Raw genomic sequence first — 60,948 nt, 5'->3', positions numbered from 1 at the left:
TGAAACCCTCCTCTCCTTTGGCCTCCCTGCTGGGTTCCTTCTTTGCCTGCCCCTCAGCCTCTCAAATGCATCCTCCCCAGGGCTTGGACCTGCTTCCTCTTTTCCCCTCTCCTTGCTTTTCCTCCTTCTCTCTTCCAACAGAGGTTCCCCCAGATACCTCGTCTACTCCTTGGCTTTGGCCACCACCTGCTAGTGTGGTGACTCAAGGTGCATCTCCTGTCTTTGCCTCTCCCCAGCACTCCAGCCTTGTGAAGGCAGCTCCTTCCAGGACCTCTTCACCTGGAAATGCAGGTGGCTCAGGAGGCACGATGTGAACACACCCGGGGTCACGCCTCACTCCCCGCTGGCACCCCAATGCACCTTCCCCATGTGCTCCTCATACACCCAGTCCTTCCAGCTACAAGCCTTGGTTGCCTCTTCACTTGCCTCACTCCTTACTACTCTCTAGTGCCCATGGGGTTTCCAAGTCTAGTCAGTGCTACTCTGAAGTCTCCCTGAAATCTGTCCTCTTCTCCCTACTCCCACGTCAGGCCCCCAATAGCTTCTACTGTCTTAAGTAGGAGGTGCCCCTGCCCCCATCCCCTCAACTGTTCTGCTCCATGACTCTCCCTGCACCTCCTACTCTGATTATCCCTCTTTTGCTTTTTCCTTTCCATCAGCATTCTAAGATGTCTGAGCCTTTCTTGATTTTGTCTTCCCCTGACCCCGATCTTGACTCTCCCTTTCCCTTCCCAGACAAGATTCTCAAGCGAATTGTCTATGCTCTGTACTCGCATCTCCACCCCACCCGCTCACTGTCAAACCACCCCATCTGGCTTCAGCCATCCTCTTGCCCACAGCCAAGTCCCCAGTGGCTCTCTGTTTGCAACACTGCAGGCTCTTTGGGTCTGTCATGTGGGCAGCAGTACTGCGAACAGCCCCTCCTTGACGGCCCCCCTCCCCAGGGACAGCCCCGCGCTCCCCATCTCCTTCCACTCCATCACCGGCTTTGTGGCTGCTCTGCGCCCTCACCGTCACGGCTATCACCCACCTCCTGCTCTCTCTGCCCTCCCCAAGAGTCCATGCTCTCCCACAGCCTCAGCTTCATGTGTGCCCATGGTGACTCCCACATGTGACTCTCCACCCCCACCCTCCCAGAGAGCCACAGCCTACATCCTGCTGTCCGTGGGACACTCTACCTCAATCAGTCACAAGCACGTCAGACCTCCCCTCTCCTGGCAAACCTGCAACTCCATCCCTGCCCTTATTGTACAAACGGCGTCCCCACCCATCGAGATGTGTGTGCCAAGAGCACCTTAGACATCCTGCCTCCTCCCCCACCCCTCCTTACGTACAGCCTCCAGGTCCTGCTGGGTCGGTTACCTCCTCCACACCCCTCGAGTTGGCCCCCCTCTCTGCATACCCATCTCTACCATGGATGGTCCCGCTCTCATGTGCCCCCTTCCTAGTCACCTGACATTCCTGCCTCCAGGGTGGCCCTGCTTTATCTGAGGTTCTCTCAGCCTGTTCCTGACACTGATCATGTCACTTGCCCGTTTTCCCACCACGAGCACTTAGCTTGGGTCTGGGCCCTGCAGCACAGTCTTCCAGCTTCCTCTCTCCTTGACTCTACCTCCCAGTTGTTCAGCCAACAGGACAACTTGAGTTCCCTGAACACGTGCCCCCTTTTGCTGACCAGCTCCTTCTCACCCTCAGGTCTAAGACCAGATGTCACTTCCACAGGGCCAGGTGCTTCCTTGGGGCTCCCAAGGCTCCAGCTGCCATTCTCCATGGCACATTGTTGGCTCATGGATCTCCCAACTGTGAGCTTTTTCAGAAAGAGCCCAGATGTCAATCACCAGGCCTTCATTGTCTCCCCAGGGCCAACAGCGCTGGGGGGTGGGGGACAACTAGTGGGTGATTAATAGGTGCTTGGGTGAATACTGACGGCCCCTCCCCTGTGACTATTTGCAGAGGTGCTCTGAGCTCCTCCAGGGCAGAAATCTAGTCCCTTCCATCTCTTTGCAGAGTCCTTCAGGCCCAGAGTACTGAAGAGAGGTTTAAGGAAAGTGAATGAGTGTGCACCAAGATGAGCGGACCCCCCAACACCCTATTCTGGGAGTTCTGAGGGTAGCTTAGTTTTTTGGTTTCTGTCAATCCAAGTGCTACTCCTTTCCTGTCTTTCAGTTAGCTAGCCAGGGTGAGGCCAGTTCCAGAAACATTCCAGAAACACAGACAAGTGTGAAGGCAGTGCGGAGGGCATCACCAGTGCCCTGCTCCCCTAGAGTTTTGCAGCCAGAGGTCAGGGAGGGATCTCAGGGCTGGGGCTCTGCAGGCCTGGAGGAGAGGGAGGTGTGAGGAGCCGGCCTGCCGCCCCTGCGCCAGCACCACCCAACCACGCCCGCCGGAGGGGCCTTGGCCCCTGGGGTGGGCGCCGCGCGGGGAGCGCGGGGGGGGGGGCGGGAACTGCGGGAGCCGCTCATGGGTGCCGCGCTGCCGGGGGCGGCGGGCGGGAGGCGGGGGCGGCGGGCGCCCGGCTTCCCCGCCCCTCGTGGCCGCTCCCTCCAGCTCGCCGCCTACTTAACCTGGCCCTAGGCAGCGGCGCTCTCACTTCCCCGATGTCCGCGTCCTCCCGCTCCATGGCGCTCCTCGTGCAGCTGCTGCCCCTCGCCCTGGCGCTGGCCCTGGGCCCCGCCGCCACCCTGGCGGGCCCGGCCAAGTCGCCGTACCAGCTGGTGCTGCAGCACAGCCGGCTCCGGGGCCGCCAGCACGGGTAAGCCGGCCGCAGCGCTCGGGGTGGCCGCGGGACGGGCCGGGGGCGCGCGGGACAAAGCACAAACGGAAAGCAGGAGGCGCGCCGGCACCCGGAGGGACAGGCCCTGCACGGGGTGTACAGAGCGGGGTGCGGGACCTGGAGGGCATGCCCGCAGGAGAGGCTACTTGCAGAGGAGGGGACAGGCGAGCTGACCAGCAACACTCCCCATCAGACCGAGAGGGCTGGACAGACAGATGGCCAGGGCTTTCAGCCTCCTCTCCCCGGAAGGGGGTGGGGAGGGGGGGAGTTGGCAGCTCTGCCCAGAATAACGGTGGAAAGGTAGCCACAGGGCAGAGAGGAAGCCCACCCAGCCGGGTGCAGATTCCAGTGAGGCCAGGTCCTTCCAGAGAGCGTCTCCACACGTGGCACAGGGCCATGCAAGCTGGCAGTGTCCAAAGCCCGGAAGCTCCTGCTCACCTGGCCAGGCCCCGCGCCCACCACAAGGCACGGCAGTGGCAGTGTGGCATCTCCTCCCCTCACACACGTGGTACAGACTGGGAAACTGAGTCCGGAGAGGATGCTTCACTTTCCTGCAGTCCTGCACTAGACCCTGGAGCCAAGATTGGAATCTGCCTTGAAACAATAGCTGGGATTATAAGTGTGGGACGTTATCATTGTGGACAGTTCTATGAGACACTGAGGATGTGTTGGATTTAGGAGGCAAACCCAGGCAGAGGGTCCGACCTGGTAAAGATCCCGGCGCAGACCCAGGCAGGGATGGCTAGTATTTCTACATCCCAAACTAAACCATTGTGCCTCACACTTAACCAGGCTTGGCTATAGCTTCCAGCCGACCTGAAAAGAGTTCCAGCCAACTCTTTTTTTCACAATGAGGTAAAACTCTATGTGGGTAAAGGACATGGTAGCCCACATGTCCCTGGGCCCCAGTAGGAGCTCAGGTGCCATTGGGTCTGGATTTGAACTCAGTAGGGCCCAGACTGCCACATGACCGGGCAGATGTGTACTCAAGTCAAAACTCACTGTTAAGGGTGACTAGAGTTGACTTCAGAGGCCTTACAAAGCCGCGGCTCCCCACCCTGAGGAGGTACAGGGGTGCGTACAGGCTGCCCCCTTCAGGGGTAGTCATCCTTGTATCCCGTGCCTGTGGCCTTATATATGGGCTTACTTGGCCCATCAGGCTCACAGGACTGTGGGGAGGGGGATTTCTGCAGGGTGAGCCACAGCCTCAGTGCCCTCCTGGAAAGAGCAGAGCACCAGGGAGTGTCCAGGGGTCTTTAGGGCAAGGGGAGAATCACCTTGGGCTTGGGCTGTGTGTGCAGAAGGCTGAGGGTCAGTTCAGAAAGTTAAGGGGTCTCTGAGGCTTAAAATCCAAATAGGTGTCCCTGGCATTCTCACTGTCTATTCCCAGCTCACCTCTGTCTTCCTGCCTTTCTTGCTAAAGAAGCGTGTTCTGATTGGGTGCCACAGTGTGCCTGGGAAGTTTCTGTTCCCTCTGTATCTTAGCCACTAAGTCAGGAGAGGATCCGGATAGCAGTCTTGCCCCCCCAGAATGGTGTCTCTGTGCACACCAACATGAAGCTTCCCCAAGGGCATTGGCATCCTTCCACCAAGAATCACTTCTGCAGAAATCCTCCTTGCCTTGGGAACCCAGAAGAGACACTCACCACCTGGAAAATACTGCATTATTTTATTTATTTATTTATTTATGCAAAGCAAGTGCTCCTTAATATGAATTTTGGATATTAGACCAACTTCCTCTGCACCCCTCCTCCCCGTGCCTCTGCAGGCTGCTCCTGTTGTTTTGGTTCTTGGGGTGTCTCGGAAAAGGCCTGCAGAGATCTGTGATTGGCAGGATGGTCTGAGAAGTCACACCTGTACCCCCTCCCCTGTAAAGTGTGGGCCTGTGGGCAGATGAACTGTGACAAAATGGTTGTAAGCACAGTTGCATTTACTGTGACCATCGTGCCCCCAGAAGTACCACGGGACTGCGTGGCCTTGCACATGGGTGTGGCGCCCTGTGCAAAACGCATGACCTTGTTCAAGCCCCAACCCTCCATTTGCAGTGAGAAGTGGTGAAAAGGGAAGAAAAATCTCTGCTGTTTTAAGGCCACGCGGTGTTCTCCAAGACCTGACACACAGCTGGCAAGTGTGCCTCACCCATGCACGGCGCTCTATCCCCCCAACCCCGCTTGCTTGCATCTTCACCACCACATGGGAGATCTGTAGTTTGTGTTCCCATTTTACAGATGGAGAAACTGCAGCTTAGTGGGAGGGAGGGACTTAGTTCCCATGCAGAGAGCTGTTGGGAGCGTAGAGACTGTGACATGGTCTCCTGACTCCCGGCTGCACCCATGTTGCTATAGAGAGGGACAAAAATACTGACAGAGAAATAAAAATGCGTTCGCACTTCTACCAGCCTCCCCAACTGGGCTGGATTTCCTGGAGCACTTGATTCTCAAATCCAACTGGAACAGCAGAGCTGTGGTGCTGAAGGCTGAAGGCCCAGAAATGGCGAGGTCATTTCGATTAGACTTCAGCCTTGATTTCCTGTGTATACAGCCCACCCCTCCCACCCTGCTGTGAGAGCGAGACCCCCCCTTGCCCCCAGCCTCCGCTCCTATCTCAAAGGGCTGCAGCGGTGGAAACTCACTCCGCAGAGGAATGTTGGAACCACATCCACAAGAGACTCACTGAAGATTCGCCAACCGCCTACGGAAAGTTGCAGGGAATTCATCGACAGTAATTGTTTCCTGCTCGGTCACATAGAAGAGCTTCTGAGATTGTACAGCAATAAACAGTACCTAGGGCTGGAGTGTGGCCAGTGGGGACTCTCCCAGGGTTATGTGGGGACGGCTGTAACCTGTGAATCTCAGGCAGCAGACAGAGGGGCAAAGGGGCTTCTGGTAGAATCCTCAGGAGGGACCCAGCTAGGGCTAAGGGGACATGGGCTTATCTCCCTGCTGGCCTGGGGTTTGCTCTCCACCCTTAACTTCTCCTGTCCTGCCCCCTATGTCGACTCACTGCTACGTAGTGGGCCTACTTGGGCCACTCACCTGTGTCCCCTGAGCCACAAACTGGACAAGAGGTGACATCCACATGGGAGAAGAGAGATAGCAGAGAAGCAAAGTGTCAGTGTGCCCTCCTACACAATAACCCAACTCTGAACATTTGAGAACTGCCCATGTTCCCGTAGCCAGCAGGCCAGGGATGGCAGGTGCAGCTCTCACTGAAGGAGCCGTGTCTTCCTGGCAGCAAGTATGGTTACGGAGTGCATTTTTAAAGTAACAGAGGAAGTGAGATGTAAAAGTCACACCTGAATTTCTCAGGACACAGAGGTTTTCTGGAAGCCTCTGGCTCTTTGCTTTGCTTTCCTCTGACTTGTGCTTTGGCCAATGAGCCTGACCCGAGGCAGGAAGACAACCCCCCCCCGCCCCCACAGATGTCACCACATAGCCACAGCTGACTCCTTTCGCCACGGGCTCCTAATGACAATCCCGCCACCACATGGCCTGGGCATGGCCCAGATCATGACTTGGTCCATGGATTAAAAAAACATAAAAACAAACCCCCGTGGCTATGGGAAGGAAGGCTTCTCAGCAGAACTGTGGACATTGCCATCAGCTTCTCCAGAGTTCCCGTGGACTCCTCTGAGTGGGTGGTCCCAGGAGCAGTATTTTCAACAAGGTCCTTCTGAAGTCTCTCTTCACCCTGACGCAGGGCTAGGCCCCAACTGGGACATAAAAGAAAGAACAAGGCAGGGAACCCTGTTCTTTGGAGGGCAGGGAGATACATCCTCTCTGATCAGTGTTGGATTCTGTTTGGTAGCAAGCATCAAACAAGGGCCATATTCCAGGTCAGATGTGCACAGAAGAGTGTCCCCTGGGGCCCTGGAGGAAGGCTTTCTGGGGACAGCGGACTCGGGATGGGGCCCGAGTATGAATAACATAGAGAGTCAAGTGGAAGAGCATCTCCTAACAAGGTCCTGACCACAGTCAGTTTGGTTGTGTTCAGAGCCAAGCCTCTGGCCTAGGGACGCAGAGTAAGTCTGTGTGGCACTGCCTGGGAGGTGCCAGGTCCAGACCTTGGCCTCCCCTCATGACCGTGAGGCTGGCCATGTCCCGGGAGGCCGGGTTAGAGCCTGTGGACATTTTGGCTCCAGGGTTGGGGGTACAGCGAAAGGTTGGGAGCTTTCTCTCAAAGCTGCTTTGCTTAGCAGACATACACCTTTGCTCATTGTCTCCATCTGGAGCATGTGTCCTAAACATTCTGAGATGCTTTTAACTATGCATACCAAATATCTGTGTAAAAGAAGGACCCTTACATGAAACCATGTCAGCGTGTGAGATGCACTTAGACAGTATTTAATATGGTAGGAAACTTGCAGGGGGCCTAGACATTGCTAGAGACGGTGTCTACCCCTGAGCTATCCCCCCCCGCAAAAAAACACCCTAAAATGACTGTATATCTTCTTCATGTCTAGAACATTCTGATGACCCAGGAGGGCCCACACTGGGGGTGGGGGAGGACATGGTGGTAGGGGGGCATGCTGCCCAGTTCGCTAACACTGCTGCTTCCATCTCAGCCCCAACGTGTGTGCTGTGCAGAAGCTCATTGGCACCAACAAGAAGTACTTCACCAACTGCAAGCAGTGGTACCAGAGGAAAATCTGTGGCAAATCCACGTGAGTGTCTGTGGCTGCTCGAGACCGTGTAGCTGCGCTGCGAGGAGGGCAGCCAGGGGGGCCCTGGGCCTGGGCCGGCCTTCTGGAAGGTTAGGCCGCAGCAGGAGTCATGAGGGTGCCTGTGCAGACGTGTCAGGTTGCTGTGTGCTTGGGAGTGGCCTTTTCAGTAAGCTGGCCGGGGGGTGGGGGGGGTTATATTTTTAAGGTTCCTGACAAGACTTGGATACAGTTTTCAGGACTGATGTGGGATTATAAGAAGCGTGAGATACAGGGGGTTGCGCTTGTGTGAGTGCGCGTGCTTCTCCTTCCTAAGTGGGACCAAGTGAGCGGAGGTGCCCCCGGCCTGGACCTCTAGGAAGGAAAGCCCGTTGGCAAACTTACACACCGCTCCCGCTCTGCAGTCCTAAGGTAAACACGCCCAAAAGACGGTGTGCCTAGAAATAGGCATGTTAGGAGACAACAAAGCCTCGGCTCAGCCTCCTGGGTTCCAGGGCTGGCTCTGCCCCTTAGCTGGGCAGGTTGCTTCACAGCTGTAGCCTCATGTGCCCGATGAGAAAGGACTTCCTTATGGGATCCAGGATAGCCTCAAGTCCTGAATGCAGTGACACAGCCACAAGCTGAAGGAGAGGCTTTGCATGTAGTAAGTGCTTACTTAGTAAGGGCTTCCTGCTGCTCTCATAGATCTGTGCCCTGTGGACCCAAGGGACAGTGCCTGTGGCATGGGGACCAGCGTGCCTCCCACAGGCCTTGCTGGTGCCAGCATCCGGGGAGGTGTCATTCACCCCAGGGGCCCTGCAACCTGGTGGAAACAGAATGGCGTGCATGTTCGAACAGAATTCCTGGGTGACCTAGTTCTGTTTGGGCACCAAGAATCAACCGATCTCAAAGCTGGCTCTCAGTTGCAGACAGGAAAAGTGCTCTGCCACTTGGGAGGGCTTGACCTTCCTCTTGTCTGCAGAACAGGAGGGCTAAGAGCCTCCGAGTCACTGTCTCGAACTCCTTCCCTTGTTAGGGATTTGTAAATGTATTGCCTGGGACATGGGTTTTGAGGAGACGTCTCTTCCCACTCCATAACCTGCTGAGGGAAGGGAAAATGCTCTTTCCTTAAAACGGACGTAGAAAATAAATAGTCCAACTTCTGACCCTGAATGTCTTCGGATCTGGGTACAAATCAAGAGGAACTGGGGATCATGGCAGAGCTGGAGAGAGACCAGCAACCCCCTGGAGCTCGTGTAGGGCGGGTCCATGACTGCTGGCCCACTTGACCATGCCCAACCTCAAAGGTAAGGGCTGAGTGAGCTAAGAGGACACACCTTCTGGGTTCTGGGAATCAACACCCAGCAGTTATTCTTGCTGCTGTGGACAAAAAGAGATTATGCAAATTCTACACCATACATTCTTCTTTGGTGCCCCCAGCTAAACACACATAAAAAGACTTTAGTGCTGCTTAATTTTTTCCCCTGTGTGTATATCATCTACTCAGTTAATTAATTACTTAAATAAACATAGAGCGAGGCCACATGTAATTGCTTCTCAGAAAGTGACCAAAGACATGTACCAAGCAAACAGCTCTTCTCCATCTCAGAGTCCTGGGTTTCAAGAATTGCCCATTTTTGTTGGTCCTGATTTCCCTAGAAATGAGACCTACTTCTGACATCAAGCTGGCCCTGGGGTGGCACGGGCTATGGTATTTTGGGTGGCCTTGTGTGGAAGCATTTGCCTGCCCTGTTAACAGTAACTTGTTAATGTTTCTCGGCACTTGTCTGGCTGACACCACTGTTGGTGACAAGCCATTTTGGCTTCTTGGCTCTTGGCATCTACATCCTTCTCCACCTGGGTGCCAGGAGGGGGCACAGGCCGCTCAGTGGTATTGACCCATTCTTCCCTCTGGGCAGGCTTGGCTTTGAGAGAGTGCTGCTGTCTCACCAGTAAGCGCAGGGGGAGCCTGGGAGAGAAAGTGAAGAGGCATTGGGCAGTGGGTGTGAAAGAGCAGGGTCAGGTAGCCTCCAGAGCCTCATCAGGGCCTCTGAGCTGGTCTGACAAAGCCACCAGGGCTTGGTGTGGCACCTTCAACTCGTCCAGGTGGCCATTGCTTTGGGCGACTTCCAAAAGAGGAAATGAGGCTAGGAAAGCATGAGTTGATGAAAACTTCATGATCCAGGACAAGAGGGTCCCTTCCTGGAACATCACACGCAGTATCGGGAAGGTGGAGCTCACTTGGAAGGGGGCCAGAGGACTTGGGGTGGGGGAAAGGGGAACTCATCCTCATTGTCGGGGAGCTGAGATGGAACAGCCTTGCCCTTCACTCATGGACGGGGCCTGAGGCCCGTGAGCGAGCTGCCATCTGTCCCCCAGAGATTCAGTGCCACAGGTGGTCAGGAAGGGAGTGGGGGGAGGGCTGGAGTTGACATCACCCTCGTGAAAATGGGTCCCAAGGTGCATTTATTGGGGTGAAGGGGTGAAGACCAGACTGGGAAACGGGGAGCATAGTTGTGGTTGGAGCAAATAGGATCGTCTCTGCATGGGGTCCACTGGGCAGTGAGAATTTTCTCAGCAAAACTCTAGGAAAGAAGCTGGAGCAGAGGTGTGTGCTGGGGTACAAGAAAGCAAAGTGTCCCAGGGCGGGAGGCAACACAGGTTGCCTAACGGCCCAGGTCTGGAAGAAGAATTTAAATTTGAAAGAAGACAAGTGGCACCAAGCCCAGGGCCGTGGGGGGAAGACTTGGCAGTGTCCAGTCCCACAGAGAATCCAGGTGCCTGGAGCTATGTCTCTGCTTCGGTGAGGCCCTGGATTCCCAACTCCATGGAGGAAGGGAGGGGGCTGGCCACAGGACCCTAGCTTGTCCTCTGACAGTGGCTTTTCTGCATTTCCAAAGAGAGAAGAACCTGAGTCTTTGGTGCTCCTTGTCAAGCCTGCCATATGGATTTTATTACAGGAAGCGGTTACCAGCGGGCCCCTATTTAGCGACTCGAGTGAATTTTATTAGTTGGAAATTCACATTGGCTTTTCTTCCAGATCCCAAAGAGCTCCAGGGTGATACGATAGCTAATCAAGCAAAAGAGGGCCTGGCCGGAGCCAGCGTCCCATTCTGTGATTCCAGGCCCCAGTCTGATCGGTAACCATAAAAACTTTCTGTGCAGCAGCTTGAGCCGAGGTGCAGGAAACTGTGGTCAGGAAGCCTTGCTGCCTCCCGACAGGCCTCCTTTGTGTGAGCCCCGCGAGAGGGAGGCCTGCTTCACCGCCAAGTCGTGTTGGAGTTGACATCACAGGGAGGTAATAGTCATCGCTGGGGCTCAGACATCAGACACGTGGCAGAGGCACAGCCAGCTGGGGAGCGAGCAGGTAGGGGCGGTAGCTGTCCGTTCCAGAAGTCTTGAAGTGGTTTCATGAGCAGCAACACATTCATGAGCTCAGTAGCCATTCTGCGAAGCTAAGATGAGCTGGCAGGAGGACACACCCCTTCCTCTAGGAGCCGGCCTTGCTCTGCCCAAGGGCTTCGATATTCGTACTTCTCCAGCTCCACATTAAAGCGTAGAGATTCAACTTCTGGCAGAGGTCACTGGGGTATGGCTGAGCCTGTCCCTCAGCCAGCCAAGCCCTTACCAGAGGGTCTCATACTGGCAGGGCACCCAGGGACATCTGTTCTGAAGCAGAAGAAGAGCCCTCCTTTTCCTCCCTGTCTTGTCCCCCACAGCCTTGTTCCCACGAGCATGGTGAGGAGCCAGCCGGGGATGCCAGGCTCTCCCCACACCGGGAGCAGCACTTCCTTCCTTCTTTCCTATTCCTTGTGCAGCCATCACGGACCCTCTGGATAATGTGCTTCAGAATAACAGATTTGACACCCACCTAACACCACCTTAGTGGTGTTCAGGCACAGGATTGCCTGAAGGTTCTGTCCCACTCTGTAACCTCCAAGGTGGCAGCTTAGCGGACATTCGTTCTGTTGTTTCCGTGCATCCATGCAGCATCTGGGGTCCTGCCCTAGGGTAGGCAGAATGACAACTCCCTGAGATGTCCACATCTCATCCCTGAACCTGGAACTAGGAAAATGAGCCTTTGCTGATATGATTAGGTTAAAGATCTTGGGAGGGGAAGATTATCCTGGGTTATCTGGTATGTGGTCGTAAGGGTCCTGTAGGAGGGAGGCGGGTAAGTCAGAGTCAGAGAAGGAGATGAAGTTAGAGTAATGTGACTGCAGGCCGGGAAGTGCACGCAGCCTCCAGAAGCTGGAAAAGACAAGGAATACATTCTCCCCTAGAGCCTTTCATGAATGAAATGAAATAAGGAATACAGCCTTTCATTTCAGCCTCATTAAGGCCACTTTGTAAGGTGATTTGTAATCTGGAATTGTAAGATGATAAATTTGTGTTGTTTTAAGCCACTAAATCTGGGATTATTTGTTACCAGAACGATGGGAAACCAATGTAGGCCCTGTCTGTTGCATTCTGTAGGTTGCATTTTATGGGGAATTTGTTTATCACACCGTCATAAACAGTGGTCTCATGCAGGATGTTGATTTCAATGAAGTTATTAATCTAACTACAGTTTTTAAGTTTATACCTGCAGTGTTTTTTTTTTTAAAAAAGCTCAAGAACTGAGCCCTTAGTAAATATCAAGCATCTGTGAAGTACTTTTCATATGTGAACCCATTAAATTCCCATAGTCACCCTATGAGAGCAGTATTATTATTAGCCCATTTTACAGATGGGGAGACTGAGGCTCCGAAAGGCTAAGGAGTGTGCTCAAAGTCATCTGCTGGGAAGTGGGGCAGGCCTGATGTCTCCAGGGAAAGTAAACAGTAGCAGCTATTGTTAGTCTCATGGGGAGATCCACAAGCGAGCAGCCCTGTAGGGCCTGAGTGACCTGTCCCACATCGCTCTCTACAGCCCTAAAATCTCTGCCTGAAGGTCCCAGAGACAAGGTCTCCTGAGGGGCAACAGAGGGCCTTTAGCTCAGACTCACCAGCCACCTTCTGGTTGCTCACCCCCAGTCTGGTGACCGTTGTACTCCCTGCTACAAGGGGACTCCTGGTCAGATAAAAGGGCATCGGAACTCAAGAGACACAGTCAGTGTCCAGGCGCCCCCACAATGTGTGCACCCACTCCATACACACAGATTGTCACCAAATATGTGAGTACATTTTTTAAAGTCTCTGTCTTCTCATGAACCAAGCTGGACCCTGGTTAATGATGGGGCCTTTGGTGCTGGCCATGAGGTCAAAGCAAGCACCCTCCCCCACCTTTTTAAAAGATTTTATTCATTTATTTGAGAGAGAGTGAGAGAGATAGAGCACAAGAGGGGGTAGTCAGAGGGAGAAGCAGACTCCTGGCTGAACAAGGAGCCTGATGTGGTGCTCGACCCTGGGACTCTGGGATCATGACCTAAGCAGAAGGCAGCCACTTACTTAATCGACTGAACCACCCAGGTACCCAACTGAGCCCTTTCTCATCAGAGAGGTCAAGATTTGGACTTTCTGCTGGAGGCTCAAAAAAGCTCAGCTTAGTTTCCAAGGCCAGGAGAGCAGAAAAGGAACCAGGCGAGGTCAGCAGTCCATGGGGGATGGCTTTGTGTCTAGACGATATGGAGCTGTGTTTGCTCTGCGACTCTGCTTGGAAATCATGACCCGCTGAGTGGTTTACCTTCTGTCACGGGAAACTGGCACTCAGACTGCATTCCTTGCTCCACCTACTTCCAGAGTCTGGTTCGTCCCTAGACATTTACAGCCATGACAACTGGCCGGAACTGTGAAATGTGGTTGGAGAGAGTGATTGTTTTAATTTATTATATTAACTTCTTGGAAAATCATTTTGAGGAAAGAACTAGCAATGCTTCTGTCTGTATCTGATCGTGAGTAACGCTCCGGAGGCCATTGGCAGAGAGCCTCCCAGCCACCTCTATCTTTAGACCCTGGATTGACACTGTCTCTCCTTCCTCCTTTAAAGGCCCTTCTAGATTAGTCACCTTCCCTCACCTTCTTTCTCAAATGGTTCTTCTGATTGGGGAAACCAGAAAAAGAATAGTCATATCTCATTGTCCTAGAGATAGTCTTTTTCTGAGGTTTTTTATTTACTGACTGTGTTAGGTCAAGGAGAAGCCCAGAGCCTCTCATCAGAGCAGCTTTCCCTGATGGGATGAGATTCAGAGAGCAATAGATCGGTCCTCTCTGCACGGGGAGGCCAAGGAACTGGGGAGACAGAGATGGAGGCTCCTGTGTTTTCCCTCCTTCCTGCCTTCATCCTAGAGAGAAGGTATCAGACCTGCCACGCTGTAATGGCCCCCAGCTCCATCTCTTCACAGCACCCATGTTTTCCTCAGCCAAAGCTCAAGGGGAATAGCACACTGGGCTGTGAGCAGGCACCGCTCGTCCAGAAAGGTTTGGTCAAGATCATCTCAATGGGCTTGTCTTCTCAGTCTGTAATCTCCAGTTGCCTCTGCCTCTCTGCCATGCAGACAGGTTCTGAGCAGGCCTAGTTTTGTGGGGACAGTAGGGAAACCGCTGGCCAAGGAAGCATCTCAGCCCAGAAAGCTACCAGGCTGGGGGTGAGAGGCATGGCTGATGTCCTCGTACCTGGGGAGTGCCAAGGATGCCAGACTGTGGCAGGAGGAGGGCAGAAGAGAGAGAGAGGCAAGTGGGGTGGGGGATGAGGAGAAAGCTTCCTGGCAGAGCCACACTTCATTAACCAGGGAAAAGCCCTCGGCTGGTGGACCGACCTCTGTGGGCTGCCCTGTGCCATCCACATCCAGCCGCTGTGGGACACGGGTGCAAAGCCCACATGGAAAGGGGGCTGACGAGGTGGAGGGCTCTGTCCTCCACACCGAAGAGAGCACCTGTGTCCTCTCAGTGTCAGGTTACTCTGCTTGCCCCCTGTATGCTGCTAAGAGCAATGGAAAAGGGATGAGACCTCATGAAATTGGGGGGGGGGGGGTCCTAAGTCTGCCCCTACCCAGCTGTGATCTTAAGAAACCCTTCTGCCCCTGAGAGCCCTTGCAGTTTTCTAACCTAAGTATCTTTCTTCACGCGGAGACTTGTCTGCTTAGATCTCTTCCTCCTCCAGCCCTTCAACCCCTCTTCTCCCCACCACCCCACGACCAGTTACCCCCCACCCCACGCACAGACACATGGAGCCGCAGAAACTATGAAGTTCACACTCGGTGAGTTGGCTTTCTCTGTCCTCAGTGAAATTCTGGTGAGGCCGCCTGAGCTGTGGAGCTCTCTTCAGGTTGTTTCGTTTTGTTTTGATTTGAGATAGAACTCAAAAGCTGACACCCTGGAAGAAGAAATGTTGGCAAGCCCAGCTGGGAGTTCCAAGGCATAGAGTATGCAGCACCCCTATGCACGGGAGACCCCTGAGATGAGGAGGGCTTTGAGGAGAAGACCCATCCTCCAACTGTGCTTCTCCAGTTCCATGAAGTGTCAGCCAGGCACTTTTAGAAATATGCTAAGCTTTGACAGACTTGACCTTAATTCCACCTCTGCAGCGCCAGGCCCAGAGCCCTGGTATTTATCAGAGAAGCCCTGGGATTCCACGCATGGGTGTCCGCTGGATCTATGGGCCTGAGGCTTGGAGCTCTCCCTAGGATTAGCTGGGAAAAGCCAGCAGAAACTGTCCTTTGAAAGACAGTTTCTCTGCCCCCTAGAAAGAATCCTAGTGACTAGAATCATGAGTGTGAGTTTGGAATGAACCTTGGAGACCATCTAGTTTAACCCCACCCCATTTCACAGATAAGGCAACAGAGACCCTGAGAGAAAAGTGTACCTTTGAGGTCACTCTACTAGTTACCAATGGGTCACAAGTCAAGTTCCCTAATTCTCATTGTTTCCATGACACTATGTTGCCTTTGAAGGTTGCCTGTCGGTCAAATCTGACTTTCATGGCAGAAGATGACTTTAGTCTCCAAAAATAAAATTGTGGGTCAGTCAAGGGAAGTCCTGAGTCTGTTTAGCCCTTATAAGTAGAGCCCTTATGGGTATGGAGATGAAAGGTTAGAAAGGACCAGGATGGGGGAAAGCTGGAGAAAAGGAGGATGAGGTGGGCGGAGGGAAGCAAGGAGCAGGGCAAAGAGGGAGGCGCATGACTTGTCACTCCGCAGCGATTTCCTGGAGGACCCATTTCTGGCAAAATGCTTCCAATAGCTCCCCAGCAGCCTGAGACTCCTAGCCAGTCAGTGTCTGAAACTCCCCCTGGATAACAAATGAAGTCGGCTGTGTCTTCTCATGACTCACCAGGGCTCCCCTGAGATGATTCCAAGTCATTTAATAAGAGCAGAATGTCCTGGGTGCATTGAGAGCACCCTGCCTGGCCCCAAAGCCCTGTTTCTTCCCCCTCTGCCTGCCTGTCTTCCGGCAAGGTCATTAAACATCCTGGGAGAGCCCTGTGGTAGGCAGTTCTGTGGGCAAACCTGCTGCAGTTCAAGCCCGAGTTGTTTCCTGTCCCAAAAAGGGTGAATCCCTGTACAGGAAGGGAAGGGACAGGACGTGGCCACTTGGCCCTGGTTCAAAGGCTGTCAAAGAAGGCTGTGTTCACCCTGCCCGTGCGGGGCTAGCCTTACTCAGAACCTGGGGAGTTGATAAGAAGCCAAGCCTTTCTTAGCTGTAAGCCTTTTGATCACTTACTTCCTTGCCATACGATTTGAAACTCGGGCTTTTGGGCTTCCAGAATAGTGGATTCACTGAAGCTGTGTGTTTCAGACCTCCAGAGGATGGCAGATGTTCCATAATGGACTGGCCTGAGTTGGGCGAAGAGAAAGTTTTAAGATTTTCTGCCGAATGATTTCAAAGTTTAACACTGTAGAGTGCCAGTCTCATTTTCATCCAGATACCAAAGCATTAAGCAAAACGGGCAGTCGCAGGTGCTTCCTGGGAGGACGATGAGATGGTTGAGGGCTGCGAGGTTTAATGGGGCACACTCTGCTATGTCATCCTTTGTACATTTTCAATTTGAAACCATAGCATTGTTGTTACTAAGATTCTGTTTTCAATTTAAAGAATGAAAGAAAAAAAAAACACCCCAAAGGAGCTTTGTCTTAATTTTAAAAGTTTTAAGGTTTGATTGTGAAGACAGAAAAGCTTGATGATGATCTCTATGCTGTCCTTCTTGGTTATTAAATCAGAAGTCTAGATGAGCACGGGAGATTTAGTCCAATGACTTTTGTGGGATACACGCGTAGGTTTTCCAGAGGGGGCACGGAGACCCAGGGAGGAGACAGGGCTGGCAGCAGAGGCCCCAGCTGGTTAGTGGCAGCGTCAGCCAGAGCAGGCCCAGGGAAGCACCCCCCTTGCTCCCCACTGCCTCTCAAGAACGCCGACCATGGGGTTCACCATGAGTGAAGCTGGAGTCAAATTCCTGGTGGGGGTGTTTTCTAATCCCCCTACGGAACGTGCTGCCGTAGTCCCAGCAGGATTGCTATACAGATGGCAACCTTGGGAACATTCTGCAAAGCTGAGGACGAGTGACAAGCTCCTTGCTCCTAAACACCATGATGCACCAATACAGCTGATTGAATGGTCTCCTCTGAGAGCAGGGTGTTTTACCATCCTTTCCCTTACTCTGTCTGTGGAGGCACCACTTCCCCAGGACAGCGAAGAGGAGGGAAGCCCTGTGTCGCCCTCACGTGTGTTGTCTGTCTCACTGCAGAGTCATCAGCTATGAGTGCTGTCCTGGATACGAGAAGGTGCCAGGAGAGAAGGGCTGTCCCGCAGGTGAGTAAGCCAGGCCTGCGGCATTGGTGCTGGGAGGGGGAGGAAGCAGGGAGGAAGGAGCCCCCACATAGCATGCAGCAGAGTCCATCCACAGGGGGGTACAGGTGACAGGGCTGCAGGGACACCCTCCCTGCATGTTCTCTGGCTCGGGGCGCCACACGAGAGCCAGAGGATGGAAGCTGGGAGCAGGGAGCCTCCTGCACTGCTCCTTTCTGTGCAAGCTGACCTTCTTACGTGGCTGGTGGCAGACTCCAATTTCAACCTGCCCATGCTTGCCTCCTAGCAGAAGCAGCTGGGCCTGGGCTCTGGCCTTGTTGTCTTGGGCTGGGAGGGATTCTAACCACACCCAGCATTTCTGATCCGCTCAGCTGGAGAGCAGGGCTGGGGCACTGAGCCACCCCCTCCTCCCTCTGTTGGAACTTGAGCCTTTGGAGTCCATTGGGAGGAGGGTGGCCAACCAGGCAGGCTTTCCCAGAACCAGCACAGAGAACCACGCCTGGCCAGAGGAGCCAAAGACCAAGGCACCTAAGAATTTTATCAGAGGATTTCCTTTAAGCATACCCCCCCGCCCCGCCCCCGCAGGGACTATGCGGAGGAGGAGTTTAAACTTTGAAATTTGGTAATTATTCCTTGAGAATGTGGGACAGACTTGAAAGGACAGTTTGGTTGGTGCCAAGGTCATAAGGGGGTGGAAGGGCAGGTGGGAATTATGTGGTGGGGAGAGGAGAATGGCCTGTGGGAGGGGAAGGCCTTCTATGCTTCGGGCCACTTCTGGGTTTTTAGGAAATAACATTTTATTGCTTGGAAATAGACAAAGAACCTGGAAGATTTGTAATGTTCTTTCATTCCAGTAGAGGCCATTAGGAAACCAGTTTCAACTAGATAAATCAAAAAGCCCAGTTTGTAACTAGAATATCTATTTTGGGTATATATTCCTGCTGGTATTATGTAAACATCTATGAACGGGACTCCTGGGTGGCTCAGTTGGTTAAGCAACTGACTCTTGATTTCAGCTCAGGTCATGATCTCTGGGTCCTTGAGAGCAAGCATGGGGCTCTGAGCTCAGTGGGGAGTCTGACTGGGACCCTCTGTCCCTCTGCCCCACCGCTGACTTGTGCTCTCTCTTTCAAATTTTTATATGTCTGTGAACAGGGGCTCCTGGGTGGCTCAGTGGGTTAAAGCCTCTGCTTTTGGCTCAGGTCATGATCCCAGGGTCCTGGGATTGAGCCCTGCATCGGGCTCTCTGCTCAGCGGCAATCGTACTTCCTCCTCTCTCTCTGCCTGCCTCTCTGCCTAATTGTGATCTCTGTCTGCCAAATAAATAAATAAATAATCTTATATGTCTATGAACAGAAGCTTCATTTTCCTGTGGCTAAAATGATGAAAAATGACCAATTAGTAGAGTCTCAGCAGGGAGGCATTTGACCTCTTTAAAGAGTTGCTTTAAGGAGTATGTGACAAGGGCGCCTGGGTGGCTCAGTTGGTTGGGAGTCTGCCTTTGGCTCAGGTCATGGACTCGGGGTCCTGGGATCAAGCCCCACTTCAGGTTCCCTGCTTGGCGAGGAGCCTGTTTCTCCCTCTGCTGCTCCTCCTGCTTATGTTTCTCTGTCAAATAAATAAATAAAATCTTAAAAAAAAAAAAAAAAGCAGCTTGTCACTCATAAAGTGACAGGCTTTCAGCTGGCCCGTGGTGGCCATCCTTGGGCTTTCCCATACACCTGTCCTGCAGAGGTCTCATGCGCTCTGCACACCAGGGAAGGTGTGGTCTGGTTGGGCAGGCTCCACAGGGCCGTCCCACCTCTGTGCTCTGCTCCTGCAGCCCTACCTCTCTCGAACCTTTATGAGACCCTGGGCGTCGTTGGATCCACCACGACTCAGCTGTACACGGACCGCACGGAGAAGCTGAGGCCCGAGATGGAAGGGCCCGGCAGTTTCACCATCTTCGCCCCCAGCAACGAGGCCTGGGCTTCCTTGCCAGCTGTGAGATGACCACCTTACTTCCCAGAGGGGTGGCTGGTGGGCCGGAAGGGAGACACTGTATAGCGGTTTTCCACGGTTGCACGAAGCTTCTTCCTTGAGGCCTCAGATGAAGTCAGGGAACTTGAGTTAAACTATACCTCACTAGATGGCTTCCTGTGCCCACCTATCCAACTGTCTAGACGTTGTGTTCACTGAGGAGGGGTCCTTGGTTTCCACAGTAACTTTCCCAGGGTAGCAGGGAGCCACCTCTTGCTCCTGTGGTCAACCACCCCGTAACTGCCGCTCTGGCCTTCCTTCCAGGAAGTACTGGACTCCCTGGTGAGCAACGTCAACATCGAGCTGCTCAATGCCCTTCGCTACCACATGGTCAACAGACGGGTCCTGACAGATGAGCTGAAACACGGCATGGCCCTCACCTCCATGTACCAGAATTCAGGCATCCAGATCCACCATTATCCCAACGGGGTAGGGAGTCCCCAGGGACCCAGCATTGCCCTGTATCCACCCTGAGCCCAGGCCCAGTCTGCACGTGGGGCTGGCTCTGGGGTGAGGTATGCTGGAGGTCATCCCCACCTCCTGCACCTACTTCTTCCTGGGCCCTCCGGTTCCATGGCTGTGGAACCCACATGCTGCCCTGTTTTCCCCTGCTGAGGCTTCGGGCCCACCCCTCAGTAGGTGAACTGGTCATCCTCATTTCTTCTCTGCACAGATCGTGACCGTGAACTGTGCTCGGCTGCTGAAAGCCGACCACCACGCCACCAACGGTGTAGTGCACCTTATCGACAAGGTCATCTCCACCGTCACCAACAACATCCAGCAGATCATCGAGATCGAAGACACCTTTGAGACCCTTCGGGTGAGGGACTGCCGTGGGAGAGGACCCCGCCTGGGGACACAGGACCTCTCAAAAGGGCCTTCTTCCATAGGAGAAGCAGAGGGTGTCTCTTCATGGGCATTTAGGAGACATACAGTCTGTTCTTCTAAGAGCCCATGAACGCAGATGGTCCACTCATTACTGAGTTTGACCACGAGGGAGCATCTTAATCCACTGCTGGGAAACTCCCTCTGCCCATCCTCTCCTCTGTAAGGCTGTCCTTTTGTGACTCCCCCAAAAAGTCCCGTAGTCTGTAGCACCGCAGGTCCCTTTGAGCCCTCTGCTACCTGGGCCTGCAGTTCTGGGCTCCAGCAGTAAGAGGGCCCTCCCCCACTCCCCAGGGGCACTTTCCATATGCAGGACTAGAATAATGCCAGGCTTCATGACCTTCTGGACCGTGTGTCTCCAGGGCACCCCTGTCCCAGCCACCCTCAGGTTTCCTTGGATCCCAGACCAGCAGAGAGGTCAAGGGAGTTTGGGTTTGACCTCTGGCCTGGCTTCTACCCACTCTGCAGCCACAGGACACCATTCCTTCAGCCCTGCCCAGCATGAGTTTGTCTTCGGACTGGAGCGGCAAGCTGGCATTGCTCTTGGCAGTGGCTGCTCAGAGGAAGTGAACACAGGCTGCCCCGTCAGGGTTTTTGCCCTGATTCAAGGAGAACTTCCCGACCACAAAGGATACCAAGGGCGGGGGTTGCGGAGGCTCCTCCCCTGGAGATCTCCAACACACAGAGACAAACACCCTGGGGCTGGCCCAGCAGGGATGTGGCCTCAGGAAGTGGCCTGCAGGGAACCCTGCTCTCTCAGCTCTCCTTCTGGGTCACTTCAAGGTCAGGGGTCTGCGAGGAAATGATACGTCCCCACAAAGTTGGTGGCACCTCTTGATTAACCATGTATAACCCCCCACTGAGTAACATCCTCTTACTGTAGGTTTGACAAATGTTCCCTCTCTTCTCCCTCCCCTTGGGGCCTCCCTACACCCATCTTTCCTTCCGCTAACACATACTTCAATACCCGCTCCTGGCCTGGCGGTGTTCTACCTGCCGGGGGTATACAGGTGAATGAGACAGACAAATTTCTGTCCTCCGTGGCACTTTCGTTCTTCCTGAGAGACAGACCAGATGCACACGAGGTAGCCATGGACAGGGCTAGGCATTGGGGAGTCGGGGAGTGGTGAGCCGAGAGACCCCGTTGGCACTGGGTGGTCAGGGAGGGTGTCTCTGGAAGAGGTCAATTCAGATATGAGGACTGGAGGATGAGAATGGCCAGTTACGTGAAAGGCAGGGGTCGGAGCACAGCGGGCAGAGCAGAAGGCAAGGGCAAAGGCTCCGGGGCAAGCATAATAAGAAGGAGGCGGGCAGGGCCAGAACGAAGAAATGTACACAACGAGAGTGTGTGGCATGGAAGCAGCAGAGCAGCAGGGGCCAGAGCCTGCAGGGCTGCAGACGGGGCCAAGGGGTGTATCCCCAACCCCGGGGCAGCAGGCGGCCCCTTCTGCTTTTAGAAGATCCTAGGACTCCTCTGTGGAAACGGGTGATGTTATCCTTCCACTCCTGGAGCTCACAGAAGGAGCATTGCCCAGAGCTATTTAAGTATTACGCAAGGAGGACACAAGCTGAAAATTCGTACAACGGACTCTTCTTGGTCTGAGGGCAGCGGCAGGGGGGGGGTGGTCATGGGGGCAACGCCAAGTTGGCTACCTAGAAAAGCGATAACTATAATCAAGTCCCAGTGAAGGGATAGGAGTCAGAGAAGCCAAGAAAGGAGGAAGGGCAGAGGGAATGGCCAGGCCAAAGCCTGGGGTGGGAAGGCTGCAGGCAGAGGAAGTCATTGAGAAATGGCCAGAGTGGTGGGAGCTCAGTCCTGACGAGGTCCCCGGAGGACACCAAGAGAGGTGAGCTTTGGCGTCTTGTCATTTCTTCTAGGAGTCTGAAGCGCTTCACAGGAGGCCTGGTGAGGCGGCGCCTGCCTCTTGTCTACAGAGCCGCCCAGAGCCTTCAGGCAACTCTCCTTCCTCTCCCTGCCCCGCAGGCTGCTGTGGCCGCATCTGGGCTCAACACCGTGCTGGAAGGGGATGGCCAGTTCACGCTCCTGGCCCCTACCAACGAGGCCTTCGAGAAGATCCCTGCTGAAACCTTGAACAGGATCCTGGGTGACCCAGAAGCCCTGAGAGGTGAGCACCCCTGAGCGCCGTTGGAACGGCCAGACTGAGCCCAAGGCCTGCTCTTGCACAAGATGTACAGTCCGCGCACCATCCTGTCCCATTGCTTCCATCGGGCCCTGTCTCTGCAGAGGCCAGAGCAGAGACCTGGTCAGAGGGACAAGGAGAGAACCCAGCAGCCTTTGTCCGGCAGGTGTTGTGCTGAGGAACAAGGCAAGGCTGGAGGTCCAAAGCAGGCCCTGGCCAGACTCAGAAAGAGCTAAAGATGCTCAAAACCAGAGCAAGTCTGCCAAGCAGGCAGCAGCTTGGAAGTGTGGGGAGGAGATGGCCGGTCCTGGCGTCCTTAGAATGGGGCCATCGTGTTGACCCTTGAACTCTTCCTGTCTGGCCAGGGACCTCGTGGATAATCCAAAATGAAATTAATAACCAGTTAGAGTTGACTTGACTTCAGAGCTGGGTCCTTCCACGCCTCCTCAGTGAGCTGCTTGGTTAGGGGTACGTTGATTTATTGCTGGAGGAGAAGGAAGGACCCAGCACATGTGAGAGGGGAGTGGAGTAAAGGCCGGGCTCGGCCACTGACCCCTGCATCTCCTGCAGAGAGGAGCAGCCCCCTGGTCCTCTGTGTACCCCAACACACTTATTACTCCCAAATACAATCTAGGGATGACTTTGTTTCCTTGGAGTCTATTCAACTCACCTTCAAACTGGACGATTTAAAATACCTACTATATTTCAGAGGCCCGATAAGTGCAAAATGTTCTCCCTGCAGCCACGCAGGGCTGGCAAGGGCACTTTTCTGAAAGCACAGATGGGGATCCGTTGTGTCCAGATGTCACAGTGCCTCCGTGCCTGGCCTGTGGCATGAACCCAGGTCCCCAAAGGAAACGTGGTACAGGATTGTCTGCAAGGAAGTTTAAGCCTGGTTGGGATTAAAAACAGGTCGTGGGATCTGAAGCGGTGAGCGCTATGACACAGACGCCCCCGTGGTGGTGGGCATGAGGGCGGGGGTGGGGCACGTGCTGCCAGAGGGGTCCCGAGGCTTCCCAAAGGAGCTGGGACGTGGGCGCATCTCCGCATACTGAACTTTCTATTTGGAGCTGTGTTCTCCCTTAAACTGCTTTTGTACAGAACACGTTTTCATCTTTGAAGATATCAGAAGTCTTGCTGTAAGAAAAGGCAGCCGTAATTTATTCCTTTTGCACACGGCCTTTTCCTGCTCAGTAACCCGTTTGCTGTGAGACCAGGCCCTCGGTATAGGGGCGTCACTGGCTGGCTCAAAGGCAGAGGGACAGGAGTCCAGCCTCACAGGCTCGGCTGTTTCTGGTGGCTTGGCAGAGAGGCAAGAAGCAGCCTTGGGCTGGCGTGCCTTGTTTGAAGACTGGCTTCCAGCCTTGGCCCTGCTCTCCCTCCCCGTGGCCCTAGCAGGTCACCCTTACCCCACCCAGCCTTTACCTTCCTTCCCTTAGAAGCTAAATCCCCGAGACCTCGTTTCCATGGCAGCCTGCCTGTCCTTTCCTTCCCGCCAGCCGAATGGCTTTCAAGGCCCCTGACACTCCTGTGGGAGCTCCGTGCCTCGTGCCTCTGTAGGCCTTCTGAGCTTCCTCCTGTCCGTGACCGTGCGGTTGGGTTCCCACGCTCAGCACAGATTGAAACTTGCCTCTGCGGTGAGACTGTAAGGGAAAGGGCCCTGGTGACCTGGGGGAGTGGCCGTCCGGGAATCTGCCCCGCCTGGTGGGGGTCACGTCCCCCCGCGGCTCCTTGCAGCTTCCTCAGGACCCCCAGCCTCTGCCCTGTCCCTGAGAGCCACTCGGACAAGGAAATAAACTCTACTTATGACTTACGGGTAGAGTGAGGGGAGTGCCAAAGACCGTGTCTGACGGAGCACCATCCCTGAGCCTGAAGACAGATCCTGGCAGCTAGTGGGCCCTTGGGTAAAATGAACAAAAACAGGTAAAATGCGCAGGTAATCTAGAACTCTCATTTGCTACAGTTTCCATCTTTCCCTATCAAATTTCAGGTTTTTCTAAAGGTCAGTAGATAAAAAGTCTGAGGGTAAACTCATTTTGAGGGTCAGACACTAATAGAATTCAGTCTCAAGTTCAGGTGCTAATAAGGGAGTCGCGAATGTTTGTTGGGTGTTGACTGTGTTGTCGGGCACTGGGCTGGGTGCGGTACATTCCGGGCTTCAGGTCCTCCTTACACCATCCCCAGGAGATGAATGCTAGGCTTATCTCGACCTGAGGAGGAAGTTGAGGCTCCCAGGGGCTCCGTGACTTGCCCAGGGCCCCACAGCGGGTAATTGGTCAAGCTGGGATTCAGACTCAGGCAGTCTGCCTGCTGACTCGGGACAGCAGCAGGAGGAGAGGAGGCCGTGGGTAGCGCAGTCCCCAGCCTCATCTCCAGGTCTCTGTCAGAGAGAACAGAATCCTCACAGTCACGGGGGCTGTGAGCTGGCCTCTGAGATCAGCCTAGAGCCAGCACGGCCCTTAACCTGTGTCTGTTTTGGTCCCCAGACCTGTTGAACAACCACATCCTGAAGTCGGCCATGTGTGCAGAAGCCATCGTTGCAGGGATGTCCATGGAGACCCTGGAGGGCACCACCCTGGAGGTGGGCTGCAGCGGGGACATGCTCACCATCAATGGGAAGGCCATCATCTCCAATAAAGACACGCTGGCCACCAATGGTGTGATCCACTACATTGATGAGCTGCTCATCCCGGACTCAGGTGAGCCAGGCCTCCAAGGCCATGATCCTGCCAGGCCTGCTGGCCCCTCTGCCATCTGCAGTGGGGGTCCTTGGGGGAATTCAGAGATCGTGGGGGTCATTTCCTTGCAGGCACCCAGCTCACAGCCCCTCAGGGGAGAGGGCCTGTGAAGAATCTTGAGCCGCAAGCCTAGGAGTCCAGGCGTCACTTTGGAGGCATCAGAGAGCTGTTGAGGGGAGCCGGGGAGGGATTGACTCAATCCCAGAAGCCGTTCAGGAGATCAGCCTGCTCTGGTTGGGCGCAGAGGGCCATTTGCTGGCCTCTGAGCACCCGCCATCTCACTGAGCCTGGGAGAAATGACAGAGTGGACTTTGGCTTGGGCTTTGTGCAGCAGGCTAGCTTCATTCTGGAATTCCAGGGAGGTCGGTTGCCCAGAAGTGAAGCAATTTCACAGAAGAAAACCAAACCAGAAGTGAGCTTTCTGTGGGTGTGGTCACGGGCATCATGGGACCCTCAGAAGCCACCACACAGACCACGCTGCCTTGCCACAGGCCTTAGACGGCACCCTGGCTGAAGGCAAGGACAGAGACTGGCCTCTGCCTCCCGCTCCTCACCTCCCTGCCCTGCCCAGGGAGACCTAGGGGACCAGGGGCCTGATGACACGAGCCCGCTGGGCCGCTGCGGGGCTGAGAGGGCTGTTGACTCACGAGATGACATTCCTGCTGGCGTGCGTCATGCTGTGGGGTGGACGGAGGATAAATGAAAACAGCACTTGTAACTTTTGAACCTGCGTTCTCTTTCCTTGCAGCCAAGACGCTGTTTGAGTTGGCTGCGGAGTCTGATGTTTCCACAGCCGTTGACCTTTTCAGACAGGCTGGCCTTGGCACTCATCTCTCCGGAAAGGAGCAGTTGACCCTCCTGGCCCCCATGAATTCTGTATTCAAAGGTAACGTGGTGAGGGCAGTCCCAGGAGCGGGTCACCTCCACAGCACCCTCCTAGAGGGACAGCACCCCGCCAGCGTTAGTGCTTCCACCAGATCACCCGAAACCTCAGGGGCTCTGCTGTATCATCTGGCAGAGCAGAGAATGCATTTGGGGGTCTGGTCTTCAAATCAATCCAATCCAAGAGTTTGCAGCTGGCCAGAGAGCGCCTTTTTATTCGCAGAATCAACCGCTCATGTGATCGGCAGAAGGTCAGAGGGAGGATACAGCTGAGCCTTGGCCGAGGGGAAGGCGGAGAACGGGGCCAAGGGGTGTCCATGCCTCCCCCTCCCTCCACAGGCAAAACTCCAGACACCCTCGATTATCTAGACCCTCTTGTGTTTGGTTGATTTTCAGAAGATGCCAGATGTTAAGGAATATTGGCAGCCTCCCTGGATTTCTCAATCTCCCATTTTCAAGTGCAAGGAGGGTTGGGCTTCCCACTGCATTTGTCTCTCATTCTCTTCCTTTCTGGAGCATGCCTCTGGACCGAACCCACCTTCTCTTGCAGATGGAACCCCTAACATTGATGCACATACAAGGAATTTGCTTCTGAATCACATGGTTAAAGACCAGCTAGCTTCCAAGTATCTGTATCATGGACAGACCCTGGACACTCTGGGTGGCAAAAAACTGAGAGTTTTTGTTTATCGCAATGTAAGTTCTGGCTCCTGAATCATGCTCTTTCTTTGCCTCAGCTCTAAGAAATGGAAGCTGTATTAAAGAAAAAAATTTTATATATGTGGGTATGTAGCATATAGCTGACTAGGTAGGCAGTGGTCCACATCGAGCTCAGTGTGATCAACAGGGGCAGAGGAATGGAGATTTTGAATCCTTAGCTTATGCGAAGAGAAGCCTTCTGAACTGAAACACAGCTCTCCCTGGTCCCAAAGTTTCTCTTTTCCCTTCTCCTGTCTGTTTTCTATCTTCAAACTCAACAGTTACTGTGGACTCTCAGCCAGAAAGCACAGTACAACACAGGTGTATTCCTTGGGACCTGCCAGTACCAGTGACTAAAGACGGTTGTCATCTGTTAAAGTCAACAATTCAGTAGAGTTGATCTATTGATCTCATCATTGCTGATGGACCTCACGTGTACTGGGACAGTCTCATCGTGGGGCCTCTCTGTAACTCCAGTGGGGCCCAGTGGCCCTTTCTCCTTAAGGAACACTATTTTTATTTTTCCTTTCCTGGAGAAAACACGACATTTTATCCTCCCCGTAATGACCCGCTCTAGCACACATTCACTGCTCTGTGCGGTTGAAGACACCAGCGTGTGCCTGGAGCACATCAGGAGGCCTCATTAGGGTGGATGACCTATGTCTGCCCCTCTTTGGTATACAGAGCCTGTGTATCGAGAACAGCTGCATTGCTGCCCACGACAAGAGGGGGAGATATGGGACGCTCTTCACCATGGACCGAATGCTCACCCCCCCGATGGGGACTGTCATGGACATCCTGAAGGGGGACAATCGCTTCAGGTAACCCGCCTCATGCCATGAAAGACTTCTGCCAAGGGTCAGGACGCTGGGTCTCAGCTATCTGTCAAGCTCCCTACTGCCTCGGGGGGTTCCATGAACACTGGCGGTGTCCTGGTGACCTTCCAGCCTGGGAATCTGGGAAGGGCGAGGCTCACACTGGAAGCTTATGTTGAGAAGAAGGGTTATTTCTGGGACTGTAATCCCCACATCATTGGGAAAAGAGAGGGGGCTGCATTTTCATATGAAGGGCAAGAAAGATACCACACTCTCATATTGAGGTCCCAAGTAAGCTGAGAGCACCCCGTTTTGAGTGTGGGATGAGTCTCAGTCGGCACAATATCTCCTTGGGACCACTGAAGACTCCTTGCTGCTCCTTCTCAAGCTCCCTGTGTCACTTCGTTCTCTTGCCCCCTTTCTCCATTTCTGACCTGCTTGCTTACCCCTGGGTGCTGTGACACTGGAGCCAGGAGGCCCCCACCCCCTGCACTCCCCTGAATCACATCCCCTAGGACCTGGTGGCTTGGCCTCTTCCTTCCTGCTCCCCCCACCCCCAGCCTCTGACCTCTGACTGTTTGATGGAGCTGAACATTTATGGAGAAAATATGCAGAATGGAGTCTTCCCTCCTTGTGCATGATGAGCAAGGGGTGAAAACCAGCAAGGGGGGTGTAAATTCTAGTTCTGGGGTCTGCCTCCCAGCAGTGGGGAGATATTTGGGAAAGTGGGTATCCCCTCCCTATCACAGGCAGGTGACATTTTCTCTGTGTGTCTCCCTAGCATGCTAGTGGCCGCCATCCAGTCTGCTGGGCTGACGGAGGTGCTCAACAGGGAAGGGGTCTACACAGTCTTTGCTCCTACAAATGAGGCCTTCCAAGCCATGCCACCAGAAGAGCTGAACAAACTCTTGGGTAAAGACCAAGCGAAGTATATTTTGCATAGTTTCTGACGTGACTGGAATCGTCAGGGGACCAGCAGGAAACAGGGGGCTCATTACCAAGGGTTTGACTGAAAGGAACTTAATGGAGAGACTGCAGAAGTGTGGGCAGGAGTAAGGGACCAGCAAAGGATGAGGACACCCGGGAAAAGTGTTTCCCACCGCAGGCCCGGGGCTGGGGAAGGCCAGGGGGAGGAGGGAACGGGGAACCGGAGCTTAGGGGAGGGGCACAGGACAGCAACCAGAGCCCACATGCAGCTGTGGGCAGAGCCAAGACAAGGGGGCCAGGAGTCCTTCAGCCTCCCTCTCCTCCCACAGGCCCATTGCGTGGGCCTCCTGTCAGCCATGAGAAGGTGGCAAGGGACCCTGGATGGCGTGCGTCACAGCGGTCAGTCTCCCTGGGTACCATGCAAAGCAGAGAAGAGTAGAGAGACACTGAGTGGGTAACAACGAGCCCCGTCACTGAGACTTGTCTTCCGCGTGAGAACCTGTGAGGATAGCCAGCCATAATGAAGCCATTTACCTGTGTGAAATGTCCCTCAGGGCCAACGCTTTACCAGAGAAGCTCTTCCTGGCCCTGAGAAATTTAGCTGAGGATGTTTGAGAGATAACCCCAGTGCTTAAGGGCTTAGATTCCTGGATCACCTAAAAAAGCAGTTTTAATTCCTGGCTCTGGCATTCACCAGGTGAGTTAGGTCTAGCAAGTCCTTCAACCTCTCAGAGCTTCCGTTTTCCCATTAGAAAAATGAGGGTGCCTTGCTGTGTGGAGTGTGGAGTCAATGAGGTGTTGCCGGCAGTGCTGGGCACACGTCCTCCCCCGGTGATGGCTGCGATGACAGGGTTCGGGGTGCAGGTGTCTGTCGTGTGGAGCTCTGGTGCTCGCCTGTGGGCACACTCGGGCCCTCCCACAAAGGTGAGCCTGAGGAGAAGGAGGAGGGAAGCTAGAGAAGAGGAGGAGGAGGAAGGTCCTGGGCCACCCTCTGGGCATGCCTCATCTACACCTTCCTTCCAGCCCCAGGGCAGGAAGGAACTTTCTATTCAGAAAGTTCAGGCTGCAGGCAGCTGCGGGCCGAATTTGTGTCCTGTTTAATAGTCTTGATTGCAAACGAATGCCTGTGTCTTTGATGCTGACGTATGTTCCTGAGAAAAGGAGAGAAGTTCATTCTGAACATAAACTTTCCAGCCTCTCCTGGCCCAGCAGGAGTGGAATGTTCCCCAGATGGCCGTGAGCCTGCTTGCTTCCCTCTCATTTTCAGTTGTACAGGAGGAGGCTTGGACAAAACTTCCCACATGTGCCCTCTGCCAGGCCTGCAGGCAGGAAAAGACCCCCAGTGCTCCTGGGGGATAGGGGGCCAGCCAGGCGCAAGAGGTCAATCCAGGTATTAGATGTCTTGGAAGAAGGAGGCCCCCTGCCCTGGGGGCTGGCATGGTTCATCAGTTCCAGGCGGGATTTCTATAGAATGGGAATTCCCATCTGCCAAGTTGTGGGGTGTTTGGAAACCACATGATACCTGGTGGCTCCATTCCGCGGCACTAATGTGGATTTGTCTGTACCTAAGTGAACTCTCCAAAATGCTTTCAAAACTTCCTCCGCTCTTAGTTTCAAGATGCTAGAAATAGGCATCCAGAAGCCCTGGGGGACATCTAGCCACTTGGCTGGGAATGTGAGTATCAGGGCAGCCGTGATGGAAATGAGAGGACAGCTGGCAACTCGAAGAATTGCCTCCCACACTTAATTTGGAAAATGCCTGTGCACCTTTATGAGCAATCGGATGGTCTCCCCAGTTGGTGGAGAAGCTGATGTGGGCTGGAAGGAATGCCGAGACGTGAAGGGAGGGATGCTGCGGAGGGAATGCCCCCCTTAGCCCTGACCTCATCAGCTCCACGGCCCCCCCGCCCAGACGGCAGCTGTTGAGTCTTTTAAGTTCTCCCTGCAAGAAACGGCTGCCCCAGAATATGCATTTGAGGGCAGAATGTGTAAATATTTCACTACTGTGTTATAACCGTCGGGAGCCACGCTGATGATGAAATGTCCCAGATGCCGGTGCTGGAAAGGTTCCTGACTTTCCAAGCAAATATTTAGCTCATGGAAAAATGAGTCATACTCACAGAGGAGTATGGATTAACTCCTTCTCGGCAGCACAGAGAGCTCTTAACCCAGCCGTTCCCGCCTTCCCCACTACAGAGGCAGATTCACGGCCACAGATGTGTGCCTCTATCCCCAGAGCCTCCGGCAGGCAGCCCATCAATGGGCTGAGCACACCCACCGTGTGCTCCTCACCTGGTCGCAGAGTTCTACATCGCGGCCATCACCGCTTGCCTCCCCTCCCGGCCCTTCTAGACAGTGGAGCTGGTTACCAGGCTTACAAGGAACTCTGCTCTCCCTTCTTTCCCACAAACCTGCAGGCAATGCCAAGGAGCTGGCCAACATCCTGAAATACCACATTGGCGACGAGATCCTGGTCAGCGGGGGCATCGGGGCCCTGGTGCGGCTGAAGTCTCTCCAGGGGGACAAGCTAGAAGTCAGCTCGGTGAGTGTGCCTGAGAACTAGGCGGCCAGCTGTACACGCTGGGACCCCAGGGCACCTCCCAACCCCTGGGCCAGGGTCACACATAAACACACACACAAATACATACACACACACACACACATACACACATAGAGTCTCGAAGGTGAACCTTGGATCTCTGAGGACATCCTGCCCAAAAAGAGAAAAGGGTCTTCGGGGAAATCAGGCGAGAAGGTGCTTAGACACAAATAGAAACGTCTAGATTTGCTGGGGAATCAAGCGTCTGACTGGCATAGGGGAGAGGCCGGTAGGTCTTTCTTCCCTTAAGAAGATGATGGGCAATTTCTCATGCATCTTGAGGGATCAATCCCTAGTCCCCTTCTCACCCCATCCCTTCAAATCTGGGGCTCACCAAGCCCCACCATGACCCAGACTGTCCCTAGCGGCTTTTTCTTCAGATGCGTGATCGCGAGCTACCCCTGGCTCTGCACCTTGATGACACGTGTTCCACTTTGAAGCTGCCTGAGGGGACATCCTCACTGGAGAGAGAGAACAGATGGGCAGCCAAGCTCAGTGAAGCTGCCTGTGGCCTGCCTGGCTGTACCAGCCAAGGTCACTGGACTTCCCTGTGGAGCCACCCATCTTCCAGAATATGGCTAGCCCAGCCTCAGTGCCGGGCCCCTCTCTCCTGACCTTCAGCCATCCCTTTGCTTACCACTTTCCCTCTGGAGCCTGAGGATACAAGGAGGGAGACAGAACATGAGGACTTGTTGACTCCTAGTTTGGGGTCCCATCACAGCCTTCCATTCCCCTTTCCCCTTTGGGTCTGACCGTGAGTTGTTCAGGAAGGACTGATGTAGACACCTGGGTGCATTTCCTGTAAGAAAGGTGGGCCACTGAGGACAAGTGGAAGGAGCCCTACACCGACGCTGGAGGCCTGGCTTCTGTTTCCCGCTGTCCCACCTACTTGGCTTAAAGGAGACCCCAGGGGGGTCTTGGTTTCTTTTTCTGCTAAGTGGGGTGGTAACACCCCCCTCTTCAGCCCACAGTGCTGAGAGGACAACGTGACAGCGTGGGGCGCTCTTCTGTAGATGACACTGCACTGAGAGCCACATGCCGATGTTAGAACGCGGCCACTGAGCTAAAGGCGTGTGGCTGGTAGAGGCCGTTCCATTCCCCAGCGTATCCCTCACGTCTAACTCATGATCTGGCCTCTGGGAGCACTCAGGAAATTCACACTGAGTGAGCAAGATCCATGCGGTCTGTGCCGTCTCTTTTTCTCCCAGAAAAACAACATCGTGAATGTCAATAAGGAGCCAGTTGCAGAAGCTGACATCATGGCCACCAACGGCGTGGTCTACGCCATCTCCAGCGTCCTGCAGCCTCCAGGTAAGGTCCTAATCTAGCCCATGCCCCTCAGCCTGCAGCTGACCCTTCTGCACGCATGGCAGCTGGTGCTTGACAGGAAAACGAAAGATAAGAGCACGGGACATGCCACCCAGGGCCTCCATGGATGGTATCGCTGCAGCTGATTGAAAAGTGAATTAGGGAGTGTGGGTTTCCACTGTGCTGCGCTAGAAACTAGAGGACACGTTTCTTTTTGCTGAATTGCCGGTCTTAGCCCCACTTAGACACAGCCCACTTATTTGTCACCATGGATGTGGTGAACGTGACTCCCAGCCCACATGTCTTAGGCCATCGTGCCTGATGGGAATTCTCTTTACCTCCAGCAAGACTGAACTTGGGTCCAGCCTCCATCTGCACTGTACACTCACCTTTCTTTGCGTTCTTTCCCCATGGGCCACATTCCACTGTGAACTAGAGAAAGTTATGAAGGAAAAAATCCATGGGAGAACATGAACCAGCAAGCCCAACAGTGCCCCTCAGTCCTGCTTGCTGTCAGTGCTGTGCTAAGAGCTTTGCTCTCACCAGTGTTGCATCTTCTTTTGTCTCCAGCCATCAAACCTCAGGAGCGAGGGGATGAACTTGCAGACTCTGCACTTGAAATCTTCAAACAGGCATCAGCATATTCCAGGGTGAGATGCCTCTAGGTTTGCCTGTGGTTGGAGCAGCCGTGGGTCCTCTGCTTGGGCCCATTCAGGGGGCTCTCCGGGTTCCTGTCTTCCTTCCTTGTGCTTTCCCAGGACTCTGTGAAACTTCTCCCCACTTCCATACAGGCATCCTTAGCACTGGCCTGAGTGGAGTTCTGAGGAAAGAGCCCAGGCAGCCCCTATTTCCTTTGTGAGCAAAAGCTGGGGCCTTTAAACTGAGGTCTCTGACCCTCATTCCATGGGTAAGCCACTGCTGGTGAGGACAGATAAAGCTCTGGAATTCATCTGTCCAAGGAAGGCCACCCATCCCGAATTCACCTTACTGGGCCTTGCCTGGCCTGAGCCTGGGCCTCTAAATCCCCTTCTGTTTTTCATGGCATGGCCTGTCTTGGGGAAAGCTGGGGCTCTCTGAGCCAGTGGTGTGGGATCTGGATACAGGGCAGGTGTTGGGGGAACCTCCCTTCCTTGCCTCAGCTCTGCTTCCTCCTTAGAACCTCTCCGATTTTTCCTGCGCTTCTCTTTCTGCTCCCCAGCTTATCTGGGGCCTAGAAGCCCCACTCAGTCTCCTTTGCTACTTTGCATGAGGTGGAGCCCTTCAGGAACCTGGGCACCTTATAGAAAGTTTGCCTTTCGAGAGAAGCTGCTGGAGGTGTTGTTACCCAGAGTCCTGGAGCTGGAATGTGTCCTTTACTTTTGGACAGAGGTTTTCTTTGTGACCCTTGAGAAGGGGACTTGGCCTTGAGCTCCTACTCTTGAGGGCCACCCACTATGCTGCCCCAGCTCCCCAAACTCTAGGCTGCACTCTCGGTGGAAGCCTGGCTTTGGGGTCTCCCAGAAATATCTATCCCAGACTCTACTTGGTTGGGGCTTACACTGTGTTTGGGGCTGCCAAGACCACCTGAGGGCCCTCTAGGACCCAGTAGCTACACACTCCCCTTCCTCTTCCTCACCCCCAGCATTTTTTCTGAGTAGGGGTAGCCATGGGGCCACGGGGCAGGTACAACTTTCACTAGAAACCTGACACTTGGTGTTTTCTTTCAGGCCGCCCGGACCTCTGTGAAACTAGGTAAGTCTGGCCTGGGTTTAAAGTCCTCTGTACAGGTGCTCGGGCCTTCCCCCCTGAGCAGGCACAAACCTGCCATCCGCTGTATATAGATGAGAATGTCATGGTGCAATAAAACAAGTGTGGTCTTTGGGGTCAGACGCAGAACACCCAGTTCCCATCTCTGTGAGATGGAGATACTAAGAGCACCAGCCTTTGAAGGTTGCTGTGAGTTTTTGGCTTTGGGAACCTGGGAATATTGCATGTGCCGTTAGCAGGAGCACATGGTGGTTTAGGTCAAAGCTGGTAGATGGCAGAAGTCCCAGTTCCCATTACATCATGGACCGAGACATCATGATCTTTGTTCCATTGTGGAGTAAGACAGGACGTCTCCCAAACCAAAAAGCAGGGGGGCAGGGGAGGGTAGCAGGCGGAGGACCTAATGGCCCTGCACGTGGCTCTGTCCTAGACAGATACGCATCCTTTCCACTTAGGAAACTTCTCTCTTCCAGCCCCCGTGTATCAGCGGTTATTAGAGAGGATGAAACATTAGCGCGGAGGACGTGGGAAGAACGCACATCGGCAGCTCACCGCCACTTTCTCTGAGTTTACCAAAGAGACTGAATGTTTCTGAAACCAAATATCACACTTCAGTGTACCTGGGCTGCACCAGAATGAGATCTGAGCCCTGGGTGGGTGGAGGGAGGAGGGAAAGAGATGTCTTTTTTTTTTTTCCCCCCCAAACATGGCTTGTTAACCCACTGCTTGTGGAGACCTGGATGTCCCTGCCCGATAGTCGCTTTTGAAAAGGACCTGTCCTGAATGTGGACTTTCCCGCCTGTGCCAAGTGCTCTGAAAAAGGGGGCTGAAGTTTTGTGGCGCTCACAGAACACAGATCAGGCAGTCCAGCATCATGGGGGTTGGGGGGGGGGGAGTCCTGGCACAGTTTTTGTAAAGCTCTTTCACAACTGGAGAAATGGCATCGTTATAAGCTATGAGTTGAATCGCTCTGTCAGACATGTCTTGTGCCTGCACGCGGCTTGGACGCTTCTTGGTGGCCCTGTCCAGGTAGGAAAGGGAGGGGAGAGAGAGAGAGAGCATGCAGAGCCCAGGATTTCCCAGGTGTGGCAGAGCCATCGTGTGTTTGTAATAATAAAACTAAAGAAACGTATTCCTGTGTGGACGGGAAGCGCGGGCCGGCCTGGGTATTCACCAGGTCGGGGGTCTGTCTGCTTCTTGGGGCTGTGCTGGTCCTTTCTGTGGAGACTGCACCCAGGAGCAGCGTGACAAGGAGCCCCGAGGGGATGGTCTGTGGGACATGCTCCGTCTTTGTCGAACTCATTTTCCTTTCAGCCTCTATGGGCCCTGAGGGCTCGAGTCCTCTGTGTTCCCTTTACTCTTCTTGTTGGCCGGAAGTCCCCATCTCCCATTCAGCCTTGTGACCCCTGCCTTGGTGTTGGACTTTTGAATGCTTGGCACTACGCTGTGGAGAGGTTCCTGCATGGTCCCATTATACAGATGAGGAGGCCGAGGCTCAGGAAAGGGACAGGCCCTGGGAGCACAGCAGATAGCTGAGCCGGGACCGGCACCCAAGCGTTCTGCCTCCCGGGGACCACCATTTGGCATGGGAGTCTGTCCAGGTTTTCCAAGCCCAATACCCCCTGTGCCAACCCTCACACAAATCCTTGGTCTTCTCCATTTTGAAATATCTTCAGCACTGACAGCCTAGTGCAGCCAGAGCATCACCACCCTGCCTGTGGCCTTAAACTGTCAGGGCCTGTTCCCAGAATGGTCCCAGGGGGCTGACCAGAGCATCTCCATCTGAGGTCCATCCTGCAGAAGAAACAAGACGATTCCCACAAGATGCCTAGCACAGCATTAGGTATCCTGATTTCTATCCCGCTATCTGGTGTTGCTCAGGATCCATGCAGCTGAGAGCCCTTTTTTGGTGTCTGCCAAAGAGAGCCCCCTTACCTGGGGACAGGTCATTTTACCTCCAGGACCTAGAGACCGACACAGAACTCAGCACCATGATTGGGGACAGCGGTGGCGGCCCAGATGGAGCCCGTCCCGCTGAGTCTGGGGCAGACAGACACTACCTGTCATACCTACAGCCACTCATCCACCACTCCACAGCGCTCCTCGGTCCCTCCACAAATATCTGTGTGAGGCCTCCGTCTCGTGAAGCGTCCGTGCTCATGGGGAAGGATGCTGCACATTGGATAATGGTACTGTGGCCTGCGCTTCCGTGACAAATGAGGAAGAATCTGCGGAAGTAGGGATGGAGGAAGAGATGCTGGGAGCTCTTGGAAGTGAGGGGGGATGAGAGCCGGTGTAGGAGCTCTCCTGGAGGTGAAGGGCTCAGGGAGGGGTGTCCTGAGAGGTGACAGTTAGCCTTCTGCAGCTCCCCGTCCTGCTCCACGGCTCTGCCCTGCTCACCCAGCCCCAGGGGCCATGCTGGCTGGGCTGCCAGTGACGGCTAGTTCTTGCTGGATATGCTGCCTCCATACTTGATTTAAGCACCCGAAATGCACAGTCCGGACTGACCAAGAAAACACCAGAATCCTAAGAAGCGGTTAGGATCACTTTTAAAGATCCCTTCATTTAAAATAAAAACCAACACAAGTTCCTTAAAAATGCCCAGACCCCTCCCTCTGTGCCTGTGATCGCTGCCCGGCCTCCATCCCAGCCTCCCTGACAAGGACACTCCACTTTTTCAGCTGGAGTGTCCTTCCTACATACTGAGCACCACACACAGCTGGTCCTGCCTTCCCTTCCCAGCCAAAAAAGATAAAGCTCTCTTTTTTGGGTCCTGATACCCCTCACCCCCACCTATGTTGTTCTTGGAGACCCCAGGCTAAGGATTAGGGGCTCCTATCTGGGAACGGATGCCCAGGGCTGGATGTTTGGGGGGACTGCTGGAGGGAGGTGTGCACCTGCCCCGTGTTCCCCTCCGACAGAAGGCCAGAGGGCAGCCCAACCAGGAGGTTGCTTAGTGCTGGGCTGACCCCTGCCCCTTGGGCCCCAGTGAGGAAAAGGAAGGAGTGGGAGGAAGGCCAAGCATTTTGCTAGTTCCCTTCTCTCTCTGCTGTCACTAGGCAGCTGGCAGGCCTTCGGGGTAGAGAGCAACGGAAAGACCCTGAGCACAAGGGCCCTGGCAGGGGAAATTTCCCTCTCTGCTTGAAGCCATAATTCAGTGTCATGGTCTGAGAGGAGCTGCCCGGAATACTGTGCTCAGAAAACTTTCCAAAGCCAGGAGAGAAGGCCATGGAATGAGGGATGGGCCCAGCGCCCTCTCCCGAGAAGTCAAATGAGGCCACTTCTGGCCATGCCTGCCTGGCAAAGAAAGAAACATCTTCTCCGTGGGATCCTGTGACCAAATCTGGAACCAAGGTGGTTCAGGGAAGTGCACACACTCCCAAGTGCTTACACACTCACATGTACACACTCTCACACGGTCACACATTCACACTCACACCCCTCCCCCCACACACACCCATCTGTAGGCCTGAAGGGGCTAAAGGACCCCAGACAGAGCCTCAGGCACAACTAACCTCTTGGTGGGGAGAGGACTCTGGGACTTGGGGGAGGGGTCCTTGTTGCTACCCAGGAACCTTCGGGCTGTGGTCTCAGGCCTATGGGAGACGGCCACACAGACCATCCAGAGCAGGAGGCTGTCCCATCCGGAAGCTCTTATCGATGAGAGAGACAATGGAGTGAGCACCCTGAAAAACGCGGGGGGCTGGGGAGGGGGCTCTGGGTGGAAAGAACAGTATGTCCTGATCACATTTTCATTGTGGTAAAATATACACAGCAGGGAATTTACCTTTTTAATCATTTTTTAAAAGATTGTTCATTTATTTGAGAGAGAGAGAGAAAGAGAGCAAGCACATATGAGTAGGGGGAGGGGCAGAAGGGAGACTCTCAAGCAGACTCTGCGCTGAGTGGGGAGCCCGATGGAGCGCTGGATCCCATGACCCACAAGATCACAACCTGAGTGGAAACCAAGAGCCAGACACACAACTGACTGAGCCACGCAGGTTCTTCTTTCCAACCATTTTAATAAAAATGAGTGGTTCTGTGGCATCAAGTACATTCCCATTGTAGTGCGATCATCTCCAGGATTCTTTTCATCTCATTGGGTGAAACTGAAACCCACTAAACACGAGCTCTGCATTCTCCTTCTCCCTGCTCACCCCCTCTCCCGGGCCTTGGTCATCTCTGTTTGACCTTCTGTCCCTATGAATTTGACCACTCTAGGTACCTCATATAAATGGAATCGTACAGTACTTGTTCTTGGGTGACTGGTTTTTTTTGCCTTAGGACACTTTCTGGGTTCGTCCATGTGATGGCATGTGTGCGAATGTCCTTCTTTTTCAAGGCTGAGGAATCTTCCATTGCTCATACGCCACATTCATCCATTGATGGAGGATGGGTTACTCCCACTCACAGGCTATTGTGGATAACACCACTATGAACATGGGTGTACAAATATTTGAGTCCATTTTCAATTATTTGGGGTATATACCCCAAAAAAGAATTGCTGGATCGTATGGTAATCCCATCTTTAATTTTTTGAGGAAATGGGGCTCCTGGGTGTCTCGGTCAGTTGAGCACCTGACTCTGGATTTGGGCTCAGGTCGTGATCTCAGGGTCCTGGGACGGAGCCCCAGTGTTGGTGTCTGTGCTCAGCAGGGAGAAGCCTCCTGCCCCTCCTCCCACCCCCGGGCACATGCATGCACGTGCTCTCTCTTTCTTTCTCAAATAAATAAAATCTTTAAAGTTTTGAGCAATTGCTATACCGCTTCCACAGTGGTTGTGCTATTTTACTTCCCACAAACAGTGCACAGGGGTTCAGTTTCTCCATGTCATTCTTGCATTGCTGTTTTCTGTTTTTATAAAACCCATTCTAATGGATGTGGTTTTGATTTCATTTCACTCCCTAATTAGGTGCAATTTTGAGCATCTTTTCATGTGGTTATCAGCCCTTTGTATTTCTTTGGAGAAATATCTATTCAAGTCTTTGCCCAATTTTGAATTAGGTTATTGGCTTCTTGAATGTTACTGAAATTCTTTATATATTCTGGATATTAATCTTTCATGAAATATATGATTTGCAAATATTTTCTCCCTTTCTGTGGGTTGCCTTTTAACTTTTTTTTTTTTTAAGATTTTATTTATTTATTTGACAGACAGAGATCACAAGTAGGCAGAGAGGCAGGCAGAGAGAGAGGAGAAAGCAGGCTCCCTGCTGAGCAGAGAGCCCGATGCGGGGCTCGATCCCAGGACCCTGGGATCATGACCTGAGCTGAAGGCAGAGGCTTTAACCCACTGAGCCACCCAGGCGCCACGCCTTTTAACTTTGTTGATAGTGCCCGTTGATGAGAAAAAATGTTTAATTTTTATTAAGTCCAATTTGTCTGTCTTTCTTTTGTTCCCTATACTTTTGGTGCCATATGCTAGAGATTATTGTTGAATCCATTGTCGTAAAGCTTTTCCCCTATGTTTTCTCCCAGAAGTGTTTATGTTTAGATCCTTCACCCATTTTGAGTTAGTTTCTGTGTATGGTATAAGGGTCTGTGTTCATTTCATGCAAACATCCAGTTTTCACAGTCACATTTGTTGGAAAGACTGTCGCCTTCCTGTTGAATGGTCTTGCCACTATTATTGCAAATCATTTGGCCACATATGCAAGGTTTTATGCCTGTGCTCTGTTTCATTGGTCTATAGGTCTGTTTTCAATGAGTCAAGCCACACCGTCTTGATTGTTGTAGCTTTGTCGTGAGTTTTGAAATCAGGAATGTGAGTTGTCTGGTTTTTTTCAGTATTTTTTTTTTTTTTGATATGCAGAGTCCCTTGAGATTTCATATGAGTTTCAGGATGGATTTTTATATTTCTGCAAAAAGACCTCATTGGGATATCATTGAAACTGTAGATCACTTTGTGGTACAGTATAGACATCTTTGCAATACTAAGACTTTGAACCCATGAACACAGGATGTCTTTGGTTTATTTTTGTCCTCTTTAATTTCTTTCAACAGTGTTTTACTCTTTTCTACATACAAATCCTTCATAGAACCTTGGTTAAATTAATTCCTGAGTGTTTAATTTGTTGATGATACTGTAAACGACATTGTTTTCTTGATTTCCCAGTTTGTGTTTAGAAGATTGCTTTGGCTTCAGGGTGGAGGGAAGGAGTGGAAGCTGGGAAACCAGTCAGGAGGCTGTCAGAGCTATGCAGGCAAGAGATGACGGAGGACCAGGGTGGTCTCACTAGAGACGGAAGGACATGGAGGGATGAGGTCTATCCTGGAGGTAGGACAGACAGGATTTGGGATTAGGTGTGGAAGAAAAGGAGAATTCAAAGATGCTGATGTTTTCTATCTCAAACAGCTGGCTAAAAGCTGGTGTCCATTTTTCTAAAATGCAGAAGAGTGAAGGAGAGGCTATCAGAAGGAGAAAACTAATGACTCTACTTTGGATATTTGGAGTTGGGGAAGCCTTTTAAACATCAGAGTGGGATGTCAAAGAGGCTCCTCGATATCCAAGCCCGGAGCTCAGGGAAGAGGTCAGGACTGAGTTGAGGTGTTTGGAGTCATTGCATGTAAGAATTATTCACACACAGTGCCTAGGTGAGATCACCTAGCAAGAGTGCACAGATAAAGAAGAGAGCCTTGAGATTCTCTGGCATCTGGAGGCCTGGCAGAAGAAGAGAAAGCTGCAAAAGACCGAAGAACTTGTGTGTGGAGCTGTGGATGCCAAGGAAGGAGAGCCTTCCAAGAGGCATGGCATGTCAGCCGTGTTAAGTTACTGGTGTGCCCACTGGATTGGGCCACGTGCATGTCATCAGTGGTCTCAGCAAGCACATGGTCATTGCAGACAAGAGGACTGCATCTGGAATGAGAGGGAACAAAGACAAAATGGATACATTTTGTGGTTTGAGTGTGAATAGAGACAATTTTCAGGGAATGAGAACCCTGTAGGTAAAAGAAAATCTAAAAATCGTTTACCCTTTTAGTTTCATCCTTCACGCCTGGTTCAGAAGGCCCTTCCACCATCCCTTGTGCACCCATTATCATAGTCTTAATAACTTATTCGGAGTCATTCTCTACTTCCTTTTTGGCTTCCCCTGTGAAGGTGTGAGCTGTTCTCTGTCACACCACTGTGTCCTAGCATCCAGCACAGGGTCTGGCCCACAGTAAGTGTTCAAAAGGAGTTACCCCAGAGCCTGGTTTCCAGACTGGCAATAACCCCTTGATTGAACAAGGTGGCCTTGGGTCCCTGTTGCCCACTGAAAAGGAAAAGGGAACTTTCCAGACACTTGGAGCATCTTTCCAGAAGGCTGTTAGGCATGTGGATTGGAGGAAGCCTGGCTCCAGCGCTCTCCTCAGAGCTCTCCCAGCAAAGCAGAGGGTGGTCTTCTCTGGTCTGCTTCAGTCCACGCTGGCTAAGATCCTTGGCCCCCTCCCCTGCCCTTATTGGAGAGGGGGCACCTGTGGGCCAGCAGGCCCCAGGAGAAGGAAAACATCTGCTTCAGAGAACAGACAAATGGCTGGTTAATCACACCACAGAGCAAGTGACTTATCCTGAGCAGGTGACCTGGCCCTCTAACTCCCCTGGGGAGGAAATATCACACTTAGGTAGTTTCCCCCATTTCTAGGCTCCTCCTCCTCTAGTTGTATTGAAGGAAGAAGGTCTGAGGTTTGGGAGTAGCAGAGACAGAGGGGAAAGACTTTTGATTAAATATCCTCATTTGGGCGGAAATGAGTTTTTGAGTGAACAGATGGAAAAACCACTCTCTACCCTGTCAGTAGGGCCTCTAAGTCCCTATGGCTTCCTGGCAACAGCCCATAAGTAATTCGAGCTCAAGGAAGCCATCTGCAAGCAGGGACCTTTCCCCGGTGACAGCTTTCAGTCTGGCTCCAAGAAGTGGAGGGTGAGGGAGACAGCCCCGGTGGTGGCTGGTCACACCATGGTTGGGGAGGGGAACAACACGGGGCTAGGGTGTACACTTACACACGCGTGCAGGCACACACATACCTGTATCCTCAGTTCTTCCAACATACAAGCACAGTTCCTCAGAACATGCCAGAGAGCAAAGCAACAACAGTCTCTGAGCTGCCAAGATGCAGCCTCAAATCCCAGCCCTCCTCTGACAGGAAACACCACCATTCAGGTCCTATTAACTTCCTGCCTAGAGGAGGGTTTCCTGATGTTCCTTGAGCCAGGAGCTCCCAGAAAAGCTAGGACCCTGTCCTTGGAACCAAGTCCCTACAGTACAGGGTTTTGAGGACCACTCCCTCTGGAGCCCCACTCTACGTACCTTTCATACAGACCCAAATTCCCTAACACAACAAGTTTCTGGGGCACAGTAAGATCTCTGCCTTTTAAACATCCCACTTGGAGACACTGTCAATAAATACACGTTCATAAACATAAAATGAGTGGGCAGTTCACAGCCCCCCGGTTTCTGAGCCTCTAACTGTGCACAGAGGCAGCCGCTCACGGCACAGTGACACCAAGAGAGGGGAGAGAGCATGCTGCCACCCGGTCGAGAGGCCCTCTGATGGGCTCACGGGTGAGAAGCTCTGCAAACTTCAGGAGGGTGGGGAGATCTTCACCCCGAACTCAAAACCTTTTCAACATGACAGAATCCACACTGATGTGAGAGTCCTTGAGCCCCTGAGTGACACGGAAACAACTTTATCTCTGGTCAGTTGTGACAGTTCCACCAGGAGGAATAACCCCCATGGAAAGTAAGTCTTTGAAGGTAATTCTCAATAGCCTATGTCTTTTTGGAAATCACGGAATTTACACCAGTAAATCATGAAAAATAAAAGCCCTTTGGCTATCTTTCTAACTCCATTTTTAGCTTTAGGAAACTCTTATTTGTGAATCTTTATTTCCTAATGCACCCATCATTTTCTTGTTAATGTTTAAATTCGATTTGGCTTTGAGTTACTCTAAGGCGAGAATTCAGGGTCTTTGTGAATAATGTCACCTCCCAATTTTTATCCCAGCACCAGGGATTCAACAGTTACTTCCTCTCCTGTTATATTGGTTTGCCTTCTCGGAGATACATTTGATTTTTATTCGTATCAACTTGTGTCTCGGGGCCATATTTTCTCATTTTCTGTTCCTTTGATTTGCATATCTGTGCTCACACCCATACCACACCCCTTAAATTGGTGTTAATTTAATGTCTTTTAATGTCTCTGATTTCTTTGCTTTTGAAGATAACTTTTTTCTTTTTGCAAAATTAACACTTTCTCCTTGTAAATGTTTTAGAAAATAGAAGCAGAAAGAAAAAGTAAAGATCGCCTATAACTCTACCAACCAGGGACAACCTTTGTCAAATGATCAGAGCACATTCTTTCAGATTTGGTTTTTGAGGTAAATGTGAGCATACGTGATGTATCATAACTTCCCTTTATTCTGCTAACATAAATTATTAATAAGCTTCAAAACAAAAGCAGAACAGGTGCTGTGGTAGATGGAATTTTGGAGGGGGGCTTCTGTGACCCTGGCTCTCTAGTTGTTACTCCCTCTTTGGCAAAAGATGATCCAGGTGGATCCAATCTAACCACACAGCTTTTTAAAAGCAGAATTTTCTCCAGCTGGTGGCGGAAGCGGAAGTCAGGCAGACAGTTGGTGTTTGAGAGGGGCTGGACACAGGGTTGTTCTTTGAAGTTCTAGCCAGTCGAGTGGGAAGCAAAGCAGGTAATATTTAGGAGCGAACCCATCCCCGGCTGAGAGCCAGCAAGGAAATGGGGGCCTTGAACCTACAACCCCCAAAAGCTAGGCTCTACCACCCACCTAAAAGCTTGGAAATGGATTCTTCCCAGAGACTCCAGGCAAGAGCCCACTGACAGCATGTCAGCCTAGGAGAGCCTGAGCAGGGAATGCAGTCAAGCCCACCCAGAATATTCATGAAACTGGGAAGCAATTGGTGTTGTTTTAAGCCAGTAGGTTTGTGGTAACTTCTTACTTGGCCCTAGACATTAATATAAGCCTTTAAACTAACAAACGACTAAAAAGAAAAACACATTTATCATCTTTCTGACTCTATTTTCAATATTACCAGAACCACTTTGGGGACTGAGCCTATGAATTTAGTTATATTTTTTCCACTCAGCATCTGCAATGGTCTCTCGATTGCCCTGGTTTCAAGGAAAGCCTGCGTCAAGATGGGGTCTCCAGGGTGGGGATTCAGGGCCAGGCTTCGAGACACCTCTGTGCACCTGTTCCAGGAAGCAGGGGGATTCCCGGCCCTCAAATCTCTCCCAGACTCACCAAACACCTGCCTTGAGCAGGAGGTGTTCCCAGGCACACAGTCCTGGTGCCTGTGTGGCAGCTCAGCCCATGGCGGTCCACACCCACAGTGCCTCTGTATTTCACTGACAAATTAGGATGCATATCAACTGAGCACTTGATTATTCACAGGGCCTTCCGGAAACATGCCCAGCTTTGCATTCTCACACACTTAAAAGCCTGCAAGTTTCTGTCCTATAGCATCTATGGGTGGCCATAGGGCTGCCTGGTGGAAGAGGAATTGAATCACCAAGACCCTGGAATTCCACCAACCCACCCTCTGGCGCCAATCATAATAATCAGAGACCTCTCTCACCGAAGGCCTACTATACAAAGCCTTATGCTGTGTAGGTTATACTCACATTCCCTTTTATTACCTTAGTGTCTTAGTTTACAGAAGAAGAAACTGAGGGTCAGACAAGTTGCATGATTTATTCAAGGAAGTGTCATTAATGATTAAGTCAGGGGGGAGGGGCCTCAGCTCAGTTGGTTAAGCCTCTTCCTTCTGCTAGGTTCAGGATCCCAGGGTCCTGAGATGGAGTCCTGCATTGGGCTCTCTTCTCAACTGAGAGTCTGCTTCTGCCTCTTCCTCTACTTCTCTCCCTGCTTGTACGTGTTCTCTTGCTCTCTCGCTTTGCTCTCCCTCTCTCTCAAAATCTTAAGAAAACAAATAGATGAAGTCAGTATTCTGACTCTGACTCTAGACTCTGGTAGCTACTACCTATAGGGTAGCCAAGGGGGATGTATGCACTTAGAAACAACCCACAGAGCAGTGGCTGTTTGTTTTAAGATTTATTTATATATTTATTTAGAGAGTGTGTGTTGAGGAGGGGGTCATAGGGAGAGAATCTCCAGCAGACTGCGGGCTGATCCTAACACGGGGCTTTGTGATCACGCCCTGAGCTGGAACCAGGAGCAGAGCCTCAATAACAGACTGAAACACCCAGGTACCACAGGAGCAGTGGTTCTTTTTTTTCTTTTTTTCTTTTTTTAAGATTTTATTTATTTGACAGACAGAAATCACAAGTAGGCAGAGAAGCAGGCGGGGCGGGGGGGGGGGGAGCAGGCTCCCTGCTGAGCAGAGAGCCCGATGAGGGGCTCCATCCCAAGACCCCGGGATCACAACCTGAGCCAAAGGCAGAGGCTTAACCCACTGAGCCACCCAGGTGCCCCAGGAGCAGTGGTTCTTAATCCTGCTGCAAGGTAGGAGCTGAAGCAACTTTCTAAAATCCGTAGGCCTGGACCTCAACAGCCATTCAGACATTAATTGGTTTTAAGGGAATTGGCAGTTCAAAACCCCTCCTGGGGATTTTAATGTGCAGAATAGAGGTTCTCCAGCACTGTCACGCTAAAGACTCCCACCCCCAGCCTTGTTATATATATAATCTTCAGATCCTGAAGATTCCAGAGTACAGCCTCCCATGGTTTCAGTTGGGGCAGGGTGAAGAGCAGGAATTAGCATATTTAACGCATAGCCCAGGTCCGTGCTATTTAAACCTGGTAAAATGAAGATTCTAATTCAATAAACCTGAGCAGGAACCTCAGTTTCTGCCTTTCAAACAAGCTTCCAGCTGGCCTGAATGGTCCTGGTTGCAGGGACTACCTTTTAAGTGGCAAATGTCCCAGCAGACTTGAAAGAACTGCCCTAGACCAGTGTTTATCCGAATGTAGTGTGGGGACCGATAGCATCATGTGGGAACTTAGCAGAAATGAAAGTGGGAGAGCGCCACCTCAACCTTACTGGGTGAGAAATGATGGAGCTGGAGCCAGGGTTTTGATTAAGCCTTCCAGGTGATTATGATACAAGGTAGAGTTGGAGCACGCCTGTTTGAGAAATTGGCCGCATCTGGGAGAGCACCTCCGGGCTGGCCAGGAAGGGCTGTCAGTTATCTCCACTTGGGCTCCAATGGCAAAGCTTTGCTTCCCCAGGAGCCCGACTAGGAACCCAGCAAGAATTCCCTAGTTCCTGAAGATCTGTGAGTACCAGGTAGGTAATCGTGATGCAGATAGGCAACAATATACATTCTTGTAGGAAAGCCATTGTTTTGAAGATGTCAGGGAGACCCCTCTCTCTCCAAATGTTTATTAGTTCACGAACAGCTGCCAGGGGGAAGCAATGCAAACCTTGTTTAGTTTTTCTTCTCATTGCATCAGTTTCTGGAGCCTAATCACTCTTACCCGGAAAGCAATGGGATTTTCCTAGCCTGAAGATACAGGGAAAGTTAGCACTGCCCTGAAAGGAGGGGGTGGGACTATCATTCTCAACATTCACATAGTCCTCCTTTGGTCGGTTTTTATTGAATGCCTATGGGATACCAAGCACTTGGCTAGGAAGTGGGGGAGAAATGGCAATCCCACGTCCTGTGAGGAATAGACCTCATCCCACCAGCCCCATGCCTACCTCAGAGGCAGGTGCCAGGATTCCCTTCCCTACAGGATACCAGGTAACCATTACAAGGGTGCAGCCTTGCATCCCAGGAGCTTCTGGCTTCCAGACAGGGTCTTTGGGGGCATTCTCATTGGTCCCCTTTTCTAAAAGGAGGATCTAGTATAGGTATGTCTCTCTGAGCTGGAGCCCTGGGCCCCAAAGAGAGGAGGCCCCAGGTACAGCCCCAGGCAGAAGGAACAGGAGAGAACAAGGGTGTCAGGCCCCTGGGGGCCAAGTGGCCCCTTCTGTCCAGCAGAACAAGCTCAGCTTCCAACTGTCTACTCCCTGAGCTGGTAAGCACGAGGCTTCAGAGTCCTTCAAAGCCCACCTATTCTGCCTGACCCTGCGTGGAAGTTTTTAAAAACCAGGACACCAACAAGATGAGCCAAACAAGAGAGTGGAGCATAGCCCCATCTGCAGGTCTCTGGAGAGCTGATGGATGAGAGCTTTTCACAAAGAGAAGCCCTGTGGCTGTGATACTCTTTCAGGTCTGAAACAAAGCGAGCAGCAAGAGCCCGGGGCCACAGAGGGCAGAGCACAAGAGCACGTTGTCTGTACTTGACCCACTGCCAAATGCATGGATTTTTCACCCTCCCATGTAACCCCCCACCCCACCCCAGCTGTTGCATTAAGGATGGGAGAGAGTGTCCAGTCATCCTCCCAGATAGAGGTTTAGGGATCCCAAGGGGCTCATGTCACATCTCTCTGCCCCTCTGGAGCAGCTCACTTCTGTATCCTTCTACGAGGACCCCAGCAGCTTGGAGCACTACCTCCCTTTTTTCATAATATATTGACGGGGGACTCTTACACGTGGAGGATGAAGCAGAGAGTACTAACACAAAGCAGGGAGCCTGGCTCTCTGCCGTCAAGGAGTGGAGGTGGAAAGTGATGGAACCAGGGACTCTGGCAGTCGCCATGATGAGAAGTGAGAGAATTAAGGATTTCTTTAAGAAGTAAAATCGCAAGAACTTATTAATGGGTTGAATTGGGGGGGAATGAGGAAAAGTCAAAGATAGCACTGAAATTTCTGATGGAAGCCACCAATTGGATAGTGCTGCCATTTCCTGACAGGAAGGAGGAAGGAACTTGTTTGGATGGGTTTCGGGGAGGGGCTCCAGAGTTTGGGTTAATCAAGTTGGCAATGTCAGCTATACCTCAGGGAAGCAACTGGATATTAAACTTTGAAGGTCAAAAAAGACCTGGGCTTGATGAGCTGTCTGCATTGGGAAATCATCACAGACTGGCAATTGAATGCCTGGGGACTGAATCCGGTGACAGGGAGAGGAGAGGAGTAGGATAGTCACAGCAAAGATGGTACAGCCATGGGGCCTTTAACTCTCGGGGGTCCACAGAGCAGGAGCCTGAAAAGGAGATCGGGAAAGATAGGCCCGTGAGACAAGGGGGCACAGAGGAGCCTGGTGTCAGGGGCTTGGAGGAGGGGGAGTCTGTGAATTCGCTGGGCTGGAAGACGGTGGGGAAAGAGAATCGGTGGTTGAATTTGGCCAGAGGACACCTCGATAAAAGCCAGGGACTGGTGGAGAGAAAAGCCCTAAGAAAATGGAGACAAAGGTACTTTGCCAAGAAGGGACAAAGAAACGGACTCTTGTTAGGAGAGGACCTGGGTTAGGGGGATCCTTTTTGTTGGTGTAGATTTTACTTCTGTTTTTGGAGGGGGTGGGCCATGGTAGGGCCAGTTTGTAGGCCCACTGCAGGAACCGGGCAGCGGGGGAGGGGCTGGGAGCCCGGGGCCACCCTGCTCTTCCTTCTGCGCCGGGGCTGTTCCACGCCCATGGAGGTGCCTGCTCGCGGGCTGTTCGCCGCACCCAGTTCCCTCTCAGGATCCCGCGCGCGTCCGCGGGGAGCGCCGTCGGAGGCCGAGCGCTGGCCGGTCCCGAGACCCCTGCCCGGGGCGGAGGCGGAAGGGGCCGTGCGCCGGGGGAAGGCGGGTGCAGAGGCCTGGGAGCCTGTGCGGCGGAGAGGCGGAACAGCGCCCCCGCGAAGCCTCGGAAGCGTGCGTCACCGTGGTGTGATCTGTGGCGCGCGCGGCGGTCACAGCCGCGGGAGGTGGGCGGCAAGCAGGGCCGCGGGTGGGCGGTCCTCGAAGGGCTGCGGGGCTGCGAGCGGGGCTCGGAACTGTAGCCCGAGACGCCATCAGGGTCCCCGCGCCGCTCGCCGCCTTGGCCTCCCCGAGCCCGCAGGGATTTGTGTCCCGGGACGACCAAGGCCAGCCCCTCGTCCCACAGACCTTTCCCGACGGAACTTGGGCGACACGTCTGTAAAGCCCTTCCGGTATGCATTCGCTCGATCTAACCTAGAAAGGGCTACATGCCCTTGGTACAGCGGGGGTCCGAGTCCCTGCCCTCGTGCGGTTTTCCAGAGAGCGCCCCGCATTAAACAAACTCCCATAAAATGTCTAGGAATTGTGCTAGCGCTGTGAGGGGAACCAGTAAGGGGTGAGGGGAAGATAAAAGTTGAGATTGCCTTTTGGTAAGGAGGGAGGCTTGGGTAGAAGTCCATGTGGTAAGATAGCACAGCCACAGGCTGTGAGGGAGCCCTTTGGGGGTGTTCTAGGACTTGAAAGAAAAACTGGGAGCAAGCAAGGAGGGGGAGGTCTCACTGGCTGTGGTTGATCCAGCAGGTCTTCGAGGAGCTTAACATACGCAAACAAAATAGCCTGTAATGGTAAAATAACAATAAATGATACCTATTGTTATTAAAGTTTGGGAGACTCCCTTGGACTTGAAATCCGTAATACAGGGCTCTGATTGTGACCTGGACAGTGAGTCTCTCGTGGGGGATTCCCCCTCACACTCCTCACCCGGGGTATTGGACAAAGCTGCAGGTGCTGAGGCTGGTCTGTCATATAGGGTTAACTCTGATTCTGGGCTGATGAGTGACCCTCTTCATATTCTCATAATATCTACCTCAGTATATATTACCAGCAGATAAATAATGTGGAAAAATGAAGAGGGACAGAGGACAAAACTAAAAATTCTTAAGAGCAGGACGAAAAGGGTCAGAAAGCACCCGCGGGTCTCGAACCCCCGTGAAGGGATTAGGAGTCTGAAGACTGCACGCGAAGTAACCGCTTGAGCTAAAGCCGACCCGGGAGACACGGCGCGATTTCTACCTCTTTAACTGCAGTGGACTGACGTAGAGGGGCGGGGCAGTGCTTTCTCCACGCCCCCAGAACTGCGAGCTTCATTTTCGGTCCCGCCTGCTCATTGTGTTGGGGAGCGGATCCACTGTCTCTCCGCCCTGCCTCCCCACAGAGCCCACCCGAGGAAAGGGAAAAGACTCGCTGGAGGGAGGGAAGGAGCGAGGGGGTGGGTGAGCTGATCGCGGGTTGTAAGGAGCCGCCAGGTTTCCAGAAGTCCTTGCCTAGATAATTTTCAAGTTGTCCCTGAGCACACCCCGGCAGCCCAAGTCTGCATAAAATCTCCCACTACAGCCTGTGATCTTACCTAGGGCTGAGACCAGCTCAGTTCATCTCTGTGCCAGGCCCCGAGCTGGCCCCTGGTAACAGAGCTCGTGATGTGTACGTGCTTTTTGGACGGAGCCTGGCTGAATTAATGATGGGTTCTCCCGGTAACTGGGCCTCAAGATAAAGCCCAGGTTTGATCTTGGGAGCTCAAAACTTTAAAGCCTCATAGTTCCTAAGAAAATCACTCTCAAGGATAGAGAAGGATAAATTAGCCTTCTCTTTCCCCACCCCATCCCTTGTTCACAATCCTTCCCTCTTGGATGATTCAAGAGCTGGATAGAGACCTGACCTATACAACTATTAACAAAGGGACTGGAACCTCAGGGGTAATCATATCCCTGTGACCAAGCATATAGCATTGTGCCAAGCCCTCCGTTAAGTTTCTGTCTCATATATAACCCTATTGGTAATGTTGGCCCATTTTGTAGATGAATATACAGAGACTCCCAGTTTAAGTAACTGAAATGGTAAGAATTTAAAAAGTGGCCCAATTATTCAGTGGCCCAACCAAAGTTTGAACTGGAGCAGAAGGGGGGGGGGGGGAGAAGAGTTATCTGCAGGGGGTGTGTGCCTGTCTTGCTTTAAAATATTTCAAACAGGGAGTTCAAACAGAGATTCCTGTATGGCTCTGTCTGTTAAGCAACTGCCTTTGGCTCAGCTCATGATCCCAGGGTCCTGGGATCCATCCCTGGTTTGGGCTCCTTGGTTAGCAGGGAACCTGCTTCTCCCTCTGCCTGCTGCTCCCCCTGTTTGTGTGCACCCGCTCTTGCTCTCTCTCTCCGACAAATAAATAAGAAAATACCTTTAAAAGTATAGCAAACAATTAGTAAGGTCCACTAGACAGAGATCTTCAGTTTTGTTCTTTGCGGTCTCCCTGTGCCTAGCACGGTGTCTGGTCTTCAGAAGATACTCCATGAACCTGAGTCAGGGGGTGACTAGGAAGAGTAGCAGTGCTTTTTGTCTGAACGTTGCTGCCCCTCCACCTGAGTTGAATCCCAGCACCCCTACTTCCTAGCTCTGTAGCTTCAAACTCAAATGTTTGATTGTTTTCTTTTAATTTTGCATGGAACCCCCCCAAAAGAGAGAGCAATTAAATCCAGTACAAGTAATGAAAGCCACCCTTGACCTAATTTGAGCTACTCATCCCAACCCTGTCCCAGAGAAAAGAGCTATTTTTAAAAAGGTTGCTCTGCCTCCTCCTTAGTCTTCTTTCTATAAATTTACATAAGAAGGTAAATAAAAATAGCTTTATTTTGCTTATGTCTATATTCTGTTTGCTAGGATGAGACTGCAGTGCACCAGCTTTGTGGGAAACTTCTTTGTGTCTGGGAAATGATGCCAAAACACTGTCTGGAGATCTCTCATTATTTATAATAGCTCCCCAAGAGTACATGGACCATGGTTTATTTTGCCATTGTTCCTGGCAGGATTGGACATTGAAGTTGTTTCTGGGCTGTTCTGGGTTTTTTTGTTGTTGTTTTGTGTTTTTTTAAAAACCAGTTTACAAGTAGCGCTCCAGTGAATATCTTTGCACAAGCCTCTTCGTGGAAATAGACAAGTATTTCTTGAGGATGAATTCCCAGCCGTGGAACTGTTCGGCATTAATATACACGTTTAAAATTGTAATCGCCGAATTGCCATCCAAAAACCGGGCTATTAATAGTATTGTGTGTACTAGAGGCCGGGGACTATGTGTGTTACAGTGTGCCTCGTTCAGGCCAGGTGCGTAGGACGCCGTAAGCAATGAACTCCGTTTACTGCCAACAATCTCTTCTCTTCTATCAGTTCCCAGCTCCCGGTCTGAGGAAGCGGGTACTTTCGGGCTTCGGGTCTGGGTGTAGGAGTAAGAACTGACCGGCAAAAAGGGGAGGGCTCTGGCAGTGCGTACCAGGTGCTCCCCCTGGTGGGCAGATGGCCCTTGACAGTAAGGAAATCCCCCACCGGCAAATCCTAAAGCAAATCCTATTCATTCCTGCTCAGAACCCTGAGAGAAAGCCTCTTGTTCTTAACATCCAGCCCTGATTCTGTGTCCTGGGTGATCTGGTACTTCCCTACCTTTTCAATGGTACCCAAGGCCCTTCCCTTTTCCCCTTGTCTCGTGGCTACCACACTGCCTTCCCTGATTGCTCAAGCCTGCCCCTTCCAGCTACTCCACCATTTTTCAGAAATCTCCCCGCCCTCCAACCGCATTCTCTAACATTTACCTCTTTAGAGAGCCCTTCCTTGAACACTCTGTCTAAAGGGCCACCTCTCTACTTCCCACCCTGCTACTGCTTTGTCCCAGAAGCCAGTGTTTTTCCTCCATTAGCAAATATATACCTAGATCGACTCCGACACTTCCCAAGTGTGGCAAAGTGCAGTGTCCTGAGGGCAGAGACTGTATTCGGTCACCTAGGGTCCTGGTCTCCCGGTGCTGGCCACAGCATGTGGCAGCAGCAAGCACTGAGCCTTTGTCATCTGAATGGACAGATGACTAGATTGAGGGCACTATTACACACAGAATTGGAATAGACCTTGAGAGCTAGTGGCGGTCGGGCAGGTTTGGGCTCCTTTTGGGATAAGAAATTTCCCCCTGCAGTATCCTTTGCTCAGAGGTATTGTCCTGAGTGCCTTAGAGAGCAAGGCCGGACTGAGGGCTGGGAACAGTTCCAGACCTTTACCTCTGCAATCCTCCCCACAGTCTGTAAGGTCGACTATATTATTTGCTGAATCAGCAAACTCAGAATCTGAGAGGCAGAGCTAGCATCGGGCTCTATCCATTCCTCTGGTTCAGAAGAACACACAGTCCAAAAGAAGGACAACCCCACTCTCGGGACATGGTGGCCTTTCTCGGTGGAGAAACCCACCCTGGCTACGAGTGGGGGTTGAACTTGGAAGACAGCATCCTCTTCAAGATCATCTACTGTGCACCTGGACTGTCAAAGATGATTAAGGGATGAATTGAGTCTTTAAAGCCTTTACAGCCTAGAGACCATTGCTGTGGAGGGCGTCAAGTGGTGTGCCTGGAATGTATAGAAGTAGAACAGTCATATAGGGCCAGGTTGTGCATAACACAAATCTGGTCTCTACCCCACAGAATGAGCACAGTGGGACAAGGTTGTCTGGAGTCAGCCTGTGCACAGTCTGAGCGCATCTGTATGGCTGCTGGTGAGGAAGGGGTATGTCCCCTGCAACTGGGGGATCAGTCTAAGGAGTAAGAATAGGAGAAAGATATCATGGGAGCACTGGTATGTTTGGTGTCTGTGAGAGACACAAAGGCCAGTGAGAGAGGAAGAGGAGGACCAGCTATTACAGAAGTCAACAAGAGATGCACCAAGGCAGGACGCAGCCGGAAGTACCCAAGGGTATGACTCGTGAAGCAGAGAAGGGCCTCCACATGACTGGCAACAAGGAGTTCGTTGGTGACCTTGGCAGGAGTGGTGAGGGTGAGAGGCCGATTGCTGTTTGTGGGATGGGATGTGGGGACAGGGTGAGGGGCTTCAGCTCTTCCTGGGGAAGAGAGGGGGCAAGGGTTGTGAGGGTCCTGAAGACCCTGCTTCACGAGTTTGGTTTTCATGGATTTTAAAGATGAGAGCCTGGAGCTTGTCTGAGTGTGAAGGTGGTGGTAGCCAAGGCAGGTTGAAAACATACTAGAGAGTGTTTTTGCCAGGGTGATTCCCACGGCATGTCTTCTAAAAGGGAAAGAGGTTAGTTTCATATTGAGCAAGGACTCCAGATGATGGCTAGTCAGGATTCCAGACGGCTCTGTGGTGGCGGTGCATCTTGGTCCTGGGCTTCAGGAGCCCCACCCTGTGTCCGGACTTTTTAAGAGCCTCGCCTGCAGTGCTCTGCCCAGGACTGTAAGGAAATGGCAGAGGAACCATATGCAGAACTCTTCTAGATCATATTCCACGTAACTGGAAAACTCAAGTCACCTGCCAGAATCACCCTGAGGGTCTTCTGGAATCTATGTGAGCTTTTTCCTCAGGGTATCCTCCCAAGAATAGACCATGCCCAAGGGGAAACCAGCTCCTGTGATAAGGTTAGCATCACTCTAATTCCACGCCAGAAAAACCCATCGCAAAATAAAAAACAGACCAATATAGCCTTCATAAACTTAGATGGAAAATTTTGAAACAAAATTTTAGCATAGAGAAATCCAACAACCTATAAAAAGGCAATATATCATACCCAAGTAGAGTTTATCACAGAAATGGAGGGTGAGTTTAACATTTGAAAATCAACATACTTCACTATATTAATAAGCCAAAACAAAAAACCCACATAATAGATGCAGAGAAGATATTTAAAAATCCAGCATCTATTCCTGATGAAAAACAAACAAAAACTCTCAGCAGTCCAGGAATGGTGGAGAACTTCCTCAACCTGATAGCAGGCCTGTACAGCGGGTCTGCACCTATCACCGTGCTTCAGTATAAAAGACGAACAGCCTTTACCCTGTAAGATCAGGTAGTAAACAGTGATGTCTGCTCTTAGCGCTTTGATTTAAAATTATGCTGAAGTTGAGGTCAGTTTAGTAAGTCAAGAAAAAGAAATTATCCAAATCAGAAGTAAAATTGTTCTCACTAACCATAATCATTTAGGCAGGAAATCTGATGAGATCTATGAAAAGTTACCAGAGCTAATAAACAAGTTTAGCAAGGTTGCCAGACAAAGATCAGCATACAAAAATCTATTGTATTTCCACTGACAGCAATAAACAACCAAAAATGAAATTTTAAAAACACAGTTTACAATAGCACCAGAAATTATAAAACACTTAGGGGTAAGCATGACAAACAACGTGCAAGATCCATAGACTGAAAACTATACTTTGCTGAGACAAATTTTTAAAAACCTAAATAAATGGAAAAAACAGTGGGTCAGAAGACTCGGTATTGTTGTCAGTTCTCAGCAAATTGTTCTATAGATTTATTGTACTCCTAATCAAAATCCCATCTAGCTTTCTTTTAAATTAAATATCAGTGAGCTCATGCTAAAATTCATATAGGAAGTAATAAACCTGTATTAGCCCAACAACTTTGAAAAAGAAGAATAAAATAGGAAAGCTAATACTACCTTATTGGAAGACTACACTCATCAAGATGATGATATTGACCTAGAGATAGACCAATAGATCAATGGAACAGAGCAGAGATTCCAGAAATATACACTGATTCTTGACAAACTTGCAAAGGGAATTTGGTGAAGAAGGTGTATTCTTTTCCATAAATAGGACTGAAATAGTTAGAACTCCATATGCAAAGAGAAGTTAGACCAGACTTTCCACCATATATAAAATGGAGTCTTAAAAAATTTTTAAGCCTGAAGGTGAGATCCCAAACCCATAAAACTTCCAGGAGAAAATCCTTATGACCTTGGGCTAGGCAAAGAGTTCTTAGATATGAGAACAAAAAGCATGATTCATAAAAGGAAAAAGAAAATGATTTGAATTTCATTGGAATTTTAAACTCTGCTCTTTGAAAGATGCTGTTAAGAGAATAAATAGATAAGCCATGGGCTGAGAGGAAAATCTTTGCAAATTACACAACTAATTAAGAGTACAGAATATACAGAGTAGAAAACCTCTCAAAACTCCGTATCAAGAAAACAACGAGCTCATTTTTCAGTAAAGGGCCAAAGGTTTGAACAGACTCTTCAGCAAAGCAGATACACGGATGACAAACAAGCACATGATAAAAAGTTCTCTGCGTCATTATTCTTGAGGGAAATGCAAATTAAAATCACAATAAGATTCCACTACACATTTGTCAGAACGGCTAGAATGGAAAAGACCATTCCAAGCGTTAGTCACACCCAAGAGTGGGAAGGAACTGGAACGTTCTCCTGGACTGCTGGTGGTGGGAGTGGAAAAGGGTACAGCCACGGGTAAGGAAAAGTTGGACAGTTTCTTAAAAAGTAAATATGCACATAACCTATCCAGCTACTCCAGTACTGTGTGTTTCCTCCAGAGAAAAGAAAACATATATAGAAACCAAATCTGGTGCATGAATATTCCTAACACCTTTTTTCTTAATAGCCCCAAATAAGAAACAAGTAGTCAAAAACCAGTCAATGGGTTAGCAGTGTGTGTTATGTCTATGCGGCGGGCCGGTGAACCGTTACCCAACAATAAAGGAGAGTGAAACAATGATACTGGCATCAGCACGATGGGTCTCCAAAGAAGGATGCTGAGATGCAGAAACAAAGGAAAGGAGTATGTAGTATATGGATGCATTTACATAAAACTCTAAAACACGCAGATCGATCCCTTTCCTCAGAAAGCAGAACAGTGGTTGCCTGGGGATGGCAGAGGTGGGGTAGGGGGTAGGGCAGGGTGGAATCGTGCAGGGGGAGGGGTCTTTGGGGAGCATTACACGTGTTCACTCTCTGCTTGCAGAGATGGCCGCATGGGTGTGTACATGTGTTAGAACTATGGTGGGAAGTTTGATTGTCAGTTACACCCTGATAGAGCTGTTCAGTATATAGGCTCATAGAATGTCTGCCTCCTCGTTGTCCTGTCTTCTGTCCCACAAATGTTAGGAACAAGCTTTGTGATGGGACATTAAGAAGAGTTAAACATTAAAAAGAAGTAAATAGACCTTTCTGAGTGTCCACGTGAGTGTGCTGTCCTTGAGACACAAAAAGAGAAGACTTTCTTCTCAACTGCCCAGATACCTAGAGCTTTCCAAAAGTCACTGCGTAGCATAATTAACAGCAAGTATTTACTTACCAACCAACTGTACCCCCTCCTGGAGTCAGATTGTTGACATAGATATACACGCTAATCCTTATGACCCTTCCAAGAAGTTTATAATATTTTCCCAGTTTCAAAAATGAGTCTCAGAGACATCAAGTCAGCTCTCCAGAAGTGTACAGGGAAGAAGAGGCAGGGCCTGGCAGGGTCAGGCCTGAGGTGGCTGCACTCGATCCCTCTCTGTACACCCCTCCCTGCACACTCTAGCTCCCAGCTGGGTGGGCAGGGTGGGGGGGGGATCCTTTGGTGGGTGTTGAAACAATAGGTCATCCCTGTCCAAGTGCCCAGCCCTCCAAGGTTAGCTTTTGCACCCAGAGCTATATATAGCTGACTGGGGGGAAGTACTGGGGAAGAAAGAGAAAATAAGATGCACTTTTTGGAGGCTCAGAGGATTGAAGCAACTTGAAAGGTCCTAAAGGCCTTTGCAGACCAGGACTGAAATGTCATTGGCTAAGCACAGTTGGAGTGTGGTTTCTTGGCAAGGGAGGAGGTGTCCCGGCCCGGGGAGGTGTGACACGTTCCTCTGCTCAAAATAGAGACTGGCCATTTCCTGAGTGGGAGTCGGCTGGGGATGGGAAGGCCCACCCAGCCCTGCAGCCTCAGACCACTGGAGGGCCTGGCCGCCCTGCTGGAAAGCATGAAACGGGGCAAAAGTTCAAGGCTCCTCAGGCTCTCATGCCAGTGTTGGGGGGTGACAGATGGGACAGGGAGGCAGCTGCAGCCTCGCTGGCGGGGAGGGGTGGCTCCTGCCTCTGCCTGGCGTCAGGTGGGGAGGAAGGAGAGCATGGGCTCAGGCCACAACGTGCAGCCCAGGAGTTGCAGAGGCAGCAAGTCTGTGGGCATGGCAGCTGTTCACGATTCCTGGGCAGGAAGTCCCTGAAGAAGGGTCCAGAAAAGGCAATGGAGGCCTGGCAATGCCCTGGTGGCATGTGTGAGCCTTGAAAGGGGATTTTCTAATTGGGGGAGAATCAGCCGTGCCCTCGGGTTTGGAGCCTCCTGAGGCTCCCGCTGAGTAGCCAGTCCAGGCCAGACGTGCCCTGGTTTGCCTGGACGAGGCCACTGGGTTCCCTGCAGAACGGCTTCCACTCTGACTGGTAGGGAGCCACTGCCCAGATCCCCCAAAACAACTCTTCACCATCATAGCCGTCCCTGCACTCTCTCATCCCTGTGTCCCATGGGAGCCACTCCTTGCCAGAACTCCCACCACCCAGAGGCCAGTGCCTTGCTTCTTCCCTGATGGCTTGTGCCACGGTGGGGAGATGTTTGAATCTCACCTGTGCCAGACCTAAAAGAGTAACAGGAGACCATTGATATTTGCTATGTGCCAGCCACAATTCCAGATGCTTTACTCACGTCTACAACAATAGCAACAGCAATCAGGCCACGACAGCTAACAACAGCAGCTCACAAGGTATCCGGCGTGGTGCTAGGTGGTTTGCCTTGATTACGTTATTTCAAGGCCCACCCGCTCACTACAACCTTAAGCGGAAAGTTCTGACATTATCCTCCAGTTTCAGAAGAAAAATATCCAAAGCCCAGAGAGGTTAAGCAATTTGCTTTGGGTCACACAGCTAGTAGATAGAACAGCCAAGTTAAAACGTAGCTCTTGCTGACTTCAAAGCCTTTACTCTGGGGTTACTCGACACTGTGAGAAATAATGCAAAATAATACAAAAATGCACATGAGATATAAAAACATTCAAATAGTAAAAGCACTTTCCTCCCTTCTGGTCTGAGTGTCCGATGATGTCTGCTTCAGCCAAATTCCTTCAACTTGGCTGCTTAAGTGTTTGCTTTTGATAGGTGCCATTCTCATCTGTGGAAATAAATTTGATGGTGCTGGGAGTTTCCTAGTTAACCTGACAGAACAGGGGCCCCAAAACACCTTGAAAAGAGGATTTGGGTGAGTCCTGACTGATGTCTGCAAGGGACAAATGGAAACAAGGAGCTCCATGCCATCCATTTGCTCTCCAGACCCAGAGCCTCCCTGGAAACTCTCCTTCCTGATTTTTTTTTTTTTTTAATTGTGCTGAAGTCAGTGCAAAGGCCATTAATCCGTGCAGGGTCCTGTGGGCAAGGCTCTTAAGAGATGCTCTGTTCCTGAAGGCTGGGCTCCTTCTGTGTTCAAGAAACTATCCAGTGTATGCACCTGGTCGTGAGCCTGCCCTCACCCACTCAGCAGCTACCCAGGGAGGGTCAGGCACTCTTCTAGAACCCGAGGGGGAAGTCATGGATAAAATGGGCCTGGACCGTGCCTTCGTGGGGCTTGTCATCTCTGGAAAGAAAGAGATATTAGACACCTGGCTGCAGAAATTACAGCCAGGTGTCAAATACAGAAATTACACAGCTAACTGGGTAATTATGTTTTGTGATAAAGAAGAGCAAAGCAAAGACTAAAGTGAGAGCTGATATCAGATCTTAGATTCGCTTGCCGAAGACACAGGAAGAAGGAATACGGGCTATCCCAGCTGACTCAGGAAGAGGCAGCCAAGGGAAGGAAGGAGATGCTTTCAGCAGAAACTTGCGGGCAGGAGGGGGCAGCATGGGGAAGGGCCTGGCGTTTGGGTGACAATTTGGCATTTTTGAGGTCAGGAAAGAGAAAACATGTTGGCTGGAGTTGAGTGAACAGGGGGAGGGTGAAAGGGGTGGGGGCTGGGTGGTGGGAGTGGGCCCGATTTTGTAGGAACGAGGCTCTCTGTTAAGCAAGCGTGGATGAGGATGGAGGGCATAGGGAAATTCTCCAAAGCAAAACCCTTTGCCAGAACAGACAAACCACTTGATAATAGCAAGACGAGGCTCCCAACGTGTTCTATATTCATGAGGCAGTGGCTTTCACAGAAATAGTTATTCTGGGCTACAATCACATCGTACTGGCTGGGGAAGGCATTCTGGATTAAAGTAGGCCCAGACAGCCCATGTCCATAAATGTGTCCTGAACTTTTAGGGGCTGACACATTGCCTTAGAATTCTTGTGGTTATCAGTGACAGAAACCAACTCAAATTAACTAGGTGAGGAAGAGGGATGTATTGATTTAGATAAAAAGGAGTCACCTGGCAGGGCAGAGAGGCTCAAACTGGTCATCTGTTGTCTCTCTCTCTCCCCGTCTTTCCAGCTCTTTCTGTTGAGGCCACTGTTTCAGATAAAAGAGCTAGACTGTTATCTGAAGTCCGAGTCTCACCTTGGCTCATACGGCCCTCTCTGAGCCGATTGCCAGGAGGACAGGCCATTTGCTGGCTGGGGATCCGTGACACCCTGCCATGCCGATTGGAAAGGAGGGTGTGGATTTCAGGACGGGTCATTCCCCAGACGGTAATGCACAGACCAGAATGGACCCTTAGTTCCTAAGAGGTATGAAACTTGTCCTGCCTCCGCATGCAGAATTTTACTGTTGCATTATTTTTATAAATTAAAAAAGTGACTCATAAAGCTATCAATGCAGTGTTGATCTTTCACTGCATAACATGTTAATGATACGCACACACATAAACATACACATACTTTATAGGCTCTTTTTGGTAGTCATTTGGTAAAAGAATTTAACTCCAATAGTATTAACTTCTAATTTTTTCCAAAGAAATGTAAGCCTCTATTCCTCTACTCAGTGATGCGCCGAGTGAAACTTTTATTGGTACTTCTTTATTTAAACTTCTCTTTGTTCTTTCCCATCTTTCCTAACATCGAACTAACTAACAGATGTCAGTATCCCTGACACGTTCTTGAATGGATTTTAGGTTCAACCATGAAAATTAAAAAGCTCCAAGTGTATCTGGAATGAAGGGATGGGGGTGAGGAGTCCTGACCCATTTCCTGCTTTTTACTTAGAGTTGTTGGACTCAAGCTCTAAGCTAAAATTCCACCCCGTGTCCCCACGCAATGTCTGTTTGGTTAAATGATGGTAAATTCCAACAACAGAACACTTAGCAGCACGCACCACCACTGCTACCCGGAGCACCTGGGGGGCTCAGTTGGTTAAGCGTCTGCCTTCCGTTCAGGTCATGATCCCGGAGTCTTAGGATTCAAGCCCCATGTCAGGGTCCCTGCTCAGCGGAAAGCCTGCTTCTCCCTCCCCCCTCCCTCTGCCCACCACTCCCCCTGCTTGCATGCACTCTTTCTCTCTCTGTCAAATAAATAAGTA

General features: G+C 51.7%; 1 protein-coding gene across 1 annotated transcript; it reads left to right on the top strand.

The window, feature by feature from the left end:
- Positions 1 to 2,454: 2,454 nt before the first annotated feature.
- On the top strand, positions 2,455 to 35,025 carry TGFBI (transforming growth factor beta induced). The gene is made up of 17 exons (XM_082724414.1): positions 2,455 to 2,752; positions 7,338 to 7,436; positions 17,073 to 17,137; positions 18,957 to 19,117; positions 19,418 to 19,582; positions 19,827 to 19,973; positions 22,023 to 22,164; positions 24,666 to 24,878; positions 25,666 to 25,803; positions 26,350 to 26,495; positions 27,183 to 27,319; positions 28,095 to 28,225; positions 30,658 to 30,782; positions 32,048 to 32,150; positions 32,718 to 32,797; positions 33,854 to 33,878; positions 34,367 to 35,025. Exons 1-17 carry the CDS (start codon positions 2,598 to 2,600, stop codon positions 34,405 to 34,407), a joined length of 2,073 nt encoding a protein of 690 aa, XP_082580540.1. The 5' UTR covers positions 2,455 to 2,597; the 3' UTR covers positions 34,408 to 35,025.
- The last annotated feature ends 25,923 nt before the right edge of the window (positions 35,026 to 60,948 follow it).

This window comes from Mustela nivalis, assembly GCF_964662115.1.
Source record: "Mustela nivalis genome assembly, chromosome: 3".
Lineage (NCBI taxonomy): Eukaryota > Metazoa > Chordata > Mammalia > Carnivora > Mustelidae > Mustela > Mustela nivalis.
This window is presented reverse-complemented; position numbering and strand designations above follow the sequence as displayed.

What these genes read in the sequence shown, in the direction of transcription:
- TGFBI (XM_082724414.1), top strand. Translation starts at nt 2,598, where the DNA reads ATGTCCGCGTCCTCCCGCTCCATGGCGCTCCTCGTGCAGCTGCTGCCC. An exon ending in CCTGGGCTTCCTTGCCAGCT is followed by an intron (nt 19,118 to 19,417) that starts GTGAGATGACCA and finishes CCTTCCTTCCAG; the next exon opens with GAAGTACTGGACTCCCTGGT. An exon ending in AGAGCTGAACAAACTCTTGG is followed by an intron (nt 28,226 to 30,657) that starts GTAAAGACCAAG and finishes ACAAACCTGCAG; the next exon opens with GCAATGCCAAGGAGCTGGCC.